Source organism: Mesocricetus auratus, unplaced genomic scaffold, assembly GCF_017639785.1.
Source record: "Mesocricetus auratus isolate SY011 unplaced genomic scaffold, BCM_Maur_2.0 Super-Scaffold_100676, whole genome shotgun sequence".
NCBI lineage: Eukaryota > Metazoa > Chordata > Mammalia > Rodentia > Cricetidae > Mesocricetus > Mesocricetus auratus.
This window is the reverse complement of record NW_024429266.1, coordinates 122,897,860-122,969,948: the sequence shown is the minus strand read 5'-3', so window position 1 is coordinate 122,969,948 and position 72,089 is coordinate 122,897,860. Positions and strand designations below refer to the sequence as shown.

General features: G+C 38.0%; 1 protein-coding gene across 1 annotated transcript; it reads right to left on the bottom strand.

The window, feature by feature from the left end:
- Positions 1-21,215: 21,215 nt before the first annotated feature.
- On the bottom strand, positions 21,216-25,746 carry LOC121137281. Its single transcript, XM_040739409.1, has 7 exons — positions 25,505-25,746; positions 23,836-23,975; positions 23,108-23,178; positions 22,877-23,011; positions 22,108-22,218; positions 21,611-21,712; positions 21,216-21,464 (listed from the first exon to the last, which is right to left on the bottom strand). The coding sequence occupies exons 1-7, from the start codon at positions 25,565-25,567 to the stop codon at positions 21,442-21,444; spliced, it is 645 nt and encodes a 214-aa protein (XP_040595343.1). The 5' UTR covers positions 25,568-25,746; the 3' UTR covers positions 21,216-21,441.
- Between the last annotated feature and the right edge of the window lie 46,343 nt (positions 25,747-72,089).

The following is a 72,089-nucleotide window of genomic DNA, read 5'->3' as shown; positions in this document are numbered from 1 at the left end:
CAAGTGACAGTCATACTTCCTACAATCTGTCAATAAAATGCATAAATAGAATATTTAAAATGCCTAAAAATAAGTAGAAAATATTGACAGCTTATTAAATTCAGTTACTCAATGAACATTACAAATACCATGATATTCAACATTTTACCTACAAATTATTATCCATCCCAATTCTAGTACTAAGTGAATACTTTCCTCTATGTCAAGTTTTGAATTTTCAAAACTACTCAATAGAGCATACAACTTTCAATTCCTGTCTGTGGATTTACAAAAAGTTAACAAAGGGGAGAAATGGTGAAGCTATTTCCCATTTTTTTTTTACTTTTACCATGGTTGCATGCCAATTCTAGGTCTACACAAAATATAAGTGAATGGAATGGTCCCACTTTGTTCATCTCCTTGCCTGGATTCAGAGCATGCCACTATGCCATCTTCTGACAGCTAACTGGACCTAGGGAGGCAATTCAGCAGTGCTGTGCCCTTTGTTGACCAATCCAGACACTTAAGGAAGTGTGTCTTCTTAATCTAGTACTCCTCCAGTTTTTATTTCACAAAAATTAAATACGCTCATGAACTAAGGTAGAGTTATTAATCTTCTGCGTAGTGAGGGTTAATATAATGGCATACACATTGTTGGTGTATACTCACCAACTTTAATAGACTTTCTAGTAGTATTGAACTAATATACATGTTGCTAATACTGGCACAAAATTGCATTTATAGGTATAATTTTAATTTCTTCAGATTTTAAATTATAAATGTCTTATATGCATCCCCTTCGTTTTTGTGTGCTTGTTAGTTTTTGTTGTTGTTGATACTGGGTTTTATTATGTTGTCTCACATAATTTCAAAATTCTGTACTCAAATTATAATCCCTCTCCATTCTTCTGGGTATCTGGAGCACTGAAGTTGTGACTGTTGTTGTTGAAGAGAAATTTGAGACAGGCTGGCCCCCAACTTGAAATCTTTCTGTAACCATCTCCTGAATGCTGGATATCCAACTGTTGTGAAATCTACATGGTTATGATATTTGCTATACTTGGATGATACATCTCTACAGATCAAAATTAAGAAAATATTCCTCTGTGAGTACTGAGGAATATTGAATAAAGTACATTAAATGGCAAGCATTTTTATGTGGTTTCTTGATAAATTTATCTCCACAATACTAATAAATGCAGCAGAGACCAACAATAACAAAACTCAATGTTCATACAACAGTATATTATAGACATATGTGATATATATATATATATAATGAATAGGTGGTAGCTATGCTTATTTTTAGAGTGTAGTAAGAAACTATGCTGGTCAAAGTGTGTCAATAGATTCCTTTCTAAGGTCCATGACCTCATTAGTCTGGTAATCTGGCTGGGTTTCTAACACCAGGCATGATTTACCTCCTATTGAATGGTCTTTAATTACAATTAGATGGCAGCTGATTTTCACCAACACCAAAATGCCACTTCGTACATCTTTATGAATATTGTGCCATATTCTTCAAGATTTGTACCCTGTCATTATTAATTATTTCTATCACTGTTTATGAGATACAATGTTCCCATTTTTGTGTTATACTTTAAATTCAATGAAATCTAAATTTATCCTGCCCATGAATAAGAAATCATTTTGAGCTCCAGTGTTCACGGGTCCCAGTGCTGCTCTTTGCTGCTTTTACATATTCTGGTTTCAATAAAAAAGGAAAATGGGTTTGACTTTATTATTTTTGTTGTATTCATGTAATTTTATTAGTAAGAGAGAAATATTAGCTGTGTATTTCCACTTTGGAAGTGAAAGACCTTGTCTAAGTAAGGCTACTATTGCTATGAAGACACATCATGACCACAGCATCTGTTGTAAAGGAAAACATTTCATTCAGTCTGGCAGCATGCAGGAAGATATGGTGCTGGAGAAGGAGCTGAGAGTTCCAAATCTTGCAACAGGCAATAAGAAATTCACTGTCTCCCAGATTGATCATAGCTTGAACAAAGGAGGCCTCAAAGCCTACCCCCGAAAGTGACACACTTCCTCCAAAATGGTCTATTTTTCCAACAAAGCCACGTTTCCTAATAGTGCCACTCCCTTTGGGGGCCAATTTATTAAACTACCACAAAAGTATCATTTTTCTTAAAAGTCTATTTATTGCTACTGTTTGTTAAAATATTTAATGTGTTATGAAAACTTTTAAAAACTAACATATGAAATCAATTGAATTAAAGATTGATACTCAATACAGTTATATTAATCAAAATAAAAATTATTTAGTGTTTCTTGGATATAATTTGTGCATAAATATGTTTTTGTGTTATTTTAATACATTTTTTAAGAATTAACTGTAGGAAAACATCCTTTCCTCCTGTCCACTGAGACTAGAAATTTCCAGGGCAGACTCTGGGTCTTAAATCAGTGTCTTGGCCATTCCCCACACCTTTCCAGGCCTCTGCCTCAGGCTCCCACCCCAATGATTCTCCTATTCTCAGGCAAATAAACCTTAAGTGACTTCTAATCACTGTCTCTCCTGGGCCTCCAGTTTTCAGGTAGCACATGGTTAATTTTGTCAGCACATGAACAATCACCATATTGTAGAAAACTTCATGTGCATCTATGTACACATAGATTTGTACTGTTTCTCTGGAGAACCTCAGCATGTATTTTTATAAAATGTCATATGGTAGCATGGAATCAACACATTGCAATTTCACATCCTGGTGTAAAATGAATAATATGAACCAAGAGGAAGACATTGAGGTTTAAGCTTCAGAATGAAGATCAGAGAAGCAAAACCACTAGCTCTTACCTCTACCTCAAGCTGAAAGGGTTGTCCTGTTCTCATGAATCCTCAGAGTACAAACTGACTGCCCTGCTCTCTACAAAGCCTCAGACTATGACTGTATGCTTTCCCTGTCTGGAAACTAAATCTCACATGAGACCCCTGGGATTAAAGATGTGTGTCATCACCACCTGGTTCTATGGAAAGCTAGCATGGCTGCTGAGATTAAACGGTGTATCACCACTGCCTGACTCTGTGGCTTGTGGCTAACTTTGCTTTATGTACCCGTAGGGAAACTTTAGTAAATCATAAATAATATAGCACCATCTCCTGTAAGAGAACTGGTACTTGTCCCACTTGCTTGCTCTTTGGAAATATGTTCTACAGATTTCTTGGTCTCTAGTATTGGCAAGGATAGATCATTACCCTGTCTGCCAATACAGAGATTTATCCCTTCTAAAAAGAACCCTACCAGCTACTGAATAAATAAGAGTTTGCCAATTATCTAGACATCATTTTATGTAGTTAACAAAGTGATTTGCATTGTTCCTTTGTTGTTAACTCTTTTTAGATTCCTCTGCTCCAGAAATCATTGAGGAAAAATGACATAAAAGCTCCCCTTTCCTTGTGGTATGACAAATCGCCACTTACTGCCTTCCTTCCATCCTGAAGAACTCAAGATTAAATTGATATGATTGTCATTTTGTTGTGATAACAGGTTTAAATAACTCAGTATTACTTAGTGATCATTTTTGAAGCCTCAAATAATGGCAATTGTATAAAAATAGCTGTCTTCTTGAGAAGAAACCACTGATGATGCTTCCTTGTTTTTGTTAAGGTAGAACATTCCTTCAGTAATCCAAATTCAAATCATTAACCATGTGTAATTTCTTCTGGGCTTCTTACAGTAAGTCACTAAGGAGGTCACCTGCTTTCTTTGGCAAACTTTTTCTATAAAGAGGGAGACAGCAAAATATTTTAGCACCAGACACAACTGTTAATTTTACTTCTATAAATATGAGAAGTCGTGTATAAAAGGCCTGTGGGGCATAATTCCATGTATAGTGAGCTCTATAAATAGTAAAACTGCAGACACAGAAAGCATGGAAGAAGATGCTATTTTAGAGGGACAAAGTTGGAAGCTGGAATAAACTTCCTCTGTCTCTGGAGTGCTGAAATCAGAGCTTTTCTTTAATCCATTTTCACAAGTCAGAAGTTTGTCTGACTAGGATCTTGTCCTGAGTTCATCACTCCCTTTATTCCATTTATGAGTGTGCTTTATCTCCTTGAACACCAACTTTTTGGTACTCCTTATCTCATGAAATCTTACATTTTTTGGTCAGCTTGATCCTTTTTATTATAGATCTTTATAAGAGTGACCAATAACAATCATAAACAGAGTCTAGAATAGGTTGATTTTTAGATTAGTTCTGCCAATAGAATTAATGGAAATCTCTTCACTTTACACTCAAATAGACTCTGTAAAAGGCCAAAAAGAAGCCACATTCCTTATCAAAATATTCCAAGAATGATATATAAGCAACACACTAAATTTCTTCTCATCTGAAACTTCTTGAGCCAGCTGCCCATTTGACAGCCCTGTCTTCCATGTTCCTACTAGTATGGCCTATTAAGCAGTGCTTAAAGCATTCCATCACATTCCATCCTTAACTCCAAAAGCCCAAGTTCCTCCAAACAAAATTATGATCAGGCCCATCACAGCAATACACGAACACCTGGAACCACATTCCACCTTGTTTGTGTTTCTATTGCTGTAAGGAGACATCATTACCATGGCAACTCTTATAAAGGAAACATTTAATTGTGCCTGGCTTACAGTTCAAAGGTTCAATCTATTATCATCATGGCAGGAAGTATGACAACGTGCAGGCAGACATGGTGCTAAAGAGATAGCTGAGAATTCTGCATCTTCATCTGTAAGCAACTGGAAGTGAACTCTCTCACTGGGCATGACTTTAACATATATAAACACGACTTGAGCAAATATGCCTCCATAGTTACATACTTCCTACTATGAGGTTGCTTCTATTTCAGCAAGGTCCTCCCTCCAATAGTGCATTCCCTTTGGACCCAGCATTCAAACACACGAGTTTATAGGGGCCATACTTATTCAAATAACCACAGTCTAGAAGAATTCAGTACTCAGGAAACAGTTACTTGTTTCTATTATCTCTAGTATTTTCATAGTTTGAATCTTTACATTAGTAACTGTGATTAACTTTGTAGTTAACTGCTCATATAATTTAAGGTATGAATCTTCACATTATTACTTTTCAATATAATTCATATAGTTACCTCATTTGTGGAAAAGACCATTATTTCTTGGCATGCTTTGTCTTGGCACTTTGATGGAAAAGTCAATGGTCCAAAATGTAAATAAAATCGATGTCTGTACTTTTAGTTCAGTTCTATAGACATGACTGATTTTGTTTTAAATTTTCCTTTACCATCTGTCCCTATAATCTAATTTCTTATAATATAATTTCTTTAAAAAAGTTTAAAATTAAATTCTACCCTCATAATCAGCAGGTGGCAGCTCTTCCATTTCTGCCTTTAAGAAACCAAGGGGAAAGAATTCTGTGGTGTGTTTCAGAAATGCCTTCCCACATTTCTGCCTGAATTGTACTGCAAGATGTTTCACCCACAGTCTTAACTGCTCTTCCTTCTAGCTCTCCTTATTCTATCCTTCTGCCTTGCTTGTGATGTACTCTTGCAGCTAAGCAGAGTGTGACCAAAAGCATTCTTTTAAATTGACCATGAGATACTCTGGGGAACATAAATTATGCAGACAGCAAAATTATATAGAAGTGACATTTTTTCTATACTTTATTTAAATTAGAAAAAAGCTTGTTTTACATGTCATTCCCAGTTTCCTCGCCCTCCCCTCCTCCCTTGCCCCACCACTAACCCCATATCCCTTCCTTTTCCTGCTCTCCAGCCTTCAATGCAGGGATCTTCAAAGTCTGTCATATCATTTGGAGCAGACACTAAGTCCTTCCCCATGTGTGTAGGCTGAGAGAGTATCCCTCTATGTGAAATGGACTCCCAAAGTCCATTTGTAAGCTAGTGATAAACACTGATCTACTACCAAAGGCCCCAGAGATTGCCGAGGCCTCCTCACTGACACCATGTTCAGGGGGTCTGGATCAGTCCTATGCTGGTTTTTCACCTGTCAGTCTGGTGTTATGAGTTCCACCTTGTTCAGGTCAGCTGTTTCTGTGGGTCTCACCAGTCTGGTCTTAACTCCTTTGCTCATCACTCTTCCCTCTCTGAAACTGGATTCCAGGAGTTCAGTTCAGTGTTTAGCTGTGGGTGTCTGCTTCTGCTTTCATCAGCTACTTGATGAAGGCTCTAGGATGGCATTTAAGGTAGTCATCAATCTCATAATCAGGGAAGGGCAATTAAGGTAGAGTCTCCACTACTGCTTAGATTGTTAGTTGGTGTCATCCTTGTAGATCTCAGAACATTTCCCTAATGCCAGATATCTCTTTAAACCTATAATGGCTCCCTCTTTTATGGTATCTCTTTTCTTGATCTCCTTTATTCTTCCCCCACTTCAAACTTTCTGCTCCTTCATGTCCTCCTCTCCCCTTCTTTTCTCCTCTTCTCTTTCACCCTTCCATGTTTCCAATTTACTCAGAAGATCTTGTCTCTTTCCCCTTCCCTGGGATACCATGTATGTCTCTATTACAGTCCTCCTTGTTTCCTGGCAGGTAATCCTTTGCTCTATGTCTTCCTTTTTGTCAGTTTGGATAAAGGTTTGTCTATCTTGCTGATTTTCTCAAAGAATCATCTTTTTGTTACATTGATTCTTTGTATTGCTTTCTTTGTCTCAGCTTTATTGATTTCAGCCCTGTTTGATTATTTCTCGGCATCTACTCCTCCACATTGAGTTTGCTTCTTTTTGTTCTAGAGCTTTCAGTTATGCTATTAATTCTCTAGTGTGACTATTTTCCAGTTTCTTCATGTGGGCACTTAATGCTGTGAACTTTCCTCTTAGTACTGCTTTCAAGTGTCCTATAAGTTTGGGTATATGTGTCTTCATTTTTATTGAATTCTAGGATATCTTTAATTTCTTTCTTTATTTCTTCCTTGACCCAGGAATGGTGCAGTTGTGGGTTGTTCAATTTCCATAAGTTTGTAGAGTTTCTGCAATTTTTGTTGTTGAATTCTAACTTTAAAGCATGGTGATGTGATAAGATACAGGTGATTATCTCATTTTTTTCATTCCTGTTGAGGTTTGCTGTGTTGTCAAGTATGTGGTCAATTTTAGAGAAGTTCCATGTGATGCTGATAAGTAGGTATATTCTTTTGTGTTTGGATGTCATGTTATATAGATGTCTGTTAAACCCATTTGGGTAATAACTTCTGTTAGTTCCTTTGTTTCTTTAAGTTTCTGTCTGGTGGTTCTGTCTAGTGTTGAGAGTGTGGTGTTGAAGTCTCCCACTATAACTGCGTGCGGTCTCTTGTATGATTAGAGTTTTAGTAACATTTCTTTTATGAATGTGTGTGCCTTTGTATTTGGGACATAGATGTTCAGAATTGAGACTTCTTCCTAATGGATTTTTCCTGTGATGAATAGGAAATGCCCTTCTTCATTTCTTTTGACTGATTTTAGTTTGATTTCTAATTTGTTAGAAATTAAGATAGCTATACCAGTTTGTTTCTTGGGCTCATTTTGTATGAAAATTTTATCCCAACCATTTACTCTGAGGTAGTGTCTGTCTTTGAAGTTGAGGGTATTTCTTTTTTTCTTTTGTTTTTTTCTAGACAGATGTCTCTGTCGCTTTGGAGGCTGTCCTGGAACTACTTCTAGTAGTGCAGGCTGGCCTCATACTTACAGAGATCTGCCTGCCTCTGCCTCCCGAGTGCTGGGTTTAAAGTCATGCACCACCAATGTCCAGCCTAGGTGTGTTTCTTGTATGCATCAGTAGGATGGATTCTGTCTTTGTATCTATTTTGATAGCCTGTGTCATTTTACAGGCAAGTTAAGACCATTAATACTGAGGGAAATTAAGAACCATTTAGTGTTAATTCTTGATTAGTTTTGATTTGTTCTTGTTAGTGGTATTGTGTGTGTGTATTTACCCTTCTTTTTCTTTTGGTGTTTGTTAAAGTGTGATTATCTATTACCTATGATTTTGTGAGTGGAGTTAACTTCCTTAGGTTGGAGTTTTCCTTTCAGTACTCTCTGTAGTGCTGGATTAGTGGATATGTACTTTCAAATCTGGTTTTGTCGTGGAATATCTTGTTTTCTCCATCTTTAGTGATTGAAAGCTTTGCTGGTTATAGTAGTCTCGGCTGGCATCCAAGGTCTCTTAGTGTTGGTTGAATATCTATCCTGAATCTTCTGGCTTACAGAGTTTCCATGGAGAAGTCAGGTGTAATTCTGATAGGTCTGCCTTTATATGTTACTTGACTTTTTTCCTTTACTGCTCTTAATATTCTTTCTTTATTCTGTATGTTTGGGATTTTGATTATTATGTGATGAGGAATTTTTGTGGTCCACTCTATTTGGTGTTCTGTAGGCTTCTTGTACTTTCATTTGCATGTCTTTACTTAGGTTGGAAAAGTTTTCTTCTATGATTTTGTTGAATATGCTTCTGCACCTTGAGTTGGGTTTCTTGACCTTCTTCTATACTATTATTCTTATGTTTTGCTGTTCCACAGTGTCCTATATTTCCTGGATATTTTGTGTTCAGGATTTGTTGGGCTTATGATTTTCTTTGGTCGATGAATCTTTCTCCTAGTGTATCTTCAACGCCTGAGATTCCCTCTTCCATCTCTTGTATTATGTTGGTTGTGCTTGCATCTGCAGTTCCTGATCACTTACCCATCTTTTCTAATTACAGCATTCCTTTCAGACTGTTTTTTTAATTGTCTCTACTTTATCTTTCATATATTGTACTGTTTGAAAATTCTTTCTTACCAATTTTTGTTTGATTTTCTTCCACCATTTTTTAAAGGATCTTCTCATTTCCTCTCGTAGTGTTTGTATCATCTTCATGAAGCTGTATTCAAGGTCATTGTCTTCTGCTTCATCTATTTTGGGATGTTCAGGTCTGGCTGGTGTGGAGTCCCTAGACTTTGGTGGCATCATACTGGTTTTTCTGTTGTTGTTGAATGTGTTCTTATATTGTAGTCTTTCCATCCCTTCTTCCCATGTGTGCAGGTGGGGGAATCTCTTCTTCTCCTGGTGGGTACAGGTTAAAGGGTACAGGTTAAAAGTCCTCTTCCATTGGGTGCAAGCAGGTGTAATACTCTGATGGGTCTCAAGGTGTGTGCAGGCTGGTCTCAGACACTCCGTCTCCCTGTGGGTGGGAGCAGGATGTCAGGGATGTCAGCACTCAAGGTTGCTTGGTCCTCTGGGGGCAAGTAGATCTGCCTTCAGTCCTCTGGGTAGGAGATCCCTGAGTGGGCAAGCAGAAGTTGGGCCTGAGACAGGGATCCTATAAGTGACATTTTTTTACTGTCCGCAATTTCAACCTAAAACTAATGAACATATGAAAGGCCTTTCTTTGCTTCGAGAATACTGCTCCATGTAAGGTGGATGCAAAAGTGGGAATATATTTGTTTATATTTGGGATTAGTTTTGTTGTTATTGCTGGCAATAACATTTTAGTCTCCCCCATTTTTTTGTTTTTTTAAATTTATTTTTCAGATTAAATTTAGATAAGAAACAAGGTTGCTTCATAAGTCAGTTCCAGGTCCCTCTCCCTTTCCCTCCCCTCCTCCTGTGCCCTCCCCAACCCCCCCCCCATCCCCTCATTTCCCCAGAGAGGGTGAGGCCCTCCTTGGGGGTGTCCATAGCCTGTCATTTCATATAGGGCAGGGACTAGACCATCCCCCAAGAGTTCAGGGTGAGAGTGCACCTCACATTGGTGGATGGGAGTCCAAAGTCCGTGTGTACACTAGGGATGAGTACTGATCTACTGCCCAAGGATCAATAGATTGCCTAGGCCTCCTCAATGACACCCACATTCAGGGGTTCTTGATGAGTCCCATGCTGGATTCCCAGGCTGATGCCTGGGATTCAAGAGTTAACCTTTGTCAGGTCAGCTGTTTCTGGGGATGAAACCACCCCAGTCTTAATCCCTTTGGTCATCAGTCCTCCCTCTCTGTTACTGGCTTTAATGAGTTCAGCTCAGTACTTAACCGAGGGAGTCTGCCTCTTCTTCCATCAGCCACTGAACGAAGGTTCTGTTTCCCAGACTCTCTGGCCATGGGATTGTAGGCTTGCACTCCACAGATCTATGTCTAAAATCCGTATATGAGAGAGTACATGCCATATTTCTTTTTTGTGACTGGGTTACCTCACTCAGGATGGTTTCTTCTACTGTCATCCATTTGCCTGCAAATCGCAGGATTCCGTTGTTTTTTTCTGCTGAATAGTACGCCATTGTGTAAATGTACCACGTTTTCTCTATCCACTCTTCGGTTGAGGGACATCTAGGTTGCTTCCAAGTTCTGGCTATTACAAATAAAGCTGCTACGAACATAGTGGAACAGACATCTTTGTTGTATGAATGGGCATCTTTTGGATACATGCCTAAGAGTGGAGTTGCTGGGTCTTGTGGTAGGTTTATTTCCATTTTTCTGAGGAATCTCCATACTGATTTCAAAAGTGGCTGAACCAGTTGGCACTCACACCAGCAATGGAGAAGTGTCCCCCTTTCACCACATCCTCTCCAGCATAAATTGTCATTGGTGTTTTTGATTTTAGCCTTTCTGACAGGAGTGAGATGGTATCTCAGAGTTGTTTTGATTTGCATTTCCCGGATGGCTAAGGATGTTGAGCACTTTCTCAGGTGCCTCTCAGCCATTTTAGACTCCTCTATTGAAAACTCTCTATTTAGTTCTGCAGCCCACTTTTTAATTTGGTCCTTTGATGTTTTGGAGACTTGCTTCTTGAATTCTTTGTAAATTTTGGAGATCAACCCTCTGTCAGATGTGGGATTAGTGAATATTTTTTCCCATTCTGTGGTCTGCCTTTTTGTCTTGCTGACTGTGTCCTTTGCCTTACAGAAGCTTCTCAGTTTCAGTAGGTCCCATTTATTAATTGTTGATCTCACTGTCTGTACTACTGGTGTTATGCTCAGGAAGCTGACTCCTGTACCAATTCGTTCAAGGGTACCACCCAATTTCTCTTCTAAGAGGTTCAGTGTGGCTGGATTTATGTTGAGGTCTTTGACCCATTTGGACTTAAGTTTTGTGCATGGCGATAAACATGGATCGATCCGCATTCTTCTACATGCCAGTCTCCAGTTATGCCAGCACCATTTGTTGAAGATGCTTTCTTTATTCCATTGTATTTTTTTAGCTTCTTTGTCAAAGACCAGGTGTTCTTACGTGTGTGGGTTAATACCCGGGTTTTCAATTCAATTCCATTGGTCTACCTGTCTATTTTTGTGCCAATACCAAGCTGTTTTCAGGACTATAGCTCTATAAAAGAGCTTGAGGTCAGGGATGGTGATACCTCCAGACGTTGCCTTGTTGAACAGGGTTGTTTTGGCTATCCTGGGTCTTTTGTTTTTCCATACAAAATTGATTATTGTTCTTTCAAGGTCTGTGAAGAATTGTGGTGGGATTTTAATGGGGATTGCATTGAATCTGTAGATTGCTTTTGGCTGGATTGCCATTTTTACTACATTGATCCTACCTATTCAAGAGCATGGGAGATCTTTCCATTTTCTGAGGGCTTCTTTAATTTCTTTCTTTAAAGATTCAAAGTTCTTACGATACAGGTCTTTCACTGGTTTGGTTAGCATTACCCCAAGGTATTTTATGTTGTTTGTGGCAATTGTAAAGGGTGATGTTTCTCTGATTTCTTTTTCAGCCCTTTTATCATGTGTATATAGTAGGGCTACTGATTTTCGTGAGTTGATCTTGTAGCCTGCCACTTTGCTGAAGGTGTTAATCAGCTGTAAGAGTTCCCTAGTAGAGTTCTTTGGGTCATTGATGTATACTATCATATCGTCTGCAAACAGTGAAAGTTTGACCTCTTCCTTCCCAATTTATATCCCCTTGATCCCCCTTTGTTGTCGTATGGCAATAGCTAGAACTTCAAGTACCATGTTGAAAAGGTATGGAGAGAGTGGACAGCCTTGTTTTGTTCCTGATTTTAGAGGAATTGCATTGAGTTTCTGCCCATTTAGTTTGATGTTGGCTGTTGGTTTACTGTATGTAGCTTTTATTATGTTTAGTATGTCCCTGTTATCCCAGATCTCTCCAAGACCTTTTTTTTTAAATTTTCCAGTTTAAATTTAGATAAGAAACAAGGTTGCTTCACACTTCAGTTCCAGGTCCCTCTCCCTTTCCCTCCCCTCCTCCCATGCCCTCCTCCCAACCCTCCCGTTATCCCCTCATTTCCGCAGGGAGGGTTAGGCCCTCTATGGGGGTGTCCATAGTCTGTCATTTCATATAGGGCAGGGACTAGATCCTTCCCCAAGAGTTCAGGGTGAGAGTGCGCCTCACATTGTTCTATGGGATTCCAAAGTCCATGTGTATACTTGGGATGGGTACTGATCTGCTGCCCAAGGCTCAATAGATTCCCTAGGCCTCCTCACTGACACACAGATTCAGGGGGTCTTGATGAGTCCCATGCTGGATTCCCAGGCTGATGCCTGGGATTCAAGAGTTAACCTTTCTGGTCAGCTGTTTCTGGGGGTTAAACCAGCCCAGTCTTAATCCCTTTGGTCATCAGTCCTCCCTTCTGTTACTGGCTTTCTTGAGTTCAGCTCAGTACTTAACCGAGGGAGTCTGCCTCTTCTTCGATCAGCCACTAAATGAAGTTTCTGTTTCCCACACTCTATGACCATAGGATTGTAGGCTGGTACTCCACAGATCTATGTCTAAAATCCACATATGAGAGAGTACATGCCATGTTTCTCTTTTTGTGACTGGGTTGCCTCACTCAGGATGGTTTCTTGTAGTGTCATCCTTTTGCCTACGAATTACATGATTCCATTGTTTTTTTCTGCTGAATAGTACTCCATTGTGTAAATGTACCACGTTTTCTCTATCCACTCTTCGGTTGAGGGACATCTAGGTTGCTTCCAAGTTCTGGCTATTACAAATAAAGCTGCTACGAACATAGTGGAACAGACATCTTTGTTGTATGAATGGGCATCTTTTGGATACATGCCTAAGAGTGGAGTTGCTGGGTCTTGTGGTAGGTTTATTTCCATTTTTCTGAGGAATCTCCATACTGATTTCAAAAGTGGCTGAACCAGTTGGCACTCACACCAGCAATGGAGAAGTGTCCCCCTTTCACCACATCCTCTCCAGCATAAATTGTCATTGGTGTTTTTGATTTTAGCCTTTCTGACAGGAGTGAGATGGTATCTCAGAGTTGTTTTGATTTGCATTTCCCGGATGGCTAAGGATGTTGAGCACTTTCTCAGGTGCCTCTCAGCCATTTTAGACTCCTCTATTGAAAACTCTCTATTTAGTTCTGCAGCCCACTTTTTAATTTGGTCCTTTGATGTTTTGGAGACTTGCTTCTTGAATTCTTTGTAAATTTTGGAGATCAACCCTCTGTCAGATGTGGGATTAGTGAATATTTTTTCCCATTCTGTGGTCTGCCTTTTTGTCTTGCTGACTGTGTCCTTTGCCTTACAGAAGCTTCTCAGTTTCAGTAGGTCCCATTTATTAATTGTTGATCTCACTGTCTGTACTACTGGTGTTATGCTCAGGAAGCTGACTCCTGTACCAATTCGTTCAAGGGTACCACCCAATTTCTCTTCTAAGAGGTTCAGTGTGGCTGGATTTATGTTGAGGTCTTTGACCCATTTGGACTTAAGTTTTGTGCATGGCGATAAACATGGATCGATCCGCATTCTTCTACATGCCAGTCTCCAGTTATGCCAGCACCATTTGTTGAAGATGCTTTCTTTATTCCATTGTATTTTTTAGCTTCTTTGTCAAAGACCAGGTGTTCTTACGTGTGTGGGTTAATACCCGGGTTTTCAATTCAATTCCATTGGTCTACCTGTCTATTTTTGTGCCAATACCAAGCTGTTTTCAGGACTATAGCTCTATAAAAGAGCTTGAGGTCAGGGATGGTGATACCTCCGGACGTTGCCTTGTTGAACAGGGTTGTTTTGGCTATCCTGGGTCTTTTGTTTTTCCATACAAAATTGATTATTGTTCTTTCAAGGTCTGTGAAGAATTGTGGTGGGATTTTAATGGGGATTGCATTGAATCTGTAGATTGCTTTTGGCTGGATTGCCATTTTTACTACATTGATCCTACCTATTCAAGAGCATGGGAGATCTTTCCATTTTCTGAGGGCTTCTTTAATTTCTTTCTTTAAAGATTCAAAGTTCTTACGATACAGGTCTTTCACTGGTTTGGTTAGTGTTACCCCAAAGTTATTTTATGTTGTTTGTGGCAATTGTAAAGGGTGATGTTTCTCTGATTTCTTTTTCAGCCCTTTTATCATCTGTATATAGTAGGGGTACTGATTTTCTTGAGTTGATCTTGTAGCCTGCCACTTTGCTGAAGGTGTTAATCAGCTGTAAGTGTTCCCTGGTAGAGTTCTTTGGGTCATTGATGTATACTATCATATCATCTGCAAACAGTGAAAGTTTGACCTCTTCCTTCCCAATTTATATCCCCTTGATCCCCCTTTGTTGTCGTATGGCAATAGCTAGAACTTCAAGTACCATGTTGAAAAGGTATGGAGAGAGTGGACAGCCTTGTTTTGTTCCTGATTTTAGAGGAAATGACGTTGAGTTTCTGCCCATTTAGTTTGATGTTGGCTGTTGGTTTAATGTATATAGCTTTTATTATGTTTAAGTATGTCCCTGTTATCCCAGATCTCTCCAATACCTTTATCATGAAGGGGTGTTGGATTTTGTCAAAGGCTTTTTCAGCATCTAGTGAGATGATCATGTGATTTTTGTTTTTCAGCTTGTTTATATGGTGGATTACGTTGATGGATTTTCGTATGTTGAACCATCCCTGCATCCCTGGGATCAAACCTACTTGATCGTGGTCAATGATTGTTTTGATGTGTTCTTGGATCCGATTGGCCAGCATTTATTGAGTATTTTTGCATCAATATTCATGAGGGATATTGGTCTGAAGTTCTCTTTCTTAGTTGTATCTTTGTGTGGCTTGGGGATCAAGGTTATTGAAGCCTCATAGAAAGAGTTTGACAAAGATCCGTCTGCTTCTATTGTGTGGAACACTTTGAGAAGAATTGGTATAAGGTGTTCTTTGAATGTCTGGTAGAATTCTGCACTGAGGCCATCTGGACCTGGACTGCTTTTGGTTTGGAGACTTTTGATGACTGCTTCTATTTCCATAGGGGTTATAGGTTATTTAAATTGCTTATCTGTTCTTGATTTAGTTTGGGCAAGTGATAGCTATCCAGGAAGTCGTCCATTTCCTTTACATTTTCGAATTTTGTGGAGTACAGGTTTTCAAAGTATGACCTAATGATTCTCTGGATTTCCTCATAGTCTGTTGTTATGTCCCCCTTTTCATTTCTGATTTTTTTAATTTGCGTTTTCACTCTCTGCTGTTTGGTAAGTTTGGACAAAGGCTTGTCTATCTTGTTGATTTTCTCAAACAACCAACTCTTCGTTGCATTGATTCTTTGTATTGTTTTCCTGGTTTCTACCTTATTGATTTCAGCCGTCAATTTGACTATTCCCTGGCATCTACTCCTCCTGGGGGAGTTTACTTCTTTGTGTTCTAGAGCTTTCAGCTGTGATGTTAATTCTCTGGTATAACTGTTCTCCTGTTTCTTCATGTGAGCACTTAGTGCTATGGACTTCCCCCGTAGCACTGCTTTCAAAGTGTCCCATAGGTTTGGGTATGTTTTGTCTTCATTCTCATTGAATTCGAGGAAGTCTTTAATTTCTTCTTTGATCCAGGGATGGTGCAGTTGAAAATTATTCAATTTCCATGAGTTTGCAGGTGTTCTGCAATTTGTGTTGTTGTTGAATTCTAATTTTAAAGCATGGTGAGCTGATAAGATGCATGGAGTTATTCCAATATTTTTGTAGCTACTGAGGTTTGATTTGTTGCCAAGTATGTGGTCGATTTTTGAGAAGATCCCATGTGGTGGTGAGAAGAATGTGTATTCTTTTTTATGCAGATGAAATGTTCTATAGATATCTGTTAATCTCAGTTGGATCATTACTTCTTTTAGACCCTTTGCTTCTTTGTTGAGTTTCCCTTTGGTGTTCTTGTCTAGTGGTGAGAGTGGTGTGTTGAAATCTCCCACTATAACTGTGTGGGTCTTCATATGTGATTTAAGTTCTAATAATGTTTCCTTTACGAATGTGGATGCCTTTGTATTTGGGGCATAGATGTTCAGGATAGATGCTTCATCTTGGAGGATTTCACCTGTGATGAGTATTTAATGACCTTCATCTCTTTTGATTGATTTTATTTTAAAGTCTAGTTTGTTAGATATTAGGATTGCTACTCCTGCTTGTTTCTTGGGTCCATTTGATTGAAAAAATTTTTCCCAGCCTTTAACTCTCAGGTAATGTCTGTCTTTAAGGGTGAGGTGTGTTTCTTGTATGCAGCAGAAGCAAGGGTTCTGCCTTTGAATCCATTCTGCTAGCCTGTGTCTTTATATGGGTGAGTTAAGGCCATTAATGTTGAGGGATATTAATGACCATCGATTGCTCATCCTTCTTAGACTTGCAATGGTTGTTGTTGGTGGAATTATGTGTGGAATTTCACCCCTTTGTTCTTTTGGCTGTTGGCAGAGAGGGATTCTCTAATGCCTATGTTTTTCTGGTTGTGGTTAGATTCCTTGGGTTGGAATTTTCCTTTCAAAACTTTCTGTAGGGCTGGGTTAGTGGATATGTGTTGCTTGAATCTAGTTTTGTCATGGAATATCTTGTTTTCTCCGTCTATAGTGATTGAGAGCTTTGCCGGGTATAGTAGTCTGGGCTGGCATACATGGTCTCTTAGTGTTGGTAGAATATCTATCCAGGACCTCTGGCTTTCAGATTTTCCATGGAGAAGTCAGGTGTAATTCTGATAGGTCTGCATTTATATGTTACTTGGCCTTTTTCTTAGCTGCTCTTAATATTCTTCCTTTATTCTGTATATTTGGGGTCTTGATTAGTATGTGGCGAGGGGACATTTTTGTGGTCCAACCTATTTGGTGTTCTATAAGCTTCTTGTACTTTCATTGGCATGTCTTTCTTAAGGTTGGGAAAGTTTTCTTCTATGATTTTGTTGAATATGTTTTCTGTTCCTTTGAGGTGGTTTTCTTCTCCTTCTATACCTATTATTCTTAGGTTTGGTCTTTTCATGGTATCCCATATTTCCTGGATGTTTTGTGTTAAGGAATTGTTGTTCTTAAGGTTTATATCCAATCTCACCCTCTCTCTCCAGCTTTACAATTATCTCCAATCTTTATTTCAACTTTTAGATTTTTTTTCACCAACTAAATCCAATTATCGTTACCCATGTATGTGCATGTATGGACTCATCTACCTGGCCATAGGAAATCTACACTAATGGCTGTTGCCCACATTGAAAACTTAAACCCTCTCCTTCCCTCAGTAATCTCAAACTGCAGCCTTGCCATAATAGTAATCACTTTAGTGAGCATTTGCCATGGCAACCTGAATCCACAGAACCAAATAGGATACAAGTGTGTAAACAGTGTAGTCTCTTGAATGTTGTACTCAACAGGACTTTTGAGAAGGAGGCATGGAAAGACCAGAAATGATAAGACTGTGCCTTCACCTGTTGCTCTCAGCCTGCTTTTAACTGATGTGGGTTTGTCACTCATATAAGAATTGCTGAGGTAAAATTCTGGTCTGATATGATGGGAGGGATATACTGCACCCATGATGAGGTGGAAAACTTCACTGGTGTTGCTTACTCTGGGTTAAATGAAGAACTATAATTTTGAGGAGTAATACCCATGTATACCTGTGTGTAATCATTTATAACCACATTTCACTTGTTTCCCCCTTCAGATTTGATTCAAGTTATAAAAAGAGTTAACATGCCAGAATGAGAGATGGGGATTTTCAAAGTACTCATGGGGTTTCACTCATCTGTTTCCAAATGTCAATCTGTGATATTTTCTTTTGTAGGATTTATGGAATATGCACGTGTTGCTCATGAATGGGACATTTGTGTTCTCTACTGTAAAAGCTAGATGTAATGAGTAGAGACAGTGTTGCAGAACAAAAGATGATTTCCTTTAGTTTTTCTGATGCATTTGTTCTTTCCTAAAAAAATTCTCAATGTAAGAAAAGACAATGAAAACTGTGAGGTAAAAGGATTCTGAACATAGCCACAAACTAGGATGGTGAATATTAAATTGATTTATATAAATGATAAATTGATTCTTGGAGCTAGACTCACAAAATTAAGCACACCCACACTCTACAGTTGTCTGGATATTTGAAAGTCTTCATAATAACTAGATTGTTACCTCAAATATTTTTTCACTGCTGACCTAAATATTTGATTTCTAGAATTATCTAGACTCCCGGTTTAATTCACTCTGTAAAGTTCCTCTAATAAATAAACAAGCAAACAATAATCTCTTTTCTGGTTTTGTTTTTTCAGAATATATTTTTTATTTTAAGGAGAAAATAATCATGGTAAATGTATTAGTCAAAGTATTATTGCTGTGAAGTGACTCTGCCAAATCTCATAAAGGAAAGCAGTTAATTGGGACTTCCTTACTTTCAGAGGTTTAGTCCATTATCAGCTGTGTGGGAAGCAAGGCTACTTAGGGTTTAGAGCTGAAAATGAAAATGATATATCTACATATTGATCTTCTGGTGGACATGTATTGAGCACTTGTAATCCCAAGTCACACATCCAGTGACATAATTCCTCCAACAAGGCTATATGTACTACAAAAATGTCATCCTTCTAATAACTTTCAAATATCATCTCTCCCTAATGGTCAAGCAATCAAATTTATGGGCTTATGTGGGCAATTCCTATTCAAACCACCACAGTGTAATTATATGTTATATATATATATACATATAAATATCAAATTATTAAAAATATATTTCATATAAAATAAAATGTATAATTTACAAGAATATAAAAATTTTATAAAATATTTGATATAACAAAATATATAAAGAATACAAATATATTTTATATATGTATGTATATGCATATATATAGATATTATTCAAATACAATTGCATTGTTGATCCTGACACTCTCCTCTTTCTGACCCTTCATATTCTTCTTACTCCTTTTCAAATTCACAGACTTCTTTAATAATTACTGTTACATAGATAACCATATATATTCATGAATGTATAAAGCAATACATGCTGTATCTTTTCTGTGTTGTTTCTGTGTACATAATTTTGGGGATGGTTACCTGGTACTGGATAATCAAGGAGAGATCTCATCACTGAGGCACATTTTTCTTCTACTTTATGGGATCTTTATCTGCCCGTAATTTTTGTACACTAAATTATGATTTTTATTCTTTTTTATTTAAATTGGAAATATACTTGCTTCATATGTAAATCCCAGTTCCTTCTCTCCCTCCTCTCCTCCCATGCCCCCTCCACCTCACCCTCAGCCCCCACCCAACCCCCACTCTGATCCCCAGGGAGTGTGAGGACCTCCATGGGGATCTCCAGAGTCTGTCATTTCATTCAGGGCAGGGCCTAGGCCCTCCCCTAAGTGTCCAGATTGAGAGAGCACCCCTCATTGTATGCCAGGGATATACATGAATCTACTACCCAAGGCCCCACAGATTACCTAGGCCTCCTCAATGACACCCACTTTCTGGACGTGTGGATCAGTCCCATGCTGGCCTCTCAGCCATCAGTCTGGAGTCCAAGATCTCCCCCTTGTTCAGGTCAGCTTGGGTTCACCAGCCCTGTCTTTACCTCTTTGCTCATCAGAACTCTCTCTGTCACTGGATTCCAGAAGTTCAGTTCAGTGTTTAGCTGTGGGTGTCTGCCTTTGCTTCCATCTGTCACTGAATGAAGGTTCTGTTTCCCAGACTCTCTGGCCATGGGATTGTAGGCTGGCCCTTCCCAGATCTATGTCTAAAATCCATATATGAGTGAGTACATAACATGTTTGTCTTTTTTGTGACTGACTTACCTCACTCAGAGTGATTTCTCCTAGTACCGTCCATTTGCCTGCAAATTTCAAGATCCCATTTTTTAAGACAATCCCAAGGAAAAAACTTTGGAGTGTTGCTTTGCATGATTAACCTTAGCACTGATTGGCATAGAGACAATTATGGTATTTCTATTCATGACAAGGGGTGGGATTGGGATCATGTGTGGTGCATGTGTACAACTGCCAACCACCTACATTCAAGTTGTCATTGCTAATGATGTTTTCATTTCCCCTCTTTCTTTCCCTTAAGCAAAATCCTCTGTGTCTCATACTAACCCTCACTCACAGAACACTGTAGAATATAAGATTTTTTATTTCTTTAATAAAACATAAATTTGTATTCTAATGAGAATGAAACAGAAAGGGTGTGGATTTCAGTGTGTGGTGACGCGGGTAGGATGTGCCAAATGTTGGGGGAGAGAAAAGTGTAATCAGAATACATTCTATGAATAAAATGCATTTGCAATACAATTTTTCAAAAGATAGTGGGAATTCTCAGCATTTCCTCAAAGTATTGGACATGCTTCCCCCATAAGAATCATCTAATGTCTAGGGATGACACCTTGATTATTGTACCTGTGTGTATTAAATCATGAGCATTGTTTTCATGGGTATACATGTATGTATGTATCTAGAAGCATTTAACTGCATAAAATAGTGTTTCAATCACAACCCTAGATGATACTCTTGATACAGTGTACTCCTGCATATGACAGGTGTGCTCTGAGGTGGTGTCATGGTTACAACTATGGTTTCCACCCTGCTCTGTCTAGTGGGGGATTGATGAAACTTCAAGTATTTTTTATTAGTATGTGTCAACTAATTTTATTGTTTTCAATATTATAATAAGATTATAATATTTTATCCCTTTGATTCCAGAAATATAATCCCTTTTGATAATTTAAGTTAATTGCTGTACCATGTATGTGCATATTCACAAACACATTTTGTGAAATAATTCTACCATTAAGTTCAATAAAAACATTATCTTCAATAATAGCTGTTGAATACATGTATATATGTATATATGTGCATATTTATGTTCATGACTATACTTGTTTGCTTTTTTGTGAAAACATTCTACCCTGATTTGTAATGAAGCCAATTTACAAGTGGACATACAGAAATACCATCTTGGGGACACTGTGAACTGTGTGTTCCTTTAAGATATTTTTGGAAATTTTATGAAAAGTGATGGCACAGATATCCTCGGATCTTTATAAATTTCTAGATGCTAAGCTTCAAATTTCACAAATCATTCGCATTCACGCTGAGTCAATGAATCATCCACTTTTGTGTGTCATGAGAGAATCCACTGTATGATGCAGAACATTTACTTTATTGAAAACAATTTTATAATGTGTGCAATCAAGGCGCATAATCATACATGAAGCCACTAATGGTTTTTGATAATAGGAGATTGTACAGAATTTCCTTAGGGACTGTTACAAATACTTTGCATTTGAATGATTAAATTGATCTCAAAATTTAACTCCAATGAGTCACGCATACTGACTAATACCATGTTTATACTGTTGTGATCACTACTCCAGTTTACGGCAGGTATCTGTGAGGTGCACAAAAAAGGAAAAAATTTTAAAATATTATTGGATTGCCTACATATTTTCTGTAATGATTTTACATGAATGAGATGACAGCAAGCATCTCTGTGGTTTCCTCTATTGTCAGGAGAGATTACACAAATCAACTTACCTGCTTCATAGACATTTTTAATATTTTCAATAGGGATTATTTTGTTGTGTGTCAGCTTCACATAGTCTTTCCACATTTCTTCAGTGATATTAGTTCCCTTTGCTGCAATAAATAAAGGCAAAGTCAGAGGAAATGTTCATTATAACATAACCCAAATGTCTGAATTCATAAAATTGTCATCAGTTGGCAAATCCTGCTACCTCACCCCATGCACACTAATGATACTGGTCAGCCAAATCATTCTTAAGTTGGCTCGAACAATCTTGCTGCATATAAATAAATAAAGTTCCATCCCATAATATCTAAGATTCTTATATAAAAATCAAAACTATTAAAATTATTATACTGTAAAATTTCAAATGATAGGGTTTATGTTTGAAACCTCATGAACAAATACCTCCCTACACCAGTGTATCATACAATGAAATGCAGCGACACAGTTAAGCTGCAATTAACAAACAGAAAAGAAAGTTTTTCCCCATATGATATTTACATACCCAGTGCTGCAGTCAGAGTCTGAATGTTCCCCAAATTATTCCAAAAATTGGCTTCCATTAGGATGGTGGTATTTGAGACAAACTTCAATATAATATAAAATTTACTTGGTTCTGGAAAAAATCAGTTTTTATTCATTAGACTTGGTGTAGATTCTCCCATATGCTTATTTATTGTTTATTTTGATATGTTAAACAGAAACATCATTTTCCCTTCCTTTTTCTCCTTATAGTTATAGTGCATGCCCCTGCAGAGTCTTCTTCAAATTCATGCCATTTTTTATTTATTATAATCACAAGCTTATATTCATTATTACTATTGTTATTATCATATATTACATATAAATTGTATTGTGTGTTATATAAATAATAATGATCAGATAAATGCAGTATGCAGTATATTTATTCATAAGCATAGCTCTTTGTATCCATATAGTGTTACTTATACATATCTGATATTTATTTTAATTGCATTATTTCTAAAACAACATTGTCAAACAATTACTTCAAAATAATCCTAGAGCTGCAACTAAGACTCTATAAAACATATTACTATTTTGCATTAAAATATTGAGTAAGGGAGACACTCCCTTAACTTCTAACCTAAAATACTAAAGTCATGAACATGCCTGTACTTCAGCAACTTTAACAAAATCTTATTTAATTTATTTATTTATTTGTTTGTTAACTTACTTTGTACTAAGTAGCAAGATTCACATGTGCATTGCTTTCTTCATGGTCATGAGAATCAGACAAGGGAGATTTTACTCACGTCTAGATCTGCCCCCATCTGGTGGAGGGTAAGTGTAGATTTCTGGGAAATGAAGAATAGCATCACGCACCACCCAGGTTCCGACAATATATCCCCTAGGACTATTTCTGTAGCATTTTACAAGATTGAAAATTGCTGTAACAAGAATGGAAGTTATCTGTCGAACAATCGGATTGGTTACAAAAAATACATAATAAAAAACACCACCAATCCTCAACCAGTGATACTCACAAGTGAAAAGGCAGAAATTATATGGAGATTTATCTGCCCAAAGTGTGTGTAGTTGGCACTTCCCGTGTGTCCTAAACAATATAATAAACAATACCCATGCATTATTAACACTTATTGTCCCACATGTGCTCTGTCTCAAGAAGAGTAACCTTACTGAAGAGGAGACATGTTCAGACATGTTCACTGTCCTGTCCCTGTCTCCTGTCATGCCACCCATGGTTTGTAAATATTTTCAATAACAGCACTTTTGAGTGGTGATTCGTATAGTGTGTGGTTGAAAATGGGCATCAGACGCATACCTGACAGGATTTTCCAGTCACAAAAGTGATACCTCATTGATTCAATGGTAGGTATCTAATTATCAGGATGGTTTGCAAGAGGAAGAACATTTTACACAGTGATATTATAAGGACTACATTTGATATTTAATATCTCAAATTTCCTTCACCCATATTCACATTTATTAATATTTTACTCTCAGGAAACATTGGTGTCTTTGAAAGAAGATATACATTTTACCTCCTGAGTTCATATTTTCAATATTTTAATAAAATTAAAAATTATAACATCAAGATATAAATGCTAAGTTTAGTATTTTTAGCTGCAGTAACTCTCAACTACAGTTTTCCTTTAGACCCACATTATTTTTCCATTGCAAATATATATTGGGAATTCTTTGAGTTCAATTTCAACAAATAATTCCTTCTACTTGAAAAAGATGTTCTTACCTAACATAGAACGTCATGCTCATGAGTGTGTAATTCTTAAAAAACTTCACTTCACGCATCAACATTCTCACTTGACTATTTTCTTCTGTCACCCTTACATTTTTGGATGCTATATAGATGGTATTAAAATTCCCTGAAAACTGAAAATTAATATGAGTTAGATTCACTAGTCAGAGCATCTGACTAGTGAATGAGATGACCAACATGTAGGCACACAATGTCCTGTAACTTCATTTCTGACGGATATCATATGGCATTTGTAGGTGCTGTGCAAACATAACACAACAGTCGGGACAAAATCAAAAAAATATAAAATGACAAAATAACATTAGTGAAAATTTTAATACAAAACAGTGATTATAAAACAAAGTAAGTATAGATTTTCACCAAAGAAGTAGAGGATATTTTATCACATATATAATGTGAAAGCAGCATTATTTTTATTTTTGTTTATATATCACAAATCCCTGACATATTTGAAAACATATATATACATGCATATATATATTTACTTAATGTAAGATATTACTTTTATATCACCCAAAATATGGTTGAGGAAAAAGTTGAAAGTATAGATTACCATTTCATTTTATAAAGTAAATTCAATGCACATAAATATAGCAAAATATAATAAATTTCCTGTACAAAAAACATCCAAAGAATATTTGGATGATCAAACTTCTTTGTATGTGCCTAAGCATGAGGATCGATTTTCCATGGAAAAACCACTGTGACTCAATGAGCAAAGATTTAAAACTGCACCTTTTGGTGGTCTTATGTCTGTTTTCTACACCTTCTTTGTAGCAATGTTTTCAAACCCATGGTCATGGGCACATATGTATACACAGGCACACACACACACACACACACAACTATAGTAGGATGACTGTAGAGATCCATGTCTCAAATACATGAAATCAAGTATGTTTGTCATGTATGTAATTGATTGATTTAGATTTTATATTGTGTTTATCAAAATTCACCCCTGAATACTTATAAGACACTGAAATATTTTATGGTATCAAATATTAAGGTTTCAACTATGAGCATATGGATAATTATGCTGAAGTGTATATGAAAAAGCATGGCACTTTAAAAAAGGCTGGTTTTCTACCATTTTACCCAAGAAAATTAATGCAATCTAGGGAACCAGCATAGGACAAAACCAGGCCCCCTGAATGTGGGTGACAGTTAGGAGACATGGGCAATCGATGGGTCCTCTGGAGATGGAGCCAGTTTTTATCCCTAGTGCAAGAATGCACTTTGGGGGCCCATTCCCCCTGGAGGATTACTCTCTCTGCCTAGATACATGGGGGAGTGCCTGGGCCATGTCCCAAATGATGTGACATTTTGGATGATCCCCTAGGGAGTGGGTGGGTCATGGGATGGGGGATCCGTAGGTGTTATGGGAGTATGGGAGGGTTACAGAACTGGGATTGATGCATGGAATAATATTGTTTATCGTTTAAATAAAAAAGAAACCTGAGATGAGGCAATTATAAATTTAAAACTGAAAAAACATTTTTAAACATATAAGTCTATATTACAGTATGAAGATGGGGGTTCCAATACTTTCATAGAATCACATATACTGTCTGGTCAAAAAAATGACAAATTCACTACATCCACTTTTGGCCCTGAATAAGCCTAAGGAAGATCATCATTGTACCTGTAAAGGTTCTTCAGAGGCAGTCACCAAGCATGCTAGGGCAGCGAGAAGAAGAAACTTCATCTTCTAGAAGTTTATTTTTCCTTTGAAGCAGAAGACCAGTTTTTCAGCTGCCAGTGAAATGATGAACAGATGATGCAGGTAAAGAATTAATATTGCATGATGTTCATGAGCCTGCTTTCACTGAACCTGTTAATGTTTTCTTTTCATAATTTTCAGAGCACTCTGGTCATCAGTATTTGCATGTGTGGCACTTGTTCATTTAAACATATAAGAATTCAGTGAAGTGTAATGTTCCTGAGTATGTCAAAGAGAGCCATTCAGGAACAATGTGCTCCATTGAATTCTATTCCCATGACCATGACAAGCTTGTTTGGTAACATCATATTCATAATAGAGCACACTCAGTAAGAAATGTCTGATAATGGCACAATTGACTAGTTGTATTTCCTGATTTATCCATTACCAGTACCTAAGAGCTACGTGTTTATGCCCATTTTAATATGAAAAAGATCATTAAATGAGCCTCTCTAAAATTATTTTCAGATTGCAATGAACTAATTTATTGGTCATGTTAAATTTAAATTGAACATTAATAACAGATAATCAGGTTATAAAATGAGTCCCGGTGATGAGTTAGTATTTATTTTGTAAAGAACACAAAAGCACTCAGATATGGAGACAATTTATATAATTCTACCAAGAGGATAATTTCTTCTACTTTGTATATAAATAATCTTCATACACATGACTTTAAAACCTCCATATGTATGCCAACTTGTTTTTCTCTAATCACATTCCAAATATATTAAAAATATATCAGACCAATGAGTCTCTTTTAATATCTTATTTTTAGTTAAATAAGCATTATCTAAATAGTGGTTAAATTATAAAAATATATGTTGAAATTCAGGTGTAAGTCTGTGATGTATAAACACAAAAATTCAACTTTACCTGAGAATTAGATAAATGTTTGTCTAAAATGCATTCTCATTTGTCACTTGCTGGACTTGAACCTGTGAGTTTGTGTGGGATGACTTTTTTATTTCTATATTCTCTGGTCACATGTGGCAAGTAATGAGACCACAGGATGTTCCATCATACCAGACATATATGTTGTAAACTTAATATATAATAGAATATAACATAATATAAATAAAGTCACATATTAAAACTTTAAGTAGCTTTGTTTATTTGTTTCAACACCCTATTTTTTACTCTCACCATCCCTTTTTTCTTACTTACATGAGATATAAATTCAGACAAATAGTGTCTTTTGTTTGACTTACAATACAGTATAGAACACAAATGCTTTGAATAGCTTTGCCCCTTCAGAAAGGACATGACAATGTGAAGGCATAAAAACTACCAAAGGAATGTGCAGGAATGTCCTACTACTCAATTGTCTCAGATTTTGTAGGAAAATGTAATTGCAACTAGACTTGATACTGCACAATAAGTTCTTTTCTTAACTCAGGTATTATAGCACAATTTAAAAATATGTGAGAGAATACTGAATATGTTATACTTTGACAAAAAATTTCTAAGTGAATACCGGTGTAAATTTTGAAGGAATTCCCAGAAATAAATCACTTTATGGAGCTTAGACTGAGGATGACATTGCACAACATAGTTTATATTTATACATTTTTGCAAAAGATAATTGAATTAATTCTGTCTAGAAATGAGTTGAGGCCTTCTGTTACCTTAAATATGTAGAAAACATAGGCATATATGATTCACACATGGCAATGATGAACTGTATTAAAATTATGAGTCCTTTAGACTTTACAACATAGTTGAATCAATCAGTACTTTAAAATGTTAATCTTATTTTCTATTTTATTTTCTCAGTAGACTTATCTGTCTCCTGGTAAACTGATTTCACATTCTATATTTTTGTACGTATTATCCTAAGCCATAATGTCTTATCTTCCTGCATACTTACAATTTTTTAGATAAGTGGATTGAGTTAAAATATCCTTTAATTCCCATGAGTTGGATTATTAACTATCATGTTTGTGTTCACTGTACCAACACTTTCATTTAATACATTGGTTTATGAGAGGAAACAATTGAATGACTGTTAAAAACTTGCCTTGAATTTCATTAGTGATTGTATGGATTTTTAATCATTAATTTAGAGACTGGTATTGGAATCAAGAACCAATGAACTGCTCTTACTTCAACTTATTTTAGAGAAAAGAACATTGGTATTACCTCTTTTGCAGACATTTATAATGCTTTCAATAGGAATCTTTGTGTATAATGGTCAATTTAACATATTCTTCCATCATTTTCAGTGGAATTTGTTCCCCTTGCTGCACTTCATAGAGGAGAGTTAGAAAAGATGCCAATTAGATTTTATACAGGAATACAGAATGATCAATATTTGAAATCAGTTCTTAAAATCCAGCTCTGCTCCTGATCACCACATCAAAAATGTACACCTTAGAAAAATCTCCTGAAAATAAAATGTGTCTGTATATGTCAACTTGCAATGTTCTATGATTTGGATTAATTTTTGAATACAATTAATAATTCAAATATGCAATGACAGATTCTTATGCCATATTTTCATGTCTAAACATTTGTCTAAAACCCATTAAATTTGGTAATGTTTTTATCTGGCCATTTCAGAAAGTGTATCTTTCAAGTTTTGCTCTTGTTGAGTTGTAGAATCTACTTGGTGATGATTCTGTCCAAAAACCTAACTTTAAAGTATATGTGATCTAAATGGTCCACCTGCCACTAAAAATCACCCATGTTTCTCTATCAGGAATGAATCCAAATTGTTCCCTTCTCTTCTGTCAGAATAAATTTCTATCACATTGTATCTATGAAGTAGATTCCATATCAGCAACATAAAAATTTTTGGTGAATGGCCTTTGGGAGTTGGAAAAATGATAAAATGTTGCTGCCCTTCATGGCCTCATTTCTGAAGTATTGTCCAACAAATTTTAATGGCATAAAGATTGAGTATTTGAGATTGCTTTGTTGCTGATGCATGATGCCTGTGTTGTTATTTGATCTCAATCTTATCTTTTTTATATTACATAAAACTGTTTAAGCACTGTTGTATTCTGTACTCAATGCAAATTAAAGATTCTTCATGTATCATGATGATGCTTGAAAAAATCTGAGAGTATATATCTCTGCACCAGTAAACTTCAAGCAAAATAGTGATGAAAGCACTATTATAAGAAAAAGACAGAATACGCTTTTCTCTCCTATAAAATGGATATAAAAAGGTTCAAAAAAACCGCTTGACAAAATAGTATATTTATGACACAGAATACATTATAATACCAACAAGGGAAAAAACCATTTTTGCTTGACTATATTATGGATGCTACTGTATGAAATTATATTATGTATGCAAATGTATGGGAAGGAAAAATTGAGTGTAATGAGATCGATACACAGATATAAGATTTTTAAAAGCAACAGTTTCTTATGAATCTACATATAATAGTTTGTAATTCTTGAGGCTACTACTTTGTTTTCTTGAGCTATGTATTTTAAAACATGTACTAAGCTTTCAATGAAAGTGATATTTCTTCTCTTACTGCATTAAGAGAGGAAATTCCAGAAGAAATGTTCATTATAATCACACCTCAATGTATGAATTCATCAAATTGTTAACAGTTGGTAAATGCCATTACCTCCCAATTCTATGCTGTCCTTTACAAGTGTTTCTGTGGCCAAAGTGTCTCTTCAAATTAATAGAACAGTAATTAAGACACATTCCCATGCTGTGTTGTTGAATTTATACTGCCACTATCTCAAATATCAAAGTCAACTAAATACTAAGTGGATATCTTTATCACACTGATATATCTACTCTGTGAATTTATTCATATGCTCTTAAGAACTACAAGGTCATTTGGGAGTTCACAAAGTTGATATTAAATGAGGACTACATTGTATTTTATTTTAGGAAGCAAGGAATGCTACAATCTGTCACAGTAAAGGATTTAAGAAGGATGTGTGGAAAACATTGGGCTCCTTGCTGTCCATTTCACTAATTTGAGCAGAAGAATAAACCTGAGACACACCATCAAGGCTGAGTATTTTTTACTAATGATCAAAAGTCAATTTCAGTTGCCATTTCTTCTCCCAGATGAATCACACATGTGTCAAATATACAAAAGCCTAATCTGGATATGCAGCAACAGATGTTTTTCCAATATTGTACATTTTAGTGCACAAGGCTCACAGTTTTAAAATATCCGAAAAAACTTAGGGATGTAGAAACTTCCTAAAATACAGATGTCCATATTTTCAGAGTTTAAATGGAATTATTGTGTGTAGGACAGCAACTCCTCCAGTGTACACTACAGGTTATCAATTTATAGCTGAGTGACAGGAGTGGAAGGCTTTATCTCAGTGAACTAGGTCTTTCTGTAAAAATTAAGAAACATGCAAAAGCCAAGACAGTGTACATGAGACTCAATTTCCAGACAGATCAAGATCCTGTCATATTGACAGTTAAAGCTGTCTATCATTTATCTATCTGGCTGGCTGCTATCGGTCAGTCATCTATGGAACATATTTATTGTATCTATCTACCTAGCATCAATGTATTATCTATCAGCTAATCTATCTACACAGAGAAACAATTAAATGTATGAATGTAACCTATTGATTCCATTTAGTGTTGCTCTTACACCAGTATTAAAGGCTAACCACATTTTACTGAAGAAAGTGTTATGGGACTCACTGTTGGGGAAATGTCATTCTCTCTCTTTTGCTTGTTTTTTCTCTCTCTCTCATCAATCACCAATTGGCTATCTCTCTTTTTCGTTTATGGTGGAGTCTTGTGTCATTATGAAGGTCTTGTTTAGACAACCATATTATTTATATTTCACTGGTGTAGTTACCTTGTCATATGTAGAAGATGGAACCTCAGAACAATTTTCCTGGCCATTTTTCTCCTATAGTCATTATGCACTCTATTCAGTGGAATTTCCTAAGCCTTGGATGTAGAGGTTGTGTTGTAGACATATTTCGGGATGGAATCCCATGATCACTTGCATTTATGAATTTAGCCACACATATATATTCATGTGTGTTCATATGTGACAATAACCATTTAAAGAGGCAATGATTTTAGATGGAGTAGAGAGAGTGAAGGATACGTTAGGAATGGGAATTATGTGAATAAACTATTCACAAATAAAATTACTGTGAAGGAGATCACTGGTTCAGTTATACATCTCTAGCTTTCCTGAAAATGTATGTGGCACTATTGCACCTTTAGTGCTTTTTTGTCCTATTGTGCTCATAATGGGGTCTGATGGATTTATGGATGTATAGGATTATTGAGTTTTTTTCTCACTTGAACACTTTCATGGTATCTTAGCATACTATATGAACCAATCATTTGGAAGAAGCTTCTGGGTTAGTTCCAGCTTGACATCCCCAGTGCTATGTACAAAGTATTCTCAGCGAGAGTTTCATCTATATGTTCATAACCTAGGTATCAGGATGTACCTTTTGCTATTGTTCTAGCTCCAGGCCTGATTCCATGTTTCCTTCCATGATGATAACAGACTATCTCTAAAATGTATGCAAACCATCAATTAAACACTTTCTCTTATAGTAGTTTCCTTGGTCATGTTGTCTATCCACTGCAGTAGAACCATTACTAAGATAGGCAGTGCACTTCAAAATATAATTAAAATCCTGCTGGAAAATCTCATCACAATAAAGTGAGGGATCTATAAGGAATTTGCAATTTCTACATAGCTAGAAAAATAAATTGTCATTTGGAGGAAATCATATGATTTTTTTTCAGTTTTTCTAAATGTATACAATACATCTCAGTCATATCCAGCCTGACTCTGTCCCTCCAGTTTCCAAAATATCTCTTCCTAATATCTCCAATCTTTGTCTCAATTTCTTGTTTTTGTTTTATTTTTTTACTTAAGCCACTAAATCCAATTAGTGTTTCCCATATGTGTGCATGTGTGGGCTCATCTAGAAGGCTATAGACAACCTATAAAAAAGGCTGTTGCCCTCAATGAAAAGTTAACCCCATCTCTCTCTCAGTAATATTGAACTGCTGCTATGTGATAATAATAATCTCAGTAAACATTTGTCATGGCAATTTTAATTCAGAGCTATAGTCAGGATACAGAATATAAACAATGTACCCTTCTGACTGCTGTTCTAGTCAGGGCTTCTCAGAACGAGGCATGGCAGTCTCCAGCAATGAGAATATTCTGTTTTCAGCTATTGTTCTCAATCTGATTTCTAATGATGTGGCTTTGTCGCCCATGTTAGAGTATGTGATGTACAGTCTTGAGCAGAATTGATGGGACAAAAAACTACACCTGTGATATGGTAAATATCCTTATTCCACTTATGTAGTTTACTCTGGTTTAAAATCAGACCCACAAGTGAAGCAGAAATATCCACATATGCCTGTGTTTAATCAATAATAATACCAATTCTGCTCTGTTTTTTTTCTTTCAGATTGAATTTAAACTATGAAAAGAATTAACAGATCAGAAAGAGAGACTGGAATTTTCAAAGTACTAAAGGGCATTGACTCACTTGTTTCCAAAACGTCAATCTGGGTTATTACTTCCTTTTGGAGGATTTAGGAAATAGAGCCATGTGCTCCTTATGAATGGGTGTGTTGTGTTCTCTACTGGTCAAACTAGATATGGTCACTAAAGCTGGTGCTCATGAAGGAAAGGAAACATGATTATCTTTACTTTTTTCAAGGATTTGTTTCCTTCATACATACAAGAATTCTCAGTGTAAGCAAAGAGAAGTAAAACCGCAAGGTAAAAGAATTGCAAATGTACATTTACACAATGGACTATTACTCAGCAGAAAAAAAACAATGGAATCTTGAAATTCACAGGGAAATGGATAGCACTGGAAGAAACCATCCTGAGTGAGGTAACCCAGTCACAAAAAGACAAACATGGTATGTACTCACTCATATATGGATTTTAGACATGGATCAGGATAATGTCAGTCTGCACTTCCACTGATAGTCTGGGAAACAGGAAAGAACCTAAACTATATGCATAGTACCCAAGAGAAGAAGAATGAGGCAAGATCCTCTGAACAGATGGGGAACACGGTGAGGGGTGGGGGGTAGTGGGAGCTGGGAAGAAGAGGGGGGGAGGGGAAGAGAGAGTAGGTCATGGGGGAACAGGAAGGTTGACTGGGGGGGTAGAATAGGGGGAAGAGGGAATCATAGGTTAGAAGACAGATCAGGCACCAGTGTGACCTCTAGTGATTTAAAGGGATGACACCAATTGGCAAGCTAAGAAATAGTGGAGAGACCACCTTGAATGTCCATTCCTGATAATGAACTTGATGTCTATAACCATGCGGGAGTCTTCATCCAGTGACTGATGGAAGCAGAGGCAAACACCCACAGTTAAACACTGAACTGAACCCAAGGAACCCAGTGACAGAGAGAGAGGAGCAATGAGCAAATTGGCAAAGAATGGGCTGGCAAAACCAGCAGAGACAGCTGATCTGAACAGGGGAGAGCTCTTGGACCTTAGACCAATAGCAGGGAGGCCAGCATGGGACTGATCTGGACCCTGAATGTGAGTGTCAGTGAGGAGGCCTGGGCAACCTATGGGGTCCTGAGCAGTGGATCAGTGTTTATACCTGGAATACAAACAGACATCGTGTGTCCATGGCACAGAGAGGGTTGCTCACTCAGCCTGGACTCTTAGAGGAGTGCCTGGACCCTACCCTGAGTGAAATGACAGACGCTAGATATCCCCTATGTGGAAGGAAATGGCAATAGGGTGGGAAGCTGGAGGGGGATGGGGGTGCGGGAGGTGGGGAGGAAGAGGGAACTGGGATTGACATGTAAAACGAGCTATTTAAATTAAAATTAAAAAAAGAATTCCAAATGTAGCTGCAAACTTGCAAGGTGAATATTAAATCAGGAGTTTTATATATGATAGGAAGATTCCTTGGACCTGGATTGTAATATTAGGCACATCCACACTTTACAGCTATCTAGATAGTTGAAAACCTTCATGGTCACTAGATTGGTACCTCAAATATTTTTTTCTCTGGTGATCCCCATTTTTCATTGCTGCGACTTTATAACACTCAATTTCAGTTTTATTTACTGTGACAAGTTCTTCTACCAAACAAATTACAAAACCTCATCTATTTTTGTTGTTTTAAAATAATATATAATTTTAAGGAGAAAATAATTATGGTACATGACTTAGTCAATGATCTATTTATGTGAAGATACACTATGACCATGCCAACTTTGATAAAGGAAAACATTTAAATGAGATATTCTTACAGTTTCAGAGGCTGAGCTAATTATCAGCATGGTGGGAAGTACAGACAATTGCTGGCTAGTGCTGAAAATGGCCTGAGTGTTCTACATCCTGACCCTCAGAGAGCCTGGCTTGTGCATTTGAAACCCCAGATCATTCCCACAGCGATACATTTCCTCCAGGAGGACCACATGTCCTATGACAAGGCCAACCTTCTAATCCCTTTCAAATAGAATTTCACCATAATCAAGCATTCAAATAGATAATCAACAGGGTCTACTCTTATTCAAACCATCACAGTATAATTATAGGCTATATATACATATATACATATATAACACGAATACATTATATTCATATTAGTATATAAACCTCAAACTATATTTAAACATACTTCATATTTCATATAAATAATTAAATCTATTAGTTACACAAACATAAATATTACATAAAATATATGACACATCAGAAAAAATATATATATTATGTGGATATATATATATATATAACATATTCAAATATAGTTGCATCACTGACCCATATACTCCCTTGTTTCCAGCCTCTCATATCCTGCTTACTACTTTTCACATCCTCAGTCTTCTTGAATCATTACTGTTACTTGTATAAACACTTATGACTTTGCAAATGTATAAAAGATACAGACCAAGTGCATTTCATGTTGTTTGTGTGTGTATGATTTAAGGGCTGACTCATCTGAAACTGGATGCCCATTGAGAGATCTCATCTCAGAAGTACACAATTCTTCAAACTCTCAGTGATCTTTACTTGCATATACTCTTTGTATATTAAAATATAATTTTAAATCAGCACCATTCAGGAAAGAATCTTGGAGTGTATGTGTGCATTGTTTACCACAGCATTGAATGGCAAAGGGGTAGGGATGATGTTTCCATTCATGACAAGGAGTGTGTGTCATGTATGCACACCATCTACCCACCACCCCCATTCAAATTTCCATGGCTAATGCTGTTGCCATTTTCTCTCTCTTATTTTCACTTTAATCAAACTCCTCTGCATCGTATAACAACTCCCACCCACAACCACTCTGGAGTATGACTTTTTTTAATTCTTTAATGAAACATTAATTTGAATTCTAATGAAAATAGAAAGATAAAGGGTATGGATTTGCTTATACACAAACACACATCAATTCATACAATTTATTTCTTTTTGTGAAACAATTTTAACATGATCTGTAATAAAGCCAGTTTAGACTTGTATATACAAGAATCCACCATCTCAGGAACACTGGACGTTGTGTGTTCTTTGAGGTATTTTTTGAAATTTTCAAAAAAAATCACAAAGATACCCATTCTCAGGGGGTCTGGATCAGTCCCATGCTAGCCTTCTGGTCATCAGTCTGGGGTACATGAGCTCCCACTTCTTTAGATCAGCTGTTTCTGTGGCTTTCACCAGCCGGGTTTTGACCCCTTTGCTCACCACTCTTCCCTCTCTGCAACTGGGTTCCAGAAGTTCAGCTCAATGTTTAGCTGTGGCTGTCTTCCTCTACTTCTACCAGTCGCTGGATGAAGGCTCTAGGATGGCATATAAGGTAGTCATCAATCTCATTTTCTTGGGAGCAGGTATTTAATGTAGCGTCTCCAATATTGCTTAGATTGCCAGGTGGTGTCATCCTTGTAAATCTCTGAAAATCTCACTAGTGCCAGATCTCTCCTCAAACTGGTAATGACTGCCTCTATTATGGTATCTCTGATCCTACTTAATTCTATTCTTCCTCTAACTCAACATTTAAGCTCCCCATGTCCTCGTTTCCGATCCTCTTCTCCCCTGCTATTTCTCCCAGCTCCTTCTCTGCTCTCTTCACCCCAACCTCCCAATCCTCGAAGGAGATCCTGTTTCCTTCCCTTTTTCTGGAATACCATGCATATCTCTCTTAGGGTACCCCCTGTTTCCCAGTCTCTCTGTTGGGTTAATTGTAGGCTGGCAATTCCATTCCCATGTTTAAAATTCATATATGAGTGAGTACATACCATGTATGTCTTTTTGTGACTGGGTTACCTCACTCAGGATGGTTTCTTCTAATACCATCTATTTGACTGGGACTTTCAAGATTTCATCTGTTTTTGTTGTTTAAAAATAATATTAATTCTAAGGGAAAATAATTATGGTTCACATCTTAGTCAATGATCTTTTTTTTCTGTGAAGAAACACCATTACCATTCCAACTTTTATAAAGAAAAACACTTAAATGAGATAGTCTCATATTTCAGCATGTTAGGAAGCACAAACAGTTGGAGACTAGTGCTGAAAATGGGCTGCCTGGTAGGCATATATACAGGTGGAAAACTGTACACATAATAACAAATAAATGAAAAACACTCAGAAATACAAGATACAATGCACAATTTTCTTATCTTAGTAGTTTATTTTTATGAATACCTTTATAAATTTGATAACAGAAATTCCTCTTTTTTAGCAGCTGCAGGTTGCAACCTATTAATTAGGGAGTTTAACTGAATTAAAGTGCTCATTTTTTACTATGTGGTGATTTATGTTGATTTATTGCTTAGAACTGTCCAGAGGACAGCCCAAAAGAACCTGCATGTAATACACCAACTTGTTTTTTAGGACCATTTAATTGGAAAATCTTTCCCTACCACTTTCTCTGAAGTAATGTCTTTGAAGATGTAGTGTGTTTGTTGTGTGCAGCAAAAGGACAGATTCCGTTTATGTATCGATTCTGATAGTCCATATTAATATTATATTAATTAATATTAATGACCAGTGACTGTTAATTCCTGTTATTATTAATTTTTGTTTTATTGGTAGTGGTGTGGTAAAATGTCTGTGTTGGGTTTTGTACCCCAATTTTTAATTGGATACTTTGGTGGTTTGGAGACTTGTTTCTTAAGTTCTTTGTAAGTTTTGGAGATCAGTTCTCTGCCAGATGTGGGGTTAATTAATATCTTTTCCCATTCTGTTGGCTCCTTTTTTGTCTTGTTGACTCTGTCCTTGGCCTTACAGAAGCTTCTCAGTATCTGGAATGCCCGTTTATTAATTGTTGATCTTAGTGTCTGTGCTATTGGAGTTATGTTCAGAAACCAGACTCTTTGTAGCAATTCGTTCAAGGATACCTCCCACTTTCTCTTCTAACAGGTTCGGTTTGGGTGATATATGTTGAGGTCTTGATCCATTTGGACTTAAGTTTTATGCATGGCGATAGACATGGATCTATCTGCAGTCTTCTACAAACCAATATACAATTATGCCAGCACTATTTGGTGAAGATACTTTCATTTTCCCATTCTATAGTTTTGGCTTCTTTGTCCAAGATCAGGTGTTGATAGGTTTGTGGGTTAATTACATGGTTTTCAATTCAATTCCATTGGTCTACCTATGTATTTTTGTGCCAATATCAAGCTGTTATCACAACACTAGCTCTATAGAACTTGAAGTCAGGGATGGTTTTTTGTTTTTGTTTTTGGTTTTTTTTTTTTTGGTTTTTCGAGACAGGGTTTCTCTGTATTGTCTTGGAGGCTATCGGTCCAGCCCAGCCTCGAACTCACAGAGATCCGCCTGCCTCTGCCTCCTGAGTGCTGGGATTAAAGGCGTGCACCACCACCGCCCGGCAGAAGTCAGGGATGGTTATGTGTCCAGAAGTTCCTTTATTGTTAAGGGTTGTTTTGGCTATGCTAGATATTTTGTTTTTCCATATAAAGCTGATTATTGTTCTGTCAAGGTCTGTGAAGGATTTTACTGGTATTTTGATAGGGATTGCTCTGAAGCTGTAGGATGCTTTTGGCAAGATTGCCATTTTTACTTCACTGATCCTACCAATCAAAGAGCATAGGAGATCTTTCCATTTTCTGGTATCTTCTTTAATTTCTTTCTTTAAAAACTCAAAGTTCTTGCTATACAGGTCATCAACTTGTTTGGTTAGTGTTATCCCCAGATTTTTTATGTTGATTGGGGCTATTGTAAAAGGTGACATTTCTCTGATTTCTTTCTTGGCCCATTTATCATCTGAATATAATAGGGCTACTGTCTTTTTAATTGATCTTGTATCCTGCCACTTTGCTGAAGGTGTTTGTAAGCTGTAGGAGTTCATGTGTAGAGTTTTTTGTCACTTATGTAAACTATCATATCATCTGCAAACAGTGAAATTTTGACTTCTTCCTTTCCAATTTGCATTCCCTTGACCTCCTTTTGTTTTCTTATTTCTATAGCTAGAACTTCAAGTAATACATTGAAGAGATATTTAGGGAGCAGACAGCCTTGTCTTGTTCCTGATTTTAGAGGGATTTCTTTGACTTTCTCTCCATTGAGATTGATGTAAGCTGTTGGTTTACTGTCTATTGCTTTTATTATGTTCAGGTATGTTCCTGTTATCCCTGATCTCTCCAGGACCTTTATCATGAAGGGGTGTTGGATTTTGTCAAAGACGTTTTCAGCATCAAGTGAGATCATCATGTGGTTTTTCTTTTGCATTTTGTTTATATGGTGAATTACATTGACAGATTTTCTAAAGTTGAACCATCCCTGCATTCCTGGGATGAAGCCTACTTGACCATGGCGGATGATTTTTCTGATGTGTTCTTGGATTCTATGCTAGAATTTTATTGAGTATTTTTACATCAGTGTTCATGAGGGATATTGGACTGTAGTTCTCTTACTTAGTTGTGTCATTGTGTGGCTTGGATACCAAGGTAATTGTAGCCTTGTAAAAAGAGTTTGCCAATGGACCTGCTTCTATTGTATGGAATACTTTGAGGAGTATTGGAATTAGCTCTTTAAATTTCTGGTAGAATTCTGCCCTGAAGCCATTCTGGCTTGGGCTTTATTTGGTTGTGAGACTTTTGATGACTGCTTCTTTTCATTAGGTGTTGTAGGTCTGTTTAAATTGCTTATCTGTTCTTGATTTAATTTTGGAAAGTGATATCTATTCAGAAAATTGTCTATTTCTTTAAAATTTTCTAATTTTGTGGAGTACAGGTTTTCAAAGTATGACTCTGTATTTCCTCAGTGTCCATTGTTATGTCACCCTTGTTTTTTCTGATTTTGTTAATTTGCATGTTCTCTGTCTGCCTTTTGGTTAGTTTAGATAAAGGTTTCTTTATTTTCTTGAAGAATCAAGTCTTTGTTACATTGATTCTTTGTAGTTTTTCTTTGCTTTGACTTTATTGTTTTCAGCCCTCAATTTGATTATTTCCTGGCATGTACTCCCCTAGGGTGAGATTGCTTATTTTGTTCTAGAGCTTTCAGTTTTGTTGTTAATTCTCTAGTGTGACTATTCTCCAGTTTCTTCATATGAGCACTTAGTAGTATGAACTTTCCTCTTAGTACTTCTTTCAAAGTGTTCCATAAGTTTGGATATTTTGTGTCTTCATTTCGAATGAATTCTAAGAAGTTTTTAATCCTTTTCTTATTTCTTTCTTGACCCAGGAATGGTGTAATTGCACATTGTTAAATTTCCATGAGTTTGTAGGGTTTCTGCTATTTGTGTTGTTGTTGAATTGTAACTATTAACCATGGTGGTCTGATAAGATGCAGGGAATTATTCCAATTTTTTGTAACTGTTGAGGTTTGCTATGTTGCCAAATATGTGGTAGATTTTAGAGAAGGTCCCATGTGGCACTGAAAAGAAGTTACATTCTTTGGTGTTTGGATGGCATGTTCTGTAGATGTCTCTTAAGCCCAATTGGGTCATAACTTCTGTTAGTTCCTTTGCTTATTTTTTAATTTTCTGTTTGGTGGTTTTTCCAGGGGTGAGAGTGGGATTTTGAAGTCTCCCTCTATAATGTGAGGTCTTATGTGTGATTGAGTTTCAGTAATGTTTCTTTTATGAACATGGGTGCCTTTGTATTTGGGGCATATGTGTTCAGAATTGAGACTTCTTCCTGGTGGATTTTTCCTTTGATGAATACAAAGTGACCGTTTTCATTTCTTTTACTGATTGTAGTTGAAGTCTAATTTGTTCAGTACTAGAAGAGCTACACCAGCTTGTTTCTTGATTCCATTTGATTGGAAAATCTTATCCCAACAATGAGGTAATGTCTGTCTTTGAAGTTGATGTGTGTTTCTTGTATGCAGAAGAAGGATGGATTCTGACTTTTTATTCATTCTCTTAGCCTGTGTCTCTTTATAGGCAAATTAATTAATTTTTAAATTAACTAATATTGAAGGAGATTAAGGACCATGGAGTGTTAAATCTTGTTTGTTTTTATTTGTCGGTGGTGGTGTTACAGTGGAATTATACTGCTGTTTCTTTTGGCTTTTGGTAAAGTTGGATTATCTATTGCCTATGTTTTGTGAGCATAGTTACTTTCCTTTGGTTAAAGTTTTTCTTCCAGTACTTTCTGTAGGGCTGCGTTAGTGGATATGTATTTTTTTATATCTGGTTTTGTCGTGGAGTATCTTGTTTTCTCCTTCTACAGTGACTGAAATCTTTGCTGAGTATAGCAGTCTGGGCTGGCATCCATAGTCTCCTTGCGTTTATCGAATATGTATTCAGGACCTTCTGGCTTTCAGAGTTTACATGGAGAAGTCGGGTATGATTTGGATAGACTTGACTTTATATGTTACTTGGCCTTTTTCCTTTGCTGATTGATGGTTTGATTATTATGTAATGAGTGAACTTTTCTGTGATCCACTCTATTTGTTGTTCTGTAGGCTTCTTGTACTTTAATTGGCATGTCTTTCTTTAGGTTAGGAAAGTTTTCTTCTATGATTTTTTTGAATATGTTATCTACACCTTTGAGTTGGATTTCTTCACCTTCTTCTACGCCTTTTATTCTTAGATTTGGCCTTTTCCTGATGTCCAATATTTCCTGGATATTTTGTTTTAGGAATTTTTTGGACTTAAGATTTTCTTTTCAATTAACCTGATTCTCCTAGTGAGTCTTCATTGCCTGAGATTCTATTCTATCTCCTAACTCCTCAATTCTCTTGATTATGCTTGCATGCATAGTTCCTTATATTTACTCACCTTTTCTAATTCCAGAATTCCTTCAAACTGTGTATTTTTTATTGTTTCTATTTTAGCTTTCAAACCATGTACTGTTTGAATTTTCTTGCAATTTTTAATTTGTTTTTTCTTCCATTTCTTTAAATGATTTTCTCATTTCCTCTTTTAGGGTCTCTATCATCTTCATGAAATTGTTTTTAAGTTCATTCTCTTCTTCTTCATCTTTATGTTCTGATGTTCAGATCTTGCTGATTTACAGTCCCTAGACTCTGGTGACATCACATTGGTTTTTCTGTTGTTGACTGTGTTCTTATATTTTCTTCCCATCTGGAGGGTACAACCAGGTCAGATACTCTGATGGGTTTCACAATGTGTTCAAATGAGTCTTAGGCACTCCCTCTCTTGGTGGATGGGAGGTCTGCCCTCTGCCCTCTGCCCTCTGGCCTCAGCCCTGTGTGGGGGTGGGAGTAGACCTGCTCTCTCAGCAGGCTCTTGGTTGCTTGTTCCTCTAGGGGTGAGTAAACCTGGCTGCAGTCCCCAGGCCAGGAGATCCCAGCCACATTTATTTCTTTATCCACTGGAATTTGTGTCAAAATGTAGAATAACATTTTTTGATCTGGTTTTCTTTGAAGCACACAGTGTAGTCATTTCCAGAAGGGTTTCAATATCTGTAAATATGTGTTTCCCACTTAGGTAGATTTTGTTAAAAATATTGTATTAAGTTAAGCAACTGAGGAAGAGTAACACCTGGCCCATCGTTATCTCAGGTAATAACAGTTCTCCCACATATTGTTCTGTCAATAGTCTAGTGTGACCCATTTGCACTCCACTAGCTGCTTCAATTAACACTTTACATGACCTTTCTCAGCCCTTTAAATTTAGAAGGCAAGCAAGGATATGCTCATTGACATTGACATCTGGATGCTTCCTTAATCAATAATCCAAGTGTATCCTGTTGAGTAAATAGGAGCTATGATTCCCCCTTACAGAAACAGGCATTGAGACAAATTAATTGTTCCTAAACATGACCTATGTGTTACATAGTCATTATATCTGATGGTAGAAATTAAATTGACAGAAGCTAAGTTGCAGTCAGAAGTCCTTGCTAAGTACAGCCTCATGCCCTTTACAGTGGTGCAAATGTGGAGTTATTTCAGTGTTTGATCCTTTAATCTGATCATGCCAGCTCTCTCCAAGTGGAGCTACAAGTGAAGTCTGAAAAATAAAGAAATGAACAGAGAAAGCATTTATGAGTTAATAATGTAGTGCTCATTTTAGGGCCCCTGCACAGACCTGAATTGTGTCTTTGAAAAACTATCAGTTCAGCCTTAACAGCAAAACAGACAACAACATTTCTCTTCCACATTCATACATTGACCATTAACCACCTTTTGAATGAACACATACAACTTTTACTTCACATAGAGCAAATACTTGTTTGAAAAAGTTTAAGAAAATACAGTGTTCCAAATAAAGACCAGTGTAGCTTGCCATCTCTAAATTGGCCAATCAGACTAATTCATTACCATTCCTGAAATATAAATCCTCGTTATGCTGAATTTTTCAGTAGAAAGGCTAGATTTTGCAAACAACAACACAAGACTACTTAGTTATGATGAAATTTCAGGCAAACATTAATTCATGCAATCTCTGGGACACAGCCATGCTAAGAAATAAGTCATTTATATTTAAAACTCATGTTTAACTATGCATGTTCTTTGTCCCTGGTATCTCTTATTCTTGATGAGAACTGAGTGAGGTTACAAATGAAATACTCATTTTAAAAGCAAAAGTTTTGAATGACATCTCCCATGATGTGCTTCATCATAGCTGAGATATATTCATTGTTATCATACATGCATACAGATAATTTGCAAAAATTTGAGAACATTTGCTCAAATGAGTAAGTGTCATGGAAATAATAAGCTATACAAAGTAGAGATGTCATGTGATATTTTATTGAGGAGGAAGTCACTTACATGAGAAGCCAAGAAAGTCAAGAACCAAAGGGTTGTATGATGCTCTCTGAGAAGCAACCATAAACCAAAAGGAGAGAGAATCCTTCTCCCCTGATCTTTTATCCCCCATATCTTCTATATAACTGTGACCACACCCAAATGGACATGGTCAGCAATATGGCTTTAGAATTGGATGGAACTTGGCTCTCTACTTCTCTAAACCCAAAGTTGTTTTTAAGGAAATTTCAAAGTCTCTGTGTGATGTCAAAATAGCCATCTTGTATGGGAAAGAAGAAAACAAAATTAAGCAAGTATTCTATTGTCACGAACTTCAAAATCCCATGCATTCATTTCAAATCTTTAAAACTTTTCATAATGAATAAGTACTATATCAATATTTATTATACATTTATATTTATATATTTATATATTCAAATATTATGTCATGATATTAATTGTCAAATAGATTACTAAAAATTCATAATCATGCTTTTTTAGCTACCTGTTTGTGGTTACAGACTTGAGTTTGTAGAAGGTAGTTACTAATTAAACTTGTATGCCTTGGATGTATTTAAAAGATTGTGATCCTTTAACCTCTACAAAATCTACTGCATGTGACATTTACAATTTTTAAGTTTTCTCCAATGAACCATGCCCATTCTTAACTGCCATTTGAAATTTCCAAATGGATAATAGGTCCCCAAAATGATGACTCCACCTGATTGTAGTAATGACAATAAGCTGACAAATACCACCATCATCTTTTGAGTACAAATTGCTCAAGACCATTTGAGGCAGTTAGCTAAGATGATGCAGTGTCATAGACTACTCCAGCCAGAACTTTAAATATTCCTTGCAATTGCCCATCAACAAATGCTAGCTCAGCCAGAACTTGACCTTCATCTCAATTTCTTTAGAATATCCTAAAACAATTTCTTGATCATTTAGTGAATGTTTGTCACCATTTAGGGGGATTGGTTACAAGTAGTTATTGTTCATAGTCATTCATAAATCTAAGCAAATGTGATTAGATTCAGGGATCTTGTTCTGAAAAGAAAAAGTTGACTTGAATAGAAGTAGCAGGATAAAATTTAGATTCTTAAATATATTTTCAAACAAAAGAACAACTACTTGTCACAAATAGTTTAATTTATATGCAATTTTGTATATTGATTCAAATTTAAAGCTAATTTTATTATATTGCAAATGTTTCTCCTCTTCTTTAAGGAGTGCACCTACACAGCTCATATTAAGATATAAAGTTCTAGTCCTTGAAAGTGACTGAGGATAATAAAACAGGTTAATAAGCCCTATCAAAATTCTGTCACAATTCATCACAGACCTTGAAAGAACAATAGTCAACTTTATATGGAAAAACAAAAGGTCCAGGATAGCCAAAACAACCCTATACAATAAAGGAACTTCAGGAGACATCACCATTCCTGACTTCAAGCTCTACTATAGAGCTATACTCCTGAAAACAGCTTAGTATTGGCACAAAATAGACAGGTAGACCAATGTAACCGAATTGAAAAACCTGGTTTTCACCCACACACATATGAACACTTCATTTTTGACTAAGAAGCTAAAATATACAATGGAATAAAAAGAAAGCATCTTCAACAAACGGTGCTGGCATAACTGGGTATTGGCATGCAGAAGACAGCAGATAGATTCATGTCTATCGCCTTGCACAAAACTTAAGTGCAAATGGATCAAAGACCTCAACATAAATCCACCCACACTGAAACTCTGGGAAGAGAAAGTGGGGGATAGTCTTCAACAAGTTGGTACAGGACACAGCTTCCTAAACATAGCACAGACACTGAGATCGACAATTAACAAATGGGACCTCCTGAAACTAAGAAGCTTCTGTAAGGCAAAGGACACAGTCAACAAGGCAAACAGGCAGTCCACAGAATGGGAAAACATATTCACTAACCCCACATCTGACAGAGGGTTGATCTCCAAAATTTACAAAGAACTCAAGAAGCAAGTTTCCAAAACACTAAAGGATCCAATTAAAAGTTTGGGTACAGAACTAAATAGAGAATTCTCAATAGAGGAAGCTAAAATGGCCAAGAGACACTTAAGTACTCAACATCCTGAGCCATCAGGGAAATGCAAATTAAAACAACTTTGAGATACCATCTTACTCCTGTCAGATGCAAATTCATACAACAAGGACATCTGCTCCACTATGTTCATAGCAGCATTATTTGTAATAGCCAGAACCTGGAAGCAACCTAGATGCCTCTGAACTGAATAGTGGATAGAGAAAATGTGATACATTTACAAAATGGAGTATTACTCAGCAGAAAAAAGCAATGGAATCTTGAAATTTGCAGGTAAATGGATGGCACTAGAAGAAACCATCTTGAGTGAGGTAACCCAGTCACAAAAAGACAAACATGGTAATGGTATGTTATCACTCATATATGGATTTTAGACAAGGATCAGGATAGTGCCAGTCTGCACTTCCAATGACAGAGTCTGGGAAATAGGAAAGAACCTAAGAGAGATATGCATGGTACCCCAGAGAAGAGGAATGAGGCAAATTCTTCTGAACAGATTGGGAACACAGCAAGGGGTTGGGGGGAGTGGGAGCTGGGAAGAAGAGAGGGGGAGAAGAGGAAAAGACAGTAGATCATGGTGGACCAGGAAAGTTGAGTGGGGGGTAGAATGAGGGAAGAGGAAATCATAGGTCAGAAGACAGATCTGGCACCAGTGATCTAAAGGGATGACACCAACTGGCAAGCTAAGCAATAGCTGAGAGACCACCTTAAATGCCCATTTCTGATAATGAACTTGATGTCTATAACCATCTGGGAGTCTTCATCCAGTGACTGATGGAAGCAGAGGCAAACACCCACAGTTAAGCACTGAACTGAACCCATGGAACCCAGAGACAGAGAGAGAGAGAAGAGCAATGAGTAAAGTGGCAAAGACTGGGCTGGCAAAACCAGCAGAGGAGCTGATCTGAACAAGGGAGAGCCTCTTGGACCCCAGACCGACAGCGGGGAGGCCTCCAGGGGACTGATCCAGACCCCCTGAGTGTGAGAGTCAGTGAGGAAGCCTGGGCAACCTATGGGGCCCTGGGCAGTAGATTAGTGTTTATCCCTGGCATACAAATAGACTCCGTGTGTCCATAACACGTAGAGGGATGCTCTCTCAGCCTGGACTCTTAGGGGAGTGCACGGACCCTGCACTGAGTGAAATGACAGACTCTAGATATCCCCTATGTGGAAGGATGTGGCAATAGGGTGGAAGGCTGGAGGGGGATGGGGGGTGCGGGAGGTGGGGAGGGATAGGGAACTGGGATTGACATGTAAAACAAGCTATTTAAAATTAAAATAATAAAATTTAAAAATACGTAAAATGTTAAATTAAAAAAGTAGTATAGGCCTTCATAATTCCTGCCAGAAAGAAATTTCTGCCAGACATTCTAGGCCTAAAGGAAGATGGATATACCAATGTTTCAGAGAAACTGTGTGTGGCTGTCCAGGCAGGCAGATATTTCTGTCATTTCTATAGCTTTGGAGGTTGCTTGCTTGCTCTGTAACTCCAGTGTATTCAGGTAATATATCCCTCTCAGGTTTCTAATGGGGTTAAAAACTAGATAGTTATAATTGCATTTTCCTCAGGTATAATAGAAAACAAATCAGTTACAAAATTTTGAACTCACCAGGAGAGGATAGATAATGGAACATTTGCCAAAGACAAATGTACTGGACATTGGGAATGTAATTTTAGCTGATAATTGTTATTATTGTATATAGTTTCATTTTGTTATATTTATTTTCCATTTCATGGACGATATCTGATAATTGTTCTTATTGGATATAGTTTTACTATGTTAGATTTTAAAACTTTTCTTTATGTTTAGACAAAATGTGGAAATGTTGTAAGAGAATTGTTTGTGTCTTTGCTCTAAGATGATCAATCAAGTTATAACCTGTGTTGTAGGGCAGAGTCCACATTCAAGTAGCTGCAGTTGACCACAGAATTTTTTGACCAACTCAGAGGAAGACAGAGGGATGCAGAGAAGGAATAAGAGGCTTTATGATATCTGCAGACTTTTTGATCAGGGAAGGTTGAGAAGAGGGTGAGTTGATCATGTTTCTTTCATTAAGTGGGTTTTTCAGGATTGTTCTATAATATTTAACTTTCAGGTTTATATTTTAATAAAACAATAAAAGAAGTCACAGTACACACCAGTATCTAAGCTACTTGCTCAATCTAACTAATTGGACATGTACTCACTTTTCCTTAACAGCAGTATGTGAGGCTTGAAAAGAGGCTAGGATATTTTAAAAAGCAAATAGACATTCTTCAGAATCATGGGTTTCCTTAATTCTATTAAAGTTAAAGCCTGAAGCGTACCACAACTTAAAAGTGATTCAAATACTCCATGCTACTTTGATGTTTCCAGAACGCCAGTGGCAAGTTTTACAGCTCCCCCATGCCTCAGGCTCTCTGTAAAACTGTTTCCCTAAAGTACCTAGCTCTTGGAAATCATTTCAATAACCCTTTAAGATAAGTCTCTTTTGACCTTCACTCTACAGGTAAAGAAATGAAGGCTCAGAGTATCCATTTGCAATGCTCCTTGATTTTTCATATATATATATATATATATATATATATATATATATATATATATATATAAATTCATGGCTATTCATGTTTATACTTGAGCACCCATGCAAATGTATGTACATGTTGTGGCATCCAGAGAGGAAACTCAGGTGTTATCTCTAGGAAAACCATCTACTTCTTTTGAGAAAGCACTCTCAATGAACCTGAAGACCACCATGCAAGCATACCTCAAGGCTCTTCTTGTCTCTACCTCCTCCAATGCTTCTAGTAAGATAAGAATGTACCTCCATATACAGTATTTTTGAAGGTACTGGGGACAAAATTCAAAGTCCTCATGTTTATGAGGCAAGTGCTGCACTGATTAAGGTATCTGTCTGACCCCAATCCTCCATAATTTTGTTGGTCAACTGAGATGAAGGATATTATGTCTATACTTTACCTATTAAAGCTCATTTTCTTTCTCAGAGGCTATACCTGCATAGAGGAAGGGTTTCTCTGAACTAAATATGATGTGGGAAGACCTTCTCTATATATGTTTCTCTTACTGGTTAATGAAAAAACACTGTGTCCAATAGAGGCAGAGAAATAGGCTGGACTGTGGAGGAAGAAAATTCTGGGAAAGTTGGCAGAAAAGCTCACCAGAGCCTGCGAAAAGAGCAAGAAGTACAGAAATAATCTGGTAAGCCAAGACCAAATGGAAATACATGGATTAATAAATTGGTTTATAATTAAGACAAAGCTATCCAATGAGAAGCCTTCAGCCAACAGATTTATAATTAATACAGAATGCCTGTGTTGAGGCAGCTGTGGAACCAGGCTGGCAGGAAAAAACTTTTATCAACATAAGTAGCCTCTTTTCCTGTACCCTGTACCCATATGGTATTCTGAAATATAATGTCCCCCATAGGTTCTTATAGGTGACATTTAGTCTCTAGTTTGTATAACTGTTTGGGAAGGATCTGGAGTCATGAACTTCTTGGAGGAGGTATGTGACAAAGGGAAGGCTTGGGTTCTAAATGTCCAAACCATTGCCAATTAGCACTCAATGCCTCAAACCAGTAGATCAAGACGAGTCAGATATTTTTTAATATTCTATTCAACTTTTTTTCATTTATTTATTTATTTATTTTTCAGTTTAAATTTAGATAAGAAACAAGGTTGCTTCACCAGTCAGTTCCAGGTCCCTCTCCCTTTCCCTCCCCTTCTCCTGTGTCCCCCAAACCACCCATTATCCCCTAATTTCCCCAGGGAGGGTGAGGCACTCCATGGGGGTGTCCATATTCTGTCATTTCATATGGGGCAGGGCCTAGATCATTCCCCAAGAGTTCAGGGTGAGAGTGCACCTCACATTGTTCTATGGGAGTCCAAAGTCCGTGTGTATACTTGGTATGGGTACTGATCTGCTGCCCAAGGCTCAATAGATTCCCTAGGCCTCCTCACTGACACCCAGATTCAGGGGGTCTTGATCAGTCCCATGCTGGATTCCCAGGCTGAAGCCTGGGATTCAAGAGTTAACCTTTGTCTGGTCAGCTGTTTCTGGGGGTTAAACCAGCCCAGTCTTAATCCCTTTGATCATCAGTCCTCCCTCTCTGTTACTGGCTTTCTTGAGTTCAGCTCAGTACTTAACCGAGGGAGTCTACCTCTTCTTCGATCAGCCACTAAATGAAGTTTCTGTTTCCCAGACTCTCTGGCCATAGGATTGTAGGCTGGCACTCCCCAGATCTATGCCTAAAATCCATATATGAGAGAGTACATGCCATGTTTCTCTTTTTGTGACTGGGTTACCTCACTCAGGTTGGTTTCTCCTAGTGTCATCCATTTGCCTGCGAATCTCATGATTCCATTATTTTTTTCTGCTGAATAGTACTCCATTGTGTAGATGTACCACATTTTCTCTATCCACTCTTCAGGTGAGGGACATCTAGGTTGCTTCCAAGTTCTGGCTATCACAAATAAAGCTGCTATGAACATAGTGGAACTACTGCCTTTCTTGAGTTCAGCTCAGTACTTAACCGAGGGAGTCTGCCTCTTCTTCGATCAGCCACTAAATGAAGTTTCTGTTTCCCAGACTGTCTGGCCATAGGATTGTAGGCTGGCACTCCCCAGATCTATGTCTAAAATCCATATATGAGAGAGTACATGCCATGTTTCTCTTTTTGTGACTGGGTTACCTCAATCAGGATGGTTTCTTCTAGTGTCATCCATTTGCCTGCGAAACTCAGGATTCCATTGTTTTTTTCTGCTGAATAGTACTCCATTGTTTAAATGTACCACATTTTCTCTATCCACTCTTCGGTTGAGGGACATCTAGGATGCTTCCACGTTCTGGCTATTACAAATAATGCTGCTATGAACATAGTGGAACAGACATCTTTGTTGTATGAATGTGCATGTTTTGGATATATGCCTAAGAGTGGAGTTGCTGGGTCTTGTGGTAGGTTTATTCCCATTATTCTGAGGAATCTCCATACTGATTTCCAAAGTGGCTGAACCAGTTGGCACTCATACCAGCAATGGAGGAGTGTCCCCCTTTCACCACATCCTCTCCAACATAAATTGTCATTGGTGTTTTTGATTTTAGCCATTCTGACAGGAATGAGATGGTATCTCAGAGTTGTTTTGATTTGCATTTCCCAGATGGCTAAGGATGTTGAGCACTTTCTCAACTGCCTCTCAGCCATTTTAGACTCCTCTATTGAAAATACTCTATTTAGTTCTGCAGCCCACTTTTTAATTGGGTACTTTGATGTTTTGGAGACTTGCTTCTTGAGTTCTTTGTAAATTTTGGAGATGAACCCTCTGTCAGATGTGGGATTAGTGAATATTTTTTCCCATTCTGTGGGCTGCCCTTTTGTCTTGCTGACTGTGTCCTTTGCCTTACAGAAGCTTCTCAGTTTCAGGAGGTCCCATTTATTAATTGTTGATCTCACTGTCTGTGCTAGTGGTGTTATGTTCAGGAAGCTGTCTACTGTACCAATTCGTTCAAGGGTACCACCCACTTTCTCTTCTAAGATTTATATTGAGGTCTTTGATCCATTTGGACTTAAGTTTTGTGCATGGCGATAAACATGGATTGATCTGCAGTCTTCTACATGCCAGCTTCCAGTAATGCCAGCACCATTTCTTGAAGATGCTTTCTTTATTCCATTGTATATTTTTAGTTTCTTTGTCAAAGATCAGATGTTCATACGTGTGTGGGTTAATGTCAGTGTTTTTAATTCGATTCCATTGGTCTACCTGTCTATTTTTGTGCCAATACCAAGCTGTTTTCTGGATTATAGCTCTATAATAGAGCTTGAGGTCAGGGATGGTGATGCCTCCAGAAGTTGCCTTGTTGAACAGTGTTGTTTTGGCTATCCTGGGTCTTTTGTTTTTCCATACAAAATTGATTATTGTTCTTTCAAGGTCTGTGAAGAATTGTGCTGTGATTTTAATGGGGATTGCATTGAATCTGTAGATTGCTTTTGGCAGGATTGCCATTTTTACTACAATGATCCTACCTATCCAAGTGCATGGGAGATCTTTCCATTTTCTGAGGGCTTCTTTAATTTCTTTCTTTAACGATTCAAATTTCTTGCGATACAGGTCTTTCACTTGTTTGGTTAGCGTTACCCCAAGGTATTTTATGTTGTTTTGTGGCAATTGCAAAGGGTGATATTTCTCTGATTTCTTTTTCAGCCCCTTTATCATCTGTATATAATAGGGCTACTGATTTTCTTGAGTTGATCTTGTAGCCTGCCACTTTGCTGAAGGTGTTAATCAGCTGTAAGAGTTCCCTGGTAGAGTTCTTTGGGTCATTGATGTAAACTATCATATCATGTGCAAACAGTGAAAGTTTGACCTCTTCCTTCCCAATTTGTATCCCCTTGATTACCCTTTGTTGTATTATGGCAATAGCTAGAACTTCAAGTATCATGTTGAAAATGTATGGAGAGAGTGGACAGCCTTGCTTTGTTCCTGATTTTAGAGGAATTGCATTGAGTTTCTGTCCATTTAGTTTAATGTTGGCTGCTAGTTTACTGTATATAGCTTTTATTATGTTTGAGTATGTCCCCGTTATCCCAGATCTCTCCAAGACCTTTATCATGAAGGGGTGTTGGATTTTGTCAAAGGCTTTTTCAGCATCTAGTGAGATGATCATGTGATTTTCGTTTTTCAGTTTGTTTATATGGTGAATTACTTTGATGGATTTTCGTATGTTGAACCATCCCTGCATCCCTGGGATGAAACCTACTTGATCGTGGTGACTGATTGTTTTGATGTGTTCTTGGATCCAATTTGCCAGTATTTTATTGAGTATTTTTGCATCAATGTTCATGAGGGATATTGATCTGAAGTTTTCTTTCTTAGTTGTGTCTTTGTGTGGCTTGGGGATCAAGGTTATTGAAGTCACATAGAAAGAGTTTGGCAATGACCCTTCTGCTTCTATTGTGTGGAATACTTTGAGAAGAATTGGTATAAGCTGTTCTTTGCATTTCTGGTAGAATTCTGAACTGAGGCCATCTGGAGCTGGACTTTTTTTGATTGGGAGACTTTTGATGACTGCTTCTATTTACATAGGGGTTATGGGTCTATTTAAATTGCTTATCTGTTCTTGGTTTAGTTTTGGCCAGTGATAGCTATCCAGGAAGTTGTCCATTTCCTTTACATTTTCAAATTTTGTGGAGTACAGGCTTTCAAAGTATGACCTAATGGTTCTCTGGATTTCCTCAGCGTCTGTTGTTATGACCCCCTTTTCATTTCTGATTTTGTTAATTTGCATGTCCACTCTCTGCTGTTTGGTAAGTTAGGACAAAGGTTTGTCTATCTTGTTGATTTTCTCAAAGAAGCAACTCTTCGTTGCATTGATTCTTTGTATTGTTTTCCTAGTTTCTACTTTATTGATTTCAGCCCTCAATTTGATTATTTCCTGGTGTCTACTCCTCCTGGGTGAGTTTGCTTCTTTGTGTTCTAGAGCTTTCAGCTGTGCTGTTAATTCTCTAGTATAACTGTTCTCCAGTTTCTTCATTTGGGCAGTTAGTGCTATGAACTTCCCCCGTAACACTGCTTTCAAAGTGTCCCATAGGTTTTGCTATATTGTGTCTTCATTCTCATTGAATTCGAGGAAGTCTTTAATTTCTTTTTTTATGCCCTCTTTGACCCAGGGATGGTGCAGTTGAGCATTATTCAATTTCCATGAGTTTGTAGGATTTCTGCAATTTGTGTTGTTGTTGAATTCTAATTTTAAAGTATGGTGGTCTGATAAGATGCATGAGTTATTCCAATTTTTTTGTAGCTGCTGAGGTTTGAAATGTTGCCAAGTATGTGGTCGAGTTTTGAGATGGTTCCATGTTGTGCTGAGAAGAAAGCATATTCTTTTTTATGTGGATGAAATGTTCTATAGATGTCTGTTAATCCCAGTTGGGTCATTACTTCTATTATACCCTTTGTGTCTTTGTTGAGTTTCTGTCTGGTATTCCTGTCTATTGGTGAGAGTGGTATGTTGAAATCTCCCACTATAACTGTGTGGGGCTTTAGATGAGATTTAAGTTCTAATAATGTTTCTTTTACGAATGTGGATGCCTTTGTATTTGGGGCATAGATGTTCAGGATAGACAATTCATCTTGGTGGATTTCACCTGTGTTGAGTATGTAATGACCTCCTTCATTTCTTTTGATTGATTTTATTTTAAAGTATAGTTTGTTAGATATTAGGATTACTACCTCTGCTTGCTTCTTGGTTCCATTTGATTGAAAAAAATTTTTCAAACCTTTAACTCTCAGGTAATGTCTGTCTTTGAGGGTGAGGTGTGTTTCTTGTATGCAGCAAAAGGAAGGGTTCTACCTTTGAATCCATTCTGCTAGTATGTGTCTTTTCATAGGTGAGTTAAGGCCATTAATATTGAGGGACATTAATGACCATTGCTTGCTCATCCTTCTTTGATTTGAAATGGTTGTTGTTGTTGGAATTATTTGTGAAATTCACCCCTTTGTTCTTTTGGCTGTTGGGAGAGAGGGATTCTCTAATGCCTATGTTTTTCTGGTTGTAGTTAGCTTCCTTGGGTTTGAGTTTTCCTTCCAAAATTTTCTGTAGGGCTGGGTTAGTGGATACGTATTGCTTGAGTCCAGTTTTGTCATGGAATAACTTGTTTTCTCTGTCTATAGTGATTGAGAGCTTTGCTGGGTATAGTAGTCTAGGCTGGCATCCATGGTCTCTTAGTGTAGGTAGAATATTTATCCAGGACCTTCTGGCTTTCAGAGTTTCCATGGAGAATCAGGTGTAATTCTGATAGGTCTGCCTTTATATGTTACTTGACCTTTTTCCTTAGCTGCTATTAATAGTCATTCTTTATTCTGCATGTGTGGGGTCTTGATTATTATGTGGCAAGGGGATTTTTTTTGTGTTCCGCTTTATTTGATGTTCTGTAGGCTTCTTGTACCTTCATTGGCATGACTTTCTTAAGGTTGGGAAAGTTTTCTTCTATGATTTTGTTGAATATGCCTTCTGCCCCTTTGAGGTGGATTTCTTCTCCTTCTTCTATACCTATTATTCTTAGGTTTGGTCTTTTCATGGTTTCCCATATTTCCTGGATGTCTTGTGTTAAGGATTTGTTGGTCTTAAGGTTTTCTTTGGTTGGTGAATCCATTTCTCCTAGTGTATCTTCAACACTTGAGATTCTCTCTTCCATCTCTTCTATTCTGTTGGTAATGCTTGTATTGGTAGTACCTGACTGCCCAGCTTTTCTGTTTTCTGCCTTTCTTCAGATTGTGTTTTTTTATTGTCTCTATTTCAGTTTTCAACCCTTGCAGTGTTTGCATTGCTTCTTGCAATTTTTGCTTTTTCTTTTCATCCATTTGTTGCCTTTTATGAATTTTTTGTTTTGTTCTTTCTTCCATTTCTTGCATTTTTTGATTTGCTTTTTGTTCCATTGCTTGCATTTTTTGCTTTGTTTCTTCTTCCATTTCCTGCCTTTTTTGGTTTGTTTCTTCTTCCATTTCTTTCATTTTTTGCTTTGTTTTTTCTACCATTTCTTTCATTTTTTTACTTTGTTTCTTCTTCTATTTCCTGCCTTTTTTGGTATGTTTTTTCTTCCAATTCTTGCATTTTTTGCTTTGTTTTTTCTTCCATTTCTTGCATTTTTTGCTTCATTTCTTCTTCCATTTCCTGCCTTTTTTGGTTTGTTTTTTCTTCCATTTCTTTGAGGGATTTTCCTATATTGTCTTTTAGGGCCTGTATCATTTTCATGAAAGTGGTTTTAAGGTCATTCTCTTCTGCTTCGTTCGCATTGGAATGTTGGAGTCTTGCTGGTGTGGATCTCTAGAATCTGGCAGTGTCATATTTGTTTTTCTGTTGCTGAGTGTGTTTTGTATTGTCTCTTTCCCATCTCTTCTTCTAGTGGGTGCAGAAAGAGCCCCTTACTGGTCTGGGGAACAGAGTTACCTTTTGGTGGGTGCTAGCAAGTCCAATAATCTGGTGGTTCTTCTATTCCTTGTCCTCATTCTGGTCCTGTGGGTGGAAAGAAGAACAGGAATCTGGGGTGCTTAGCCTCCTACCTGGTCCCCTGGACCCTATGCTGTGTCCTGATGTACCTGATCCAGAACAGCTACTTCCCTGGTCTCCCTGACTCCTCTGGTTTCCTGGTCTCGTTGGTGGGAGAGAAGACCTGGAGTCTGGGGTGCTTGGCTTCCATCGGGATTGGAAACTCTGTGCAGTTCCCAGGCAATCCGCAGGCACTGGAACACAGGCTGGGAAGCCAGCCTGTTTTCCTGATGCTGCCACAGGAACAGCTGCTTCCCTGGACTCCCTACCTCCTCTGGTTTTCTGGTCTCATTGGTGGGAGAGAAGACCTGGAGTCTGGGGTGCTTGGCTCCCGTCGGGATTGGAAACTCTGTGCAGTTCCCAGGTGATCCACAAGCACTGGTACACAGGCCGGGAAGCTGGCCTGTTTACCTGATGCTGCCTCAGGAACAGCTGCTTCCCTGGACTCCCTGCCTCCTCTGGTTTTCTGGTCTCGTTGGTGGGAGAGAAGACCTGGAGTCCCTATTCAACGTTTTACATATATTACTCTCATTTCTCTTTCCCTGCCCTCTGCCCTAGGCCCCACCAATCCTACCTACCTATCACTCCATCTCCCTTCCTCTCGCAGGGAGGGTAAGGCCTTCCATGAGGGATTTTCAGAGTCTGTCATATAATCCCAGGCATGGCCTAGATCCTCCCCCATGTGTCCAGGCTGAGAGAGCATCACTCCGTGTGGAATAGATCCCAGGGTCCATTTGTATGCCAGGAATAAATGCTGATCTACTCTCCAAGGTCCCATAAATTGCCAGATATTCTTATAGTGACAATCTTGCCTGCCTTCTGTCATGTTCCCGCCATGATGTTCTCAGACTTTAACCCTCTTGAAACATGATTGCCAAATTAAACACTTTTTAAAAATGAGTTGTCTTTGTTATAATGTTTAATCCTAGCAACATTGCTAATGCTGTGACCTTTTAATACAGTACCTTCATAACTATAATTTTGATAATGATATGAATCATTATATAAATATTTGTGTCTTCTCATAGTCTTGGAAGACCCTTGTGACAGGATCATTTAACCTTTCCCCCAAAGTGGTCATGAACAGGGATAGTAGGACTGTCTTTCTTCAGTAGGCCTGACACTAGTTTCAATGTTAGATTATTCCTTTTAGGACTGATCCTGTCTGAAGAACGCCATCAACTACCTTCTCTCCAGACTACAGATATGCAAACTCTAGTCCTTGTATGACTGGCACAGCTGGCATTGTAAGATGTAAAATATATATACATGGGATAACACATAGTAGGATATAATTCTTGTAATATATTTATATTCATGAAATTATTTTTCAAGTTATGTGTACATTGTTTTTGTGATTATGAGTCATAATTTCTAAAAGTCCAAATACTCTTTCACCTAATTGGATTCACATAACTTTTATCTTTTAAACAGTGTTTAAACTATTTATTATTTATTTTATGTTTATGGTCATCATGCCTGTACATTGTCTGCATTGTATGATCACTATATGCATGCCTGATGTTCATGGATGCCAGAAATGAACATCAGATCCCCAGTAACTGTGGCTACAGACTGTCAGTTACAGATATTTACCATGTGTGGTGTATTTTAAGGAAGAGCAGCCAGTGCTATGAACTACTAAGCCATCTCTTCAGCTGCTTTTTATTTTAAATCATACTGTCTTGCTGTGTTGGCACTGACTTCACTAATATCTTCAGATACTTATTAGAACCAGGCAAGACAAAAAAGTATTTGACTCAAGCAATGAAGGTAGAAAGAAATTGTAGTATTTCATGAGTATTTGTGAGGGATTGTTCCAGAGCTACTATGGATACTAAGGACCCTTATGCTGAATCCCACATAAACTTGTGTAGAGTTTGTCCATAACCGACAGATATCCTCTTGCACAATAATGTGTAGAGGACTTATTATATTTAATGTACCATAAATAATTGGTATACTGCACTTTAGGCAAAATTTATGAAGAAAAAATCCTCTGGTATATTTTCAGTATATTTGCACCCTTTATTCTTAGTATTTCACTCTGTTGTTTAATCCAAGAATAGAATATCTGCAGCAGAATCAAGGATCTGGAAATCTGACTTTATTTTGGAAAGGATTAGCCTTTTTCATATTTCATGAAGTATATACTTATAGAGAATATGTGCTGTGGCTGTAAAATTCCAGTGCACGGATAGCAAATGACCCTAAACTGCTCTTAAAGACCTTACAAACCACGTGTATATGAGTAGATAAATATTTTTGAGCTGCGAAGATACAAAGGACAAGGGAGGAGTTAGTGATAGAGTAAAATAAAGGGTATCCCACTCCAATAAACTGCAAGGCCCTTTGGGATTAGGAATCTTTGCTCAAGGACTCCTTTGCCAAACACAGCCTTGTTTCAGCAAGTCTCTAAAAATATGTAGTAAGAATGCGAGACACTTCCAGTAGTGCACAGTTCATGTGTCTGAAGTCAACATGACATTTCCATATTGATAAATTCAGCTGTTACCTAAGGATGTACCTTTGCGCCTGAGTCACATTAGCATCAGTTATGGTTGCAGTTGCTTTCTAGAATAAAAAGACTTCAGCTTTTCCTATAGTAAGTTGGAATCTTAGCTGGTAGTTTCTTGAGAGTACCGTTTATTTTGTTGTAGTACAGACCAGGCTTCTCCTTAATAGTGCTAATCAACATGAAAAGTAGAGCCTCTATCCCAGCACATTCTTTGGCTATAACATCTATTTTTCTAGTTCTTTTTTATTCTAAAAATGCACATTGCATATTTTCCTGACCTACCTACTCTTTTTTTGTTACAGAACTTCATAAGCATCATAAGTAATAAGTGTGTCCCTGACTCAATATTATACAGTTTTAAAATCTACTCCACTAGACAAATTAGTCCAAGGGATAGAGAAGGCTCAGCAAGTAAGAGGACTTGTTGATCTTGCAGAGGACCCAGTTTATGAAATCACCGTACTTCTAGTTTCCTCTCTAAGCTCTATATTTGCAGTTAAAAAATGTAATCACTCAACTTCCTCTGCCTGCTGCCACAATATCTGCTACAGCCACCATATCTGTTGGCAATCATGCCTCCTTGTCCTAATGGACTCTTGTGTTTCTGGAACCATAAACAAGAATAAAGTCTTCCATTTATAAACTGCTTTAGTTATAGTATTTTATCACAGCAACACAAAATAACCAAGAAAAAATAGGAGAGTTTTTGCTATTAAGAACCTGACCATGTTGATTTTTGGAAAACTGTGGGATACTAAAGTAGGTGAATGCTGAAGCAGAGATTAGTGTGTCATTCTGGTAGTTACCTGAAGGACAAGTGAACAGTGGATGCCCAGCTCAAGAAGACTAAGATGAAGTGAAGAACCTTTAGGAGCAACCAAGCTAGAGAATATTCCTGTGATATTTTTAATTTCAAAAATGAAGTCCTAGCTACAGCAATAAGACAACAAAAGGAGATAAAGGGGATACAAATAGGAAAAGAAGAAGGCAGACTTTCACTATTTGCGGATGATATGATAGTTTACATAAGTGACCCGAAAAACTCCACAAGGGAACTCCTAGAGCTGAAAAACAACTTCAGCAATGTGGCAGGATACAAGGTAAACTCAAAAAAAGCAGTGGTCCTATTATATACAGATGATGAAGTGACTGAGAAAGAAATCAGATAAACCTCACCCTTTACAATAGCCATAAGCAACATCAAATATCTGGGGATAATGTTAACCAAGGAAGTGAAAGACCTGTATATCAAGAACTTTGAGTCATTAAAAAAAGAAATCAAAGAGGATACCAGAAAATGGAAAGATCTCCCATGCTGTTGGATTGGGAGGATCAACATAATAAAAATGGTAATCTTGCCAAAAGCAGTCTACAGATTCAATGCAATCCCTATCAAAATTCCATCACAATTGTTCACAGACCTGGAAAGAACATTCATCAACTTTATATGGAAAAACAAAAGGCCCAGGATAGCCAAAACAACCCTATACAATAAAGGAACTTCAGGAAACATCACCATACCTGACATCAAGCACTATTATAGAGCTATAGTCCTGAAAACAGCTTGGCATTGGCACAAAATAGACAGGTAGACCAATGGAAATTAATTGAAAACCCTGATTTTAACCCACACACCTATGAACACTTGATTTTTGACAAAGAAGTTAAAACTATACATAAAATGGAAAAAAGGCATCTTCAACAAATGGCGCTGGCATAACTGGGTACTGGTATGCAAAAGACTGTAGATAGATCCATGTTTATCGCCATGCACAAAACTTAAGTCCAAATGGATCAAAGATCTCAACATAAATCCAGCCACACTGAAACTTTTAGAAGAGAAAGTGGGAGATACTCTTCAACGAGTTGGTACAGGAGACAGCTTCCTGAATATAACACCAGTAGCACAGACACTGAGTTCGACAATTAACAAATGGGACCTCATGAAACTAAAAAGCTTCTGTAAGGCAAAGGACACAGTCAACAAGACAGAAAGGTAGTCCACAGAATGGGAAAAGATATTCACTGACCCCATATCTGACAGAGGGCTAATCTCTAAAATTTACAAAGAACTCAAGAAGCAAGTCTCCAAAACACCAAAGGATCCAATTAAAAATGTGGGGTACAGAACTAAACAGAGAATTCTCAATAGAGGATGCCAAAATGGCCAAGAGACAGTTAAGAAAGTACTCAACATCCTTAGCCATCAGGGAAATGCAAGTCAAAACAACTTTGAGATACCTGTCAGAATGGCTAAAATAAAAAACTCCAAAGACAATTTAAGCTGGAGAGGTTATGGAAAGAAGGGAACACTCCTCCACTGCTGGTGGGAGTGCCAACTCATATAGCCAATTTGGGAAGTAGTATGGAGATTCCTCAGGAAAATGGGAATCAATCTACCACAAGACCCAGCAATTCCACTCTTAGGCATATATCCAAAGGAGGCAAATTCATACAACAAGGGCATCTGCTCCACTATGTTCACAGCAGCATTATTTGTAATAGCCAGAACCTGGAGGCAACCTAGATGCCCCTCAACTGAACGGTGGATAGAGAAAATGTGGTACATTTACACAATGGATTATTACTCAGCAGAAAAAAAATGGAATCTTGAAATTCGCAGGGAAATGGATAGCACTGGAAGAAACCATCCTGAGTGAGGTAACCCAGTCACAAAAAGACAAACATGGTATGTACTCACTCATATATGGATTTTAGACATGGATCAGGAGAGTGCCAGTCTGCACTTCCACTGACAGAGAGTCTCGGAAACAGGAAAGAACCTAAAAGATATGTATGGCACCCAAGAGAAGAGAAATGAGGCAAGATCCTCTGAACAGATGGGGAACATGGCCAAGAGTGGGGGGGAGGGGAACCTGGGAAATAGAGAGGGAGAGAAGAGGAAGAGAGAGTAGGTTGTGGAGGAACAGGAAGGTTGGCAGGGGTGGGGTAGGATAGGGTGAAGAGGGAATTATAGGTTAGAAGACAGATCAGGCACCATGTGACCTCTAGTGATCTAAAGGGATGATACCAATTGGCAAGCTAAGCAATAGTGTAGAGACCATCTTGAATGACCATTCCTGATAGTGAACTTGATGTCTATAAACATCCTGGAGCCTTCATCGAGTGACTGATGGAGGCAGAGGCAAACACTCACAGTTAAATACTGAACAGAACCCAAGGAACCCAGTGACAGAGTGAGAGGAGTGATGAGCAAATTGGCAAAGAATGGGCTGGCAAAACCAGCAGAGACAGGTGATCTGAACAGTGGAGAGCTTTTGGACCCCAGACCGACAGCTGGGAGGCCAGCATGGGACTGATCCAGACCCCCTTAATGTGAGAGGCAGTGCGGAGACCTGGGCTACCTATGGGGTCCTGAGCAGTGGATCAGTGTTTATCCCTCGAATACTAACAGACATCGTGTGTCCATAACAGAAAGAGAGTTGCTCTCTCTGCCTGGACTCTTAGGGATGTGCCTAGACCCTACCCTGAGTGAAATGATAGACTCTAGATATCCCTTATGCCGAAGGAATTGGCAATAGGGTGGGAGGATGGGGGAATGGTGGGGAGGTGCGGGAGGAGAGGAGGGAGAGGGAACATGTAAAACAAGCTATTTAAAATTAAAATTAAAATAAAAAATGAAAAACAAAGAAACCAAGAAACAAATTAAAGTACATGTTGATGTTTTATGTTCTTTTCCTGTGAAATTCTCTGAGGCTAAACTTAAAATTAAAGAGCTACTTTTATAATTTTAGACATATTCTTTTTTATATGTATGACTGTTTTTCCTGCATGAATGTAAGTGCACTATGTGCATGCCTGGTGCCCATAGATTTTTAAAATATTGTATTAGATTCTCTGGAACTAGAGGCATATGTATGTATGGTTCTGAGTCACAATGTGAGTATTAGGAACAAAGCATAATGAGTTATGTAACGAAAGATCTAGTATTTATGTTATAGAGAAAACAAAGTCTGAAAAGCTTCACAACGGAAGCAGACAGGTTTTCTCCCTTAAATTGACAAAATGAACTACAGTGTCACTGTAGTTTTTATTATAGAAGTCAATGGTAGAGTTTGCCCTAGAACCTCCTGGGGCATCTCAGAACAGACTAGGAGGAAATGTTGAAGCTCTATTTGTTTGAAACATTTTATAAGTAAGTAACTTTTGAATAATTAGTTAACTTATGGTTATGTTTTATTGACTCAGGACTCACCATGTCCATCTCTTTTTTTCCGCGAAAAAAAGAACATGTTTCCCTCTACAGTGATTTACTCTTTTAGACCCATGAGGCATGTGTTCTTTGCTTTCTGATTGATAATGGTTCTCATCTTCTCTTTACAAATGACTAAGTTTCCCACTTAGGAAGATGCATTCACTTTTCAAACTACTAAGTCACATTTAAGAAATTCAACTTCCTCTGGCTTTATGATCTAAAAGAGTTAATGCTGTTTATGAGCATATGAAGAATTTACTACAAATATATCATTTCAGTTTACACAGTGCCCTGAAGGAAGGAGGTCATTTCCTATCTAGAGCATACGTGAATGTTGAATGGATTCTATGGTATCTGCTACAAAACAGTCACATTGTACAGTATGTGAGTCTCATTCTTCATTAGTTCTCTGAAGTGGGAAATACAGTTTTTGATAGGGCACCAGTTGCTGTGGACCAGTGAAAACATAGTAACAACAGCAGTAAAGTGTTGGCCTTGGCTATCCAGAGCCCACAGAACAGAGTTATGAAACTCCACACACAGGAGGAGCTGGGAGTTTACAGGGGAATAATGCATCCAAACCATGAGAAACAAAAATCAACAAAGCACAACTTGAAGAAAAAGCAGTGAAACTTCCCAAGAGAGCAAATATACACAAATACCATTCAGGCATGTGATTCCATTACCTGACATTTCCACCCAGGTCCTTCTGTGAACAGCTCCATCCTGCTGCTTCTAACTACTTCACATCTATACTAAACAATAGGTCAAAGTAGCAGAATAACAATGTCCCGTACAAGTGTAGATTCACTTGTTCTCTCTCTATCATCTTTCCATCTGTCTAATCTATCTATAATCTATCTATCTATCTATCTATCTATCTATCTATCTATCTATCTATCTAGGATCTATCTCTTCTTTCTTTCTGTTTTACTTTCTTTCATTTGCTGTTGCCATGTATCTTACCGGTATATCCCCTAAAGCCCAGAGGCTGACCTATCTTACTGTATCTCAGTACTTATATCTACCATTGACCAGAGCATTCACAAAATCACCATTTTCCTCTTTGTTTCATTCAGTCACAAATGACCAAACACCCAGAAGCCACAGGCAGCCAAATGTAAAGTTCTAGGCAAGGAATAGAATATGTTCCCTAAGGAGTGATGAGCAGAGTCATGTCTGGGTGGATGAAACACATAGAAACAGCTGACATGAACAAGGGGGAACTCATGGACCCCAGACTGATGTCTCAGAGGCCAGTATGGGACTGATCCAGACCACCTAAATTTGGGTGTCAGTGAGGAGGCCTCAGCAATCTATGGGACCTTAGTGTATATTGCTGGCATTCCACATGGAGGGATGCTGTCTCAGCCTGGACACATGGTGGAGGGTCTAGGCCCTGCCCCTGATGACTTTACAGACTTTGGATATCCCCCATGGAAGGTCTCACTCTTCCTGGGAGCAGAGTGGGGGTTGCATGGGGGTTTGTGGGGTCTGGTGGGTGGTGTGGGAGGAGGGGAGGGAGCAGGAGCTGGCATTGACATGTGAAGCAAGATTGTTTCTAATTTAAATAAATACAAAAGAATACCTTCCCTAGAGTTGCTGTTCAAGTGTATCCTACTGATCTACAAATCAATACAGAATATTGCTGTTGCTTTTGGTAACCTTCTATAGCTTGGTGATAAAACTTTATTACAAGACAAGGAGGAAGATAAATTTTTAATGGTGTTTAATCATGTTCCAATGAATGAGTCCAACCCCTGCACCATAAACCATCAGCAGCAAAAATTATCCTCTGTAACTTATACAAAAAGAAAATACATAAATTTTGAAGGTTTTGAGGAGTAAGGAATGAATGTTGGAGGAGAAGGGGAGTGAAATAGGGAGTATATGTGATCAAATGTGTTATATGTATGTAAGAAATTCTTAGAATTAACATAAGCATTATATTGAAATAAGAATATACCATATACAATTAAAATATGTTAAATTTATTTTAATGCTGATTAAGTGCAGAAAAGCCAAATAAGTCGGTAATTACAGACATCATTATTCAATCTGTGTTTACTAAATGCGAAGGAAAGCTGCATTCATAACCTCATGAAAACTTTGTCTGCCTACACAAGTCAACAGGAAGTGTTATGAGACACTGAATATGGCTTAAGCATACATGAGACCTTAAAGCCTGTCTCCACTGTGGCACACCTCCTCAAACAAGTCCATACCTACACCAACAAAGCAATACCTCCTGATAGTGCCGTATCCTATGAGCTTAAGTAACAACTACATTCAAACTACCACAGTTTACATGGAAAATGAAGTTACCACAGTGATGCTTTTAAGCAAGCATGTGGCATTTCAGAAAATAATAACAATCACTGTATACTTTATGTGGAACTGTATTTTCCCATAAAACTAACCTCCAATTTTGTAAGTGCACTGGCTAATCTTTTGTTAGCTTGATACACCAACTAAATTTATCTGAAAGGAGGGAATATCAATTGAGAATACACTTCATAAGATCAGTCTGTAAGTCACTTTTTTATTATTATTTTTCGAGACAGGGTTTCTCGGTGTAGTTTTGGAGCCGGTCCTGGAACTTGCACAGTAGAACAGGCTGGTCTCGAACTCACAGAGATCCTCATGTCTCTGCCTCCTGAGTGCTGAGATTTGGAAGTCACTTTCTTAATTAGAGATTTTTCAGGAGGTTACAGCACAATGTGGATGGTTCCATATCTGGGCTGTTCTCCTGGGTTGTAAAGCAAAGCAGACTGATCAGGATCGGAGTTTTGACCTGCTCTGTTTTTGACCTGGGTCGTTTCACCCCTCCTTAGGCAACCTAATGCCCCCCCATCCCCAGTTCCATGAGGTCACCATATTGATGCCAAACTTAGTGTTCAATCGGCATAGTGCACTAAGCCCAGAACTCCTGGATTCAAGCGATCCTCCTATACCAGCCTCCCATGTAGCTGGGACTACAGGCATGCCAGAGATCTACAAGGATGACACCAACTGGTAAACTAAGCAATGGTGGAGAGACTACCTTAAATGCCCCTCCCTGATAACAAGTATGGCGACTATTTTACACGCCATCCTAGAACCTCCATCCAGTGACTGATGGAAGCAGAGGCAGACAGACAGCCACAGATAAACACTGAAATGAACTCCTGGAACCCAATGACAGAGATGGAGGAGTGATGAGCAAAGGGAGCAATCTGGACTGGTGAAACCCACAGAGAAACAGCTGACCTGAACAAGGGGGAAATCTTGGGTTGGGCCCCAAACTGATAACTGAGAGGTCAGCATGGGACTGATCCAGACCCCTGAAGGTGGGTATCAGTGAGGATGCCTAAGCAATCTATGGGGCTTTGGGTAGTAGATCAGTATTTATCCCTGGCATACAAATGGACTTTGGATGCCCATACCAAAATGAGGGATGCTCTCTCAGCCTGGACACTTGGGGGAGGATCTGGGCCCTGCCCTGAATGAAATGACAGACTCTGAAAATCCCTCATGGAAGGCCTTACCCTCCCTCTGGAAAGGAGTGGGATTGGGTGGGGGTATGGGGAGGCTGGTGGGGAGCAGGAGAGGAAGGGAGGGAGAGGGAGCTGGGATTGACATGTGGAACAATCTTGTTTCTAATTTAAATTTAAAAATTAAATAAAAAGAGGCGAGTCCAGCTTCAGGTGAGATTGGGTCTCCGGCGGGGACCGCCCGCCCTTCCCCCATCCCCCTTGATCTTCTGGGCTGCTCCTGGCATCCAGAAGACCCGCCCACACAGGAAAGACATCAACCCCTCCAAGACCCCAACCCCAGCGAGTCCAGCTTCAGGAAAGACATCAGCCCCTCCAAGACCCCAACCCCAGCGAGTCCAGCTTCAGGAAAGACATCAGCCCTTCCAAGACCCCAACCCCAGCGAGTACAGCTTCAGGAGACCTGCCCACACAGCAAAGAAGTCAACAATTCCAAGACCTCAACCCCAGTGAGACCAGCTTCAGGAAAGACATCAGCCCTACCAGGACCCAAACTCCATGTCAGCATCCCCAGCTTCAGCTGCAGGAAGGAAGGAGACTAGTGGAGACGAAAAGACCCCACCAGCACCCACTGAAAGAAGAGATGGGAAGAAGACAGAATAAGAGATCACTCAGGAATAGAAACACCAACATGACCCCACCAGAATCCAGGGATCCAAAACCAACAAGACCCTAAAAGCACTACATAGACGAAGAAGAGGAGACAGACCTTAAAAATTATTTCATGAAGATGATGGAGACCCTCAAAGAAGAAACGAGGAAATACCTTAAAGAAATAGAAGAAAAAACAAACGAAAAATCCATGAAATGGGGAAAAATTCAAGAAATAAACAAATCTCTCAAAGAATCTAAAGAGCACCAAGAAAGAACAACCAAAAAAAAAAATGAAGGAAACAACTCAAACAGTTGAAGGATTGAAAGCTGAAATAGAAACAATAAAGAAAACACAGAATGAAGGGATGCTGGAAATAGAAAAGCTGGGTAAATGATCAGGAACTACAGATGCAAGTATCACCAACAGAATACAAGAGATAGAAGAGAGAATCTCAGGTGTTGAAGACTCATTAGAGGATATAGAGTCGTCAAGCAAAGAAAATCTCAAAACCAACAAATCCTTAACACAAAATGTCCAGGAAATATGGGACACCGTGAAGAAGCTAAACCTGAGAATAATAAGTATAGAAGAAGGTGAAGAAATTCAACTTAAAGGTACAGAAAACATATTCAACAAAATCATAGAAGAAAACTTCCCTAACCTAAAGAAAGATATGCCTGTGAAAGTACAAGAATCTTACAGAACACCAAATAGGCGCGACCAGAAAAAGAAGTCACCTCGCCATATAATAATCAAAACATCAAACCTACAGAGTAAAGAGAAAATATTAAGAGCAGCTAAAGAAAAAGGCCAAGTAACATACAAAGGCAGACCTATCCGAATTACACCTGACTTCTCAATGGAAATGATGAAAGCCAGAAGATCCTGGACAGATGTCCTACAAACACTAAGGGAACAAGGATGCCAGCCCAGACTACTATATCCAGCAAAGCTCTCAATTACCATAGATGGAGAAAACAAAATATTCCATGACAAAGCCAGATTTAAACAATACGTATCCATGAATCCAGCTCTACAGAAAATGCTAGAAAGAAAACCTAGAGCCAAGGAAGATAACTACATTCACAAAGACACAAGCAATATATAATCACACTTTACAAAACACCAAAAGAAAAAGGGAGGAGAAACTACAAAAAATAACTTCACTAACAATAAATCAAGCACAAGCAAGGATCACCAATCAATGGTCATTAATATCCCTCAATGTCAACGGCCTCAACTTGCCTATAAAAAGACACAGACTAGCAAAATGGATATGAAGACAGAACCCTTCCTTCTGCTGCATACAAGAAACACATCTCAACATCAAAGACAGACGTTCTCTCAGAGTAAAAGGTTAGGAAAAGATCTTCCAATCAAACGGTCCCAAGAAACAAGCGGGTGTAGCAATCCTAATATCTAACAAATTAGACTTCAAATTAAAAATCAATCAAAAGAGATGAAGAAGGACACTTCATATTCATCAAAGGAAAAATACATCAAGACAAAGTCTCAATTTTAAACATCTACGCCCCAAATACAAAGGCACCTACATTCGTGAAAGAAACATTACTAAAGCTCAAAATGCACATAAAATCTCACACACTAATAGTAGGAGACTTCAACACTCCGCTCTCATCGCTAGACAGGACCTCCAGACAGAAACTTAAAGAAACAAAAGAACTAATAGACGTTATGACCCAACTGGGTTTAACAGACATCTATAGAACATTCCACGCAAATACAAAGGGATACACCTTCTTCTCGGCACCACATGGAACCTTCTCTAAAATTGAACACATAATAGGAAACATAGCAAATCTCCACAGATACAAAAAAATTGGAATAACCCCCTGTATCTTATCAGACCACCATGCATTAACATTAGAATTCAACAGTAACACAAATCGCAGAAACCCTACAAACTCATGGAGATTGAACAATGCACAATTGCACCATCCCTGGGTAAAGGAACAAATAAAAAAAGAAATTAAAGACTTCCTCGACTTCAATGAGAATGAAGACACAACATACACAAACTTATGGGACACTTTGAAAGCAGTGCTGAGAGGAAAGTTTATAGCACTAAGTGCCCATATGAAAAAACTGGAGAACAGTCATATTAGAGAATTAATAGCACAGCTGAATGTTCTAGAACAAAAAGAAGCAAACACCCCCAGGAGGAGCAGACACCAGGAAATAATCAAATTGAGGGCTGAAATCAATCAAGTAGAAACCAGACAAACACTGAGAAGAATCAATGAAACAAAGAGTTGGTTCTTTGAGAAAATCAACAAAATAGATAAACCTCTGTCCAACCTAACCAAAAGACAGAGGGAGAGCATGCTAATTAACAAAATCATGGATGAAAAAGGGGACATAACAACAGACTCAGAGGAAATCCAGAGAATCATCAGGGCATACTTTGAAAATCTGTACTCCACAAAATTTGAAAATTTAAAGCAAATGGACAATTTCCTGGATAGATATCACTTGCCAAAACTAAATCAAGAACAGATAAACAATCTAAACAGACTTATAACCCCTAATGAAATAGAAGCAGTCATCAAAAGTCTCCCAAATAAAAAAAGCCCAGGCCCAGATGGCTTCAGTGCAGAATTCTACCAGAAATTCAAAGAAGAGCTAATTCCAATACTCCTTAAAGTATTCCACACAATATAAGCAGGAGGCTCACTGCCAAACTCTTTCTACGGGGCTAAAATTACATTGATACCCAAGCCACACAAAGACACAACTAAGAAAGAGAACAATAGACCAATTTCCCTCATGAATATTGATGCAAAAATACTCAATAAAATACTCGCAAACCGGATTCAAGAACACATCAGAAAAATCATCCACCATGATCAAGTAGGCTTCATCTCAGGAATGTAGGGATGGTTCAACATTAGAAAATCTATCAATGTAATCCACCATATTAACAAACTGCAAAAGAAAAACCACATGATCATCTCACTAGATGCTGAAAAAGCCTTTGACAAAATCCAGCACCCCTTCATGATAAAGGTCCTAGAGAGATCAGGGATAACAGGAATGTACCTGAATATAACACAAGCAATATACAGTAAACCAACAGCTAACATCAAACTAAATGGAGAGAATCTCAAAGCAATTCCTCTAAAATCAGGAACAAGACAAGGCTGTCCACTCTCTCCATATCTCTTCAATATTGTACTTGAAGTTCTAGCTACAGCAATAAGACAACAAAAGGAGATAAAGGGGATACAAATAGGAAAAGAAGAAGTCAAACTTTCACTATTTGCAGATGATATGATAGTTTACATAAGTGACCAAAAAAACTCTGCAAGTTTACTCCTAGAGCTGATAAACACCTTCAGCAATGTGACAGGATACAAGGTAAACTAAAAAAAATCAGTGGCCCTGTTATATACAGATGATGAAGTGACTGAGAAAGAAATCAGAGAAACATCACCCTTTACAATAGCCAAAAACAGCATCAAATATCTGGAGATAATGTTAACCAAGGAAGTGAAAGACCTGTATATCAAGAACTTTGTGTCTTTAAAGAAAGAAATCAAAGAAGATACCAGAAAATGGAAAGATCTCCCATGCTCTTGGATTGGTAGGATCAACATAATAAAAATGGCAATCTTGCCAAAAGCAGTCTACAGATTCAATGCAATCCCTATCAAAATTTCATCACAATTTTTCAAGGATCGGGAAAGAACATTAATCAACTTTATATGGAAAAACAAAAGGCCCAGGATAGCTAAAACATCCCTATACAATAAAGGAACTTCAGGAGGCATCACCATACCTGACTTCAAGCTCTATTATAGAGGTATAGTCCTGTAAACAGCTTGGTATTGGCACAAAAATAGGCAGGTAGACCAATGGACCCGAATCGAAAGCTCCAATTTTAACCCACACACCTGTGAACACTTGATTTTTGACAAAGAAGCTAAAACTATACAATGGAAAAGAGAAAGCATCTTCAACAAATTGTGCTGGCATAACTGGGTACTGGTATGCAGAAGACTGCAGATAGATCCATGTTTATCGCCTTGTACAAAACTTAAGTCCAAATGGATCAAAGATCTCAACATAAATCCAGCCACACTGAAACTTTTAGAAGAGAAAGTGGGAGATACTCGTCAACGAGTTGGTACAGGAGACCACTTCCTAAACATAACACCAGTAGCACAGGCACTGAGATCGACAATTAACAAATGGGACCTTCTGAAACTAAAAAGCTTCTGTAAGGCAAAGGACACAGTCAAAAAACAAAAACGCAGGCCACAGAATGGGAAAAGATATTCACTAACCCTACATTTGACAGAGGGCTAATCTCCAAAATTTACAAAGAACTCAAGAAACAAGTCTCCAAAACACCAAAGGATCCAATTAAAAGGTGGGGTACAGAGCTAAATAGAGAATTCTCAGTAGAGGAGGCTAAAATGGCCAAGAGACACTTAAGACAGTGCTCAACATCCTTAGCCATCAGGGAAATGCAAATCAAAACAACTCTGAGATACCATCTTACTCCTGTCAGAATGGCTAAAATCAAAAACACCGAAGACAATTTATGCTGGAGAGGATGTGGAGAGAGAGGAACACTCCTCCACTGCTGGTGGGAGTGCCGACTCATACAGCCTCTTTGGAAATCAGTATGGAGATTCCTCAGGAAAATGGGAATTAATCTACCACTAGACCCAGCAATTCCACTCTTAGGCATATATCCAAAAGAGGCAAGTTCATACAACAAGGGCATCTGCTCCACTATGTTCATAGCAGCATTATTTGTAATAGCCAGAACCTGGAAGCAACCTAGATGCCCCTCAACTGAAGAGTGGATAGAGAAAATGTGGTACATTACACAATGGAGTATTACTCAGCAGAAAAAAAATGGAATCTTGAAATTCGCAGGGAAATGGATAGCACTGGAAGAAACCATCCTGAGTGAGGTAACCCAGTCGCAAAAAGACAAACATGGTATGTACTCACTCATATATGGATTTTAGACATGGATCAGGATAGTGCCAGTTTGCACTTCTACTGATAGAGAGTCTGGGAAACAGGAAAGAACCTAAAAGATACGCATATATGGATAGTACCCAAGAGAAGAGGATGGAGACAAGATCCCCCGAATGGATGGGGAACACGGCGAGGGGTGGGGGGGGGAGTGGGACCTGGGAAGAAGAGAGGGGGTGAAGATGAAGGGAGTTGGTCATGGGGGAAAAGGAAGTTGAGGGGGTGGGGGTAGAATAGGGGGAAGAGGGAATCATAGGATCGAATACAGATCAGGCACCAGAGCGACCTCGAGTGATCTAAAGGGATAACACCAATTGGCAAGCTAAGCAATAGTGGAGAGACCACGTCGAATGCCCATTCCTGATAATGAACTTGATGTCTATAACCATCCAGGAGCCTTCATCCTGTGACTGATGGAAGCAGAGGCAAACACACAATTAATCACTAAACTGAACCCAAGGAACCCAGTGACAGAGAGAGAGGAGTAATGAGCAAATTGGCAAAGAATGGGCTGGCAAAACCAGCAGAGACAGCTGATCTGAACAGGGGAGAGCTCTTGGACCCCAGACTGACAGTGTGGAGGCCAGCATGGGACTGATCTGGACCCCCCCAAATGTGAGTGCCAGCGAGAAGGCCTGGGCAACCTATGGGGCCCTGAGCTGTGGATCAGTGTCTATCCCTGGTATACAAACAGTCTTCGTGTGCCTATAGCACAAAGAGGGATGCTCTCTCAGCCTGGACCCTTAGGGGAGTGCCTGGACCCTACCCAGAGTAAAATGACAGACTCTAGATATCCCCTATGTGGAAGGATTTGGCAATAGGGTGGGAGGGGGGGGGGAAGGGGAGTGCGGGAGGAGGGGAGGGAGAGGGAACTGGGATTGACATGTAAAACAAGCTATTTAAAATAAAAAATGTGAAAAAATTAAATAAAAAGAAAGCAGACTGTATAAGCCAGGGGAATATAGCCAGTAAGTTCATGAGCTTTGATTCATCTCATGCATCCACAGTCCTGCCATGTTTGAAATCTTGTCTTCACTTTTTTAATGATGAACACCAATGTGCAATGGAAGTCAAATAAAACCTTTACTAAACAGTTTGCCTTTTAGTATGGTGTATTTTCACACCAATAGAAACACCATCTAAGACAGTAAGGTACATTTTTTCAGACATTTCTCAGGGCATATGGGAAATGGCAGGAACATGAACTTCAGTCCTGAAAAACATTTCTAAAATGGGAATAATTAAAGGCCCTTCACATCTATAAAACTTTAAACATGATATCTGTTTTTCCATTGTCATGGTCCCTTTTGTGTCATTAACCTTACAAGAGGACTATGATGCTGACAACATTGGACAGCTCCTCATTGCCTTTTTCTCTAAAATAACAATGCCTTCTACCTGTGTTGAAA

Bases quoted from the DNA above. Each gene is read 5' to 3' on its own strand.
- LOC121137281 (XM_040739409.1), bottom strand. From the start codon at position 25,567: ATGAAGTTTCTTCTTCTCGCTGCCCTAGCATGCTTGGTGACTGCCTCT. The intron at 22,219-22,876 runs GTGAGTAAAATC...GATTTTTTCCAG, and splicing joins AGATGGGGGCAGATCTAGAC to AACCAAGTAAATTTTATATT. The intron at 21,713-22,107 runs GTATGTAAATAT...TATTTATTGCAG, and splicing joins GACTCTGACTGCAGCACTGG to CAAAGGGAACTAATATCACT.